This window comes from Triticum urartu, chromosome 1, assembly GCF_003073215.2.
Source record: "Triticum urartu cultivar G1812 chromosome 1, Tu2.1, whole genome shotgun sequence".
Classification (NCBI taxonomy): Eukaryota; Viridiplantae; Streptophyta; class Magnoliopsida; order Poales; family Poaceae; genus Triticum; species Triticum urartu.
Window position 1 is genome coordinate 575047055 of NC_053022.1, and position 72089 is coordinate 575119143.

Here is a 72089-nt window from a genome sequence, read left to right on the forward strand (position 1 = left end):
TACTTTCTGGTGCAACAGCAAGCGTTGGAGGATTTTAGCGCCAAACAGGACAAAGCTAATCAGCTTGCTAAGCTTATTGCCAGCATGGTGGATACCCAGAATAACGTTTCTTGAGCTCTTCTGAAGTTGTTTCAGTTATGCTCTTGTTTTGCTGCCGCGTTTATTTGCACTGGTGGCCAATTTTGACGGCCAGTGTGTATGATATGATGCTTTGTTCCCTATATTTGCACTGGTGGCGAACTTTGATGCCCAGTGGATGTAATATGTGTAATAGCCGTGATAGCCTAGCGTTAGTTGCTTGCTTATTTATTTCCTTGTTGTCTTGTTTATTTGTTTGCTTGTAGTCATTGCAGTTCTTTTTCCGCGGTTAGCTAGTGGCTGCAATAACCTATTTTTTAAAACTAGGCCACAATAACCATGGGCTAATATTTACTGTAGTGATATTGGGCCTCCTACTGGCCGTAGAAACAGTGGGCCTTCTACGGGCCGTAGAAACAATGGGCCTTCTACAGGCTGTAGAAACAATGGGCCTTCTGCGGGCCGTATCATCAATGGGCCTTATACGGGTCGTATGATCGATTGCCAAACATGGGCCAAACAGACCGCATTATGGCCGTAAACAGGCTAGAGTTGGAATCGTCCGTTCATGGGCCGACCATAACGGGCCATCGTTAATAGGCCGTATTTGATGACGCTATGAAAATGGCCCAACGTATTAACGGACCACAAACGGGCCGACTGTAACCACGGGCTGAATTTGGCCCACAAACAGAAAATGACAGTAACGGGTCGTAAGTAAACGAATGCTGGAAATGAGCCCAAGAATAAATAGGCTCTGAGAAGGCCGAAAGATAACATGGGCTGGAAACGGCCCAACGGAATAACGGGCCGTTAATGGGTATAAAGTGATACACTATTCTTTACGGGCCAGTTTCACCACGGGCCGTAAATGGGTGTAAAGTGATACATTGTTCATTACGGGCCAGTTTCACCACGGGCTGTTAATAGGCCAAGAATTACATAGGGCCTCATATGGGCCGAAAGACGTCATGGGCCATACATGGGCCAGAACTGAAAACGGGCTGGAATCATATTGGATGGCCCAGATGACGCTACTGGGCCTAATTCGAATAGGGCGTAACTGGCCTTGGGTTAGCGGGTTGTAAATGGGCTATATGCGAACAGGCCGTTAACAGGCTTTCCATGGGCCGGCCCGCCACCTTTTGACCAAGTCAAACGGGCCAGCCTTTTCACAGGAATGGGCCTCTGTTGGGTCGTGCCACGTGTCGACGTATCATAGGCGCCTATCTGACCCACTGACGAGCTGACACGTGTTTCGTCCGGCCAATAAGAATTTTACACGTGGAAATTTCCCATTGGTCGGGGTTGTTAACGGGTTATCGGATCCAAAACCCGACCCGATAGCTTAACGACGTTCCGTTACGGTGGATGCCACGTGTCAGTCACCCTTGACGAAAGCACTTCTGTGACACGCGATTTATCGTCATGGAAGTGGACACTTCCGTGATGATAATTTTGGTAATGTCATGGAACACTTCTACGACAGCACAGGTATGACTATCTTGATTCTGTCATAAATTTGTCATGGATGTACATGCATGACAAAAAACGCGACCTACTGTGACAAACACGTATCATCACGGAAGTGTATTTTTTGTAGTGGGAGTTGGTGTTGACGGTAGCAAGATTGTTGATGTAGATTGCCGTCACGATCCTTGCCCCGACGGCACTCCAGCGCCACTTGGAGAGAGGGGGAGAGAGCCCCCCTCCTTCTTCTTGTTCCTTGGCCTCCCCCTAGATGGGAGGAGAGTTCCCCCTCTGGTCCATGGCCTCCATGGTGGCGGAGGGGCGGGAGCCCCTCCAAGATTGGATCTGCCTCTCTATTCCCTTCTGTTTCGCGTTTCCCGAATATGGCCCTTCACCGTTTCTTAAATTCCCGGAGATCCGTAACTCCGATTGCGCTGAAATTTTTACACGATTTTTTTTGTCAATTATCTTTCTTGTGCATGAAGAAGGGCCCCAAACACCTTACGAGGAGGGCACAAGACACCTGGGCACACCTGGCACCACCTGGCGTGCCCTGGTGTACCTTGGGGCCTGTGGGCCCCCGTTTACGTTGATTCCACCTCCCAAAATTCACAAATATTCCAAAATAACTCCCGGTAAAAAAATTTCCATTTGGACTTCGTTTGATATGGATTTTCTGCGAAACAAAAACATGCAACAAACAGGAACTGGCACTGGGCACTAGATCAATATGTTAGTCCAAATAAATCATATAAAATGTTGCCAAAAGTGTATAAAGTTGTATAATATTGGCATGAAACAAGAAAAAATTATAGATACGACGGAGACGTATCAGAGAGCTTGCAAATCGCAGGGGACACAGAGGATGCAAAAATCATGCTTGACGGACAAAAGGCTCTTGGACGCGGAGGATACATATTTCTGGATGAGCATGCTTAGATTGGACATGAACTCCTTCATCCAGACTCCTTCTGGGCCCTCTCGAGATTCCTGTAGAGCACCTTTATGATCACCCAGTTATGAAGTGGCGTTTGATAGCACCCCGTGTGATGGAGAGATACCTCTGGGCCCTCTCGGTAATACAACATCACAAGAAGCTCCATGTGACTAATGAGTTTAGTCACGGGTATCTTGTACTAAGGAACAAGTAAAGAGACTTGTCGGTAACGAGATTGAACTAGGTATGGAGATATCGACGATCGAATCTCGGGCAAGTAACATATCGCCGGACAAAGGGAATTGCACATGGGATTAACTGAATCTTTGACATCATGGTTCAATCGACAAAGATCTTCGTGGAATATTTAGGAACTAATATGGGCACCCAGGTCCCGCAATTGGTTATTGACCGGAGATGAGTCTTGGTCATGTCTACATGATTCTTGAACCCGTAGGGTCGCACACTTAACGTTCAATGACACTAGGGTGGTATTGGGATAATTGATGTTGGTGATCTAATGTTGTTTGAAGTCTCAGATAATATCTGGGATATAACAAGGAGCTCCGAAATGGTCTGGAGGTAAAGATTTATATATGGAAAGTCATTTTTGGGGTTCCAAAAAAAGTACGATTTTTTCCGGTATTGTACTTGGAAGCTTCCAAAAGGTTCCGAAGGGGTCCGGAACTCCACGAGGGGTTCCACCATGTCCCAAAGGCCAGCATGGGCTAAGGGGAGGTGCCCTGTCCTTATTGGGCCAGGCGCACCAGCCCTCCTTATGCCCATGTGGCCAGGGGTGGGAAAACCCTAAGGGGAGGACACTACTAGGGAAAAGCCTAGCAGCAGCGCGGGTTTTGGGCATCTCAGTAGCGCGGGGACCGGCGCTACAGCTAACGTATAGCAGTAGCGCCTGTTGTCCCACGCTACTGCTATACATGAATAGCTGTAGCGCTCTTTAGAAAAGGGTGCTGCTGATATTATCTGCAGCGCTGTTTACTGGGAAGCGCTACTGGTAAGGCGGCGCTACTACTAAATTTTTCCCCCTCGCTACTACTAGTTTTATTAGTTTTTTTCCTGGATATTTGTTTTGTATTTGTTTTGTATTTGAATAGGCTTTATACAATAATCTTTAGCATATCATACACATACAAATGTAATCATAGCATATACATACAATTAGTCTCATCAAATCATGTCATCATCATAATCATCATCCAACACAAAGTGGTCTCTCGTCATCATCTTGAAAATAGCGATACAAGTCTCTATTACTTGCAAATACATCGTCATCCATCTAAACAATGATATACGCGAGAAGAGCTATCACTTTGAGTACATGAGTTCGTATCCCTCTCTCGCATTAGCGTGAACCTAAACTAACTACTGCCTGTCGCTCGGAAACCGGAAACCGGTACACCTGGGCCTGACACTCCGGCCACTTGTCGTATATATACTCCTGGCGTAGCACTTCTTCGCCATCTATGATCTATGCACCTGCATCGTCACATGAGTCGATGATATGCAACATATATAGTTGAGCAACAGAAAGAGACAGACTTGGCAAAAATAGAAACAACATATCATAAGCATAAATAACAAAGTTCATCGTACCCCAAAATGCCCTAACTAGAGTGATTTTCGCTAGTCGAGGAGGAGGACGGTTTAGTTACATCACAAATAAAGTTTCACCATGCATAACTCAAAGTTTTGTCATACAGAAAGTATGGACTAAATGGACACATTGTCATATATCGACAATCACTCCAACATGTCGTTCCATCCATCCAAGTCAGGGAGATAGTCCCCGAGCCTAGTGAAAGGCTTCAGGTCGAGACGCTAAGAGGCTACCCGTGTTCGGACGTCTTCCCACAACATTTGTCCTTCTCCGTAGAACATCCCTGTTTTTCCGACGACCTCCTTCATGATGATTTGGGCAAGTACGCGTTGGATGTTATAGAACTCAGCTCGAAGTCGATGATCCTCGATATCTCCTATGTCCTTTGCCCATTGCAGAATATGGGCATCGCCGGATCTAGGTGACATGCGAAGGTTCTGGTGATCCCGTCTATACTCCAGCATGTGGTGTAGGACATATAATCCATCATTAAGCGAATCGTTCGGTTGCTGGATGCAGCAGAAGTCGGTCTTATGGCCGAAGGCGACCCTGTCGCCCCTTCTCTTCTTGTCCCTGACCTCTCCACCCCTTGCTTGGTAGTAAAATATAGCACTGTCGAGAACATCCTTGATGTGGGTGTAATCCTTTTTGTGAATGTTCTTCAACATGTCCAAGTAAAGAGCGTGGGAGAATCGGGGGTAGAGGATGATGAGGACGGCACGCCCGCCACTGCGCAAAATAAGTACACCCCAAATTAATTAGCCTCCACCGTGCAAATGAATGATTGAAATCAAAGGAAGGATAGCAGCGCGGATGACTTACACGGGATGATAAGGCATGAGAATCGCCTCCTTGTCCTTATTGGTGAGCATGAAACTGACGATGTAATCCCTTGCATATTCACGGTGCTTTGCGCAGACTCCCAAGAAGCCCTCGTGCATGTAGTACGGGTCAGCGACACAGATATGAGATATCTGCTCAACCCCGATGATCACTAGTAGAAAAGGGGGCAATGGTCCAGGCCGGGTCAGCCCATTAGTCCCGGTTCAGTCTAGAACCAGGACCAATGGGGGCATTGGACCCGGTTCGTGAGCCCAGGGGGCCGGCCAGGCCACGTGGGCCATTGGTCCTGGTTCGTCTGGACCTTTTGGTCCCGGTTGGTGGGACGAACCGGTACCAATGGGCCTGGCTCCTGGCCCACCACCATTGGTCCCGGTTGGTGGCCTGAACCGGGACCAAAGGCTGCCCTTTAGTCCCGGTTCAGGCCACGAACCGGGACCAATGAGGTGCCTATATATACCCTCGCCCGCGAGCTGAGCACTCCAGTGCTCTGTTTTTCTCTGGCCGGCAAGGGGAGGGGTTTTGTGGTGCTCTAGCTCACCTCCTATGCACATGAGGTGTTCGATGAAATGCCCGAGCCACACTAGTTAAGCTTTCTCCTCTCGAAGCTCGACCTCAAAGCTCCATTTTCCTCGAGATTTGTCTAGATTTAGCGGTCTGTCATCCCCACCCCCGTCTTCACCGCCGTCGATCACCCGCGCCGATCTCATCGTCGACACCACCGTGGTGAGCCTCTTGTTCTTATCTTCTTTCTGAAAGGAAAAATATTCTTACTTGTATGTTTAGATAGATGCTTGTATCATTTTCTTACTTTTATTATTGCATCTTATATAGTGCGATGGTTTTGGTATCCGCCCCCGTCGGCCCTCGTCCTGTCTATGATTCGGATGTGGTATATATATTAATCTTTATAACTATTGGTTCATTTATTGTTTATGAAAATTATGCGGACCAACGTGACATAGATTTTATTTATCTAGGGTGTATGTGAACCGGAAATTCCAACCGACCCTATTGTCGAGAGGTTAAATTTAGTTGAAGAAGAAAACAATTTCTTGAAGGAAAAAATAAAAAAAATTGAGGAGGATAAGATGATATTGGAGTTGCATGTTGCGGATGTCGTCGATGATCACAAGATCAAGATGGATGCAATGCGCTTGAAGATTATAAAGATTAGAAAATATGCCATTCATACCGAGGCTTGGTATCATTATGCCGTTGGATCAATTGTTACCTTGGTTGCGATTATGATCGCCTTTGTTTTCGCATTTAAATGTTTTACATAGTTTCAATGTATGGTTTAATTAATTAGATGCTCTGGAGAGCTATATGTTGTTAGATGAGAACTATGTATGTACTTTGGTTTTAATGTGATGATGAACTTCTATTAATTTGGACACATAATTATATATAATGCATGCAGATGAACCGGCAATGGATGTACGGTGACAGACACACCTCCGAGTACATTAAGGGCGTGCATGAGTTTCTCGATGCGGCTGAGGCAAACAAGCAGAATGGTTTTATGTGTTATCCATGCCCTGATTGTGGGAATACGAAGTCTTGCTCTAACCGGAAAATCCTTCACACCCACCTACTTTACAAGGGTTTCATGCCACACTATAATGTTTGGATGAGGCACGGAGAAATAGGGGTTATGATGGAAGACGACGAAGAAGAAGAGTACGATGACAACTATGTGCCCCCTGAATACCGTGATGCTGCAACGGGGGGCGCTGGTGAAGATCAAGAGGAACCAGACGATGTGCCCAATGATGCTGCAACGGGTGAAGCTGCTGAAGATCAAGAGGAACCAGACGATGTGCCCGATGATGATGATCTCCGCCGGGTCATTGTCGATCCAAGGACGCAATGCGAAAGTCAAAAGGAGAAGCTGAAGTTCGATCGCATGTTAGAGGATCACAAAAAAGGGTTGTACCCCAATTGCGAAGATAGCAACACAAAGCTCGGTACCATACTGGAATTGCTGCAGTGGAAGGCAAAGAATGCTGTGCCTGACAAAGGATTTGAGAAGCTACTGAAAATATTGAAGAAGAAGCTTCCAAAGGATAACGAATTGCCCGACAGTACATACGCAGCAAAGAAGGTCATATGTCCTCTAGGATTGGAGGTGGAGAAGATACATGCATGCCCTAATGACTGCATCCTATACCGCGGTGCATACAAGGATCTGAACGCATGCCCGGTATGCGGTGCATTGCGGTATAAGATCAGACGAGATGACCCTGGTGATGTTCACGACGAGCCCCCCAGGAAGAGGGTTCCTGCGAAGGTGATGTGGTATGCTCCTATAATACCACGGTTGAAACGTCTGTTCAGAAACGGAAAGCATGCCAAGTCGATGCGATGGCACAGTGAGGACCGTAAGAAAGACGAGAAGTTGAGAGCACCCACTGACGGGTCGCAGTGGAGAAAAATCGTGAGAAAGTACTGGGATGAGTTTGCAAAGGACCCAAGGAATGCATGGTTTGCTTTAAGCGCGGATGGCATTAATCCTTTCGGGGAGCAGAGCAGCAATCACAGCACCTGGCCTGTGATTCTATGTATGTATAACCTTCCTCCTTGGATGTGCATGAAGCGGAAGTTCATTATGATGCCAGTTCTCATCCAAGGCCCTAAGCAACCCAGCAACGACATTGATGTGTACCTAAGGCCATTAGTTGAAGAAATTTTACAGCTGTGGAATGGAAATGGTGTATGTACGTGGGATGAGCACAGACAAGAGGAATTTAACCTAAAGGTGTTGTTGTTTGTGACCATCAACGATTGGCCCACTCTCAGTAACCTTTCAGGACAGACAAACAAAGGATACCACGCATGCACACACTGTTTAGATGACACTGAAAGTATATACCTGGACAAATGCAGGAAGAATGTGTACCTGGGCCATCGTCGATTTCTTCCGACCAACCATCAATGTCGAAAGAAAGGCAAGCATTTCAAAGGCGAGGCAGATCACCAGAAGAAGCACGCCATGCGTACCGGTGATCACGTACCTGCTATGGTCAATGATTTACACGTAATCTTTGGAAAGGGTCCCGGTGCACTAGCTATTCCGAATGACGCTGAGGGACACGCACCCATGTGGAAGAAGAAATCTATATTTTGGGACCTACCCTACTGGAAAGACCTAGAGGTCCGCTCTTCAATCAACGTGATGCACGTGACGAAGAACCTTTGCGTGAACCTACTAGGCTTCTTGGGCGTGTATGGAAAGACAAAAGATACACCTGAGGCACGGGAGGACCTGCAACGTTTGCACGAAAAAGACAGCATGCCTCCGAAGCAGTATGAAGGTCCTGCCAGCTACGCTCTTACGAAAGAAGAGAAAGAAATCTTCTTTGAATGCCTGCTCAGTATGAAGGTCCTGACTGGCTTCTCGTCGAATATAAAGGGAATAATAAATATCCCAGAGAAAAATTTCCAGAACCTAAAGTCTCATGACTGCCACGTGATTATGACGCAACTGCTTCCGGTTGCATTGAGGGGGCTTCTACCGGAAAACGTCCGATTAGCCATTGTGAAGCTATGTGCATTCCTCAATGCAATCTCTCATAACGTGATCGATCCAAAAATCGTACCAAGGCTAAGGAGTGATGTGGCGCAATGTCTTGTCAGTTTCGAGCTGGTGTTCCCACCATCCTTCTTCAATATCATGACGCATGTCCTAGTTCATCTAGTCGACGAGATTGTCATTCTGGGGCCCTTATTTCTACACAATATGTTCCCCTTTCAGAGGTTCATGGGAGTCCTAAAGAAATATGTCCGTAACCGCGCTAGGCCAGAAGGAAGAATCTCCATGGGCCATCAAACAGAGGATGTCATCGGGTTTTGTGTTGACTTCATTCCTGGCCTTAAGAAGATAGGTCTCCCTAAATCGCGGTATGAGGGGAGACTGACTGGAAAAGGCACGCTAGGAGCGGACTCAATAATATGCAGGGACGGGCATTCTTGGTCTCAAGCACACTACACAGTTCTACAGAACTCTACCTTGGTGACCCCGTATGTCGATGAACACAAGAACAGTCTGCGCTCCAAACACCCGGAGCAGTGCGACGACTGGATTACATGTGAACACATTAGGACTTTCAGCAGTTGGTTGGAAGCACGTCTCAGAGGTGACAACACTGTTTGTGATAAGTTGTACTTGTTGTCCAGGGGACCATCTTTGACTGTATTGATTTACAAAGGATACGAGATAAATGGGAATACATTCTACACGATTGACCAAGATCAAAAGAGCACCAACCAAAATAGCGGTGTCCGCTTTGATGCAACAACCGAGAAGGGAAAGGACACATATTATGGTTACATAGTGGACATATGGGAACTTGACTACGGACAAGATTTCAAGGTCCCTTTGTTTAAGTGCAAATGGGTCAATCTGTCAGGAGGCGGGGTACATGTAGACCCCACAGTACGGAATGACAACAGTGGATCTGAAAAATCTTGGGTACACTGACGAACCATTCGTCCTAGCCAATGATGTGGCACAGGTTATCTATGTGAAGGACATGTCTACCCGAGAAAAAAAGATAAGAAGCGAATACATCATACGATGAGCCAAAGCGCCACATAGTTCTTTCAGGAAAAAGGGACATCCTGGGAGTGGACGGCAAGACAGACATGTCTGAAGATTATGAAAAGTTTCATGAAATTCCTCCCTTCAATGTCAAGGCTGACCCAAGCATCCTGATAAACGATGAAGATTATCCATGGTTACGGCGCAATAAGCAAATGACACAAGCGAAGAAAAAGTGAAGACTTTCTCCCGCAACTATTATGATGATACCATGCCAAATTTGTAACAGACGAGTATGCTATGCCAACTTTTTCAGAGTTCATTTGAAAACTATGAATTTAGGTCGAATTTTCTCTATAGGTGCATCTATGTTCATTTTTTAGTAAAGTTAATCACAAACTTGTGATTCACACAAATTTCAAAGAATTCAAATTTTAACTATTCAAATTTGAAAACTAATGGCACTAACAGAAAGTTTATAATTTTTCTAAAACTAATGGCACTAACAGAAAGTTTATAATTTTGCTGACCTAAAAGCAAAAAGAATTAAAAAATAAAGCAAAAAACAAAAGAAAATAAATAATACAGAAAACAAAACAAAAAAACTGGAAAAAAAATTAAAAATAGCAACAATAAGTATTTTGTTGTAAGTAGAAACAAAATAAAATAAATAAAGCAACAAAGAAAACAAAAAAACAAAAAAAATTCAAATTTGAAAACTATTCAAAATTAATAATACTAAAACTAAAAGCAAAGAATTAAAAAATAAAGCAAAAAACAAAAGAAAATAAATAAATGCAGAAAACAAAACAAAAAACTGGAAAAAAATTAAATATAGCAACAATAATTATTTTGTTGTAAGTAGTAACAGAAAAATAAAAAAAATAAAAGTGCCACCTACTGGGCACCCACGACCTGAATACGACTAGAAACACTACCATGGGCCAGGATTCAGGCCCGCTGGAGGCCCAGTAGGCCCACAGGCACACATTGCACGGTTAGGCCCGAAAGCCTGGTTTAGAGAGGAGCTCGAGAGGGAAGGCGCACCGCACCTTATAAACAGGTGCGGCTCCCTCTCAACTAGCGAGGTGGGACTAAACATTTGGGCGCGGGGCAGCACAAGGCCTTTGGTCCCGGTTGGTGGCACCAACCGGGACTAAAGGCCGCCGCTTCCCGCCCTTTGGGCTGCTGAAAAGAGGCCTTTGGTCCCGGTCACCAACCGGCGAAAGGGGCCATTGTCCCGGTTTTGTCGACGCCAACCGGACCCAATGCCGCCGTCTATATAAGCAAGACTGTGAAAATTTCGTTCAGTCTTCGATCCCGCCCCGACGACGCGCCAGGTGCCCCTCTGCCGCCTCGTCGTCGCCCCTGCCTCCGATGCCGTCCCGCGCCGCCCCACGCTCGTCGCCACCCCGCGCCGCCCCACGTCGCGCCCCGACGTTGTCGCCGCCCCGCCTCTGCCTCGCCGCGCCCCAGCTGCCCCGCGCCGCCGTCGTCGCCTCTGCCTCGCTGTGGCTGGGCCGGCACCGCCCCCCTCTTCCCCCTTTTTTTTGCAAACACATATATGTTTTTTTCCTGCAGATTATATGTATATGTATGAGTATATGTATGAGTATATGATGATGTATGAGTATATGTATGTGCTGAAAAGATAGATTTTTAGAAAAAATACTATTTTTCTGTTGATGATATGATGATGTTTTTTTCATATATGCATTTTTTCATATATGTATTAATTTTTTTAAGTTGTTAGTAGATATCGATTTTAGGTTAGTGCATTTTATCACTGATTTTAGGTTAGTTGATCGATTTAGTGCATTTTATGTTTGTTGCATTTTAGGTTAGTGCATTTGCTAAGTGATATTAAGAAAGGAAGGAAAAGAAGGATAGGAAAGAAGAAAATAAGAAGAGGAAAGAAAGAACAAGACGAGAGGAAGAAAAGGAGAAATAAATAAGAAGAAGAAAAAAGAAGAAAAAGAAGAGGAGAAGAAGAAAGGAATAGTGGAGAAGAAGAGAAAATAGAATATTCTATTTTCTCTTCTTCTCCACTATTCCTTTCTTCTTCTCCTCTTTTTTTCTTCTTTTTTTTCTTCGATCTTCTCCTCTAGCTATTCCTTTCTTCTTCTCCTCTTTTTTCTTCTTCTTCTTCTTAATTTTTATTGGGAACGAGGGTGTCGAGGATCGCCAAGGGGTCGAGGGTCGGGAACTAGGGTAGAGGGTCGAGGGTTCGAGGGTTCTATAGGGTCGAGGGTTCCAGGGTCGTCTAGGGGTCGAGGGTTCCAGGGTCGGGAACTTTGGAGAGCATGAGAGGAAGAAGAGGATAAAAAAAGAAGAGGAAGAAGAAAAAAAGAGGAGAAGAAAGAATAGAGGAGATCTCTCCTCTATTCTTTCTTCTCCTCTTTTTTTCTTCTTCTTCCTCTTTTTTTATCGGGAACGAGGGTCATCGAGGGACATAGATGTAGTGTCGCCGTTGTCGATATACCCCCTCCCGATAGCTTCAACACGTGGGGGGGTCGATATTACCCCCTCCTTGAAGCGTTCTCGAGGCCACCCCAAACCCTTGAAGCGTTGTCGAGGCCACCCCAAACCCTAGAGAAGCAGCGTCGAGGCCACTAATTAATATATATGATTCCTTACTATGATTAGCTAGCTAGTTCTACGTTTGCCACTAATATATCCATATGTCATGTTTAAATAATAATTGCCATGTTGTAAATATTTGTAGAAACTATGGACACCGCCCGAGACGAAGCAAACGAAGCGTTGTTGAGGGACATAATCGCAGAAGGAAGTGATGTCGTCTCGTTGTTTCTCAACGACATCGATGGTCTGGAAGGAGAGGGTGAAGAAGCTGGCTCCGGTAACCTAATGCCGGTGCAAGAAGAAGAACATGAGGACGGCTTCGGTGACCCAATGCCGGTGCAAGAAGGAGACCGTGATGACGGCTCCGGTGACCGAACCGAGTCCGGCCAGGTATATATATTAGTTAAGCCTGTGCTGACTAGCTAATTGATGCATTCATTGTTTTGGTATGTACACATATTAACTAAGTCTTTGTTCTTTTTTCTAGCCCTCCGGATCGAGCACAACTGAGGTAAAGAGACGAGGCCCGAAGAAAAAGTTGAGATCGGATGAAAGGTTTGAGATCATAGCAATCGCGCCCGACGGCCAACCGATTGAACCCATCCGAACAAAGAACGCATTTGTTGCTCAGTGCGGGGTTCTGGTTAGGGACAAGATCCCGATCAGCATCCAGCAATGGTTAAAGCCGGCTACAGAAGACCCTGAGGTGTCTTACGTCAATGATATGCAGAAAAATGATCTTTGGACTGAGCTGAAGTCAAATTTCACCCTACCGCCAGAGGATGATCCGAAGAAGCCAGTTCAAGAGCAATTAATCAAGTCTTTTGCTCTTAAGAGGATGGCAGACCTATTCAGGAGGTGGAAGAAAGACCTGAATACGTTTGTCGAGAAAAAAGAGACACCAGAATTCACGGGCAGATATGAGAAGATCAGAGATGACTGGCCTGCATTTGTGGCCCACAAGACATCGGAAAAGAGTAAGAAGATGTCGGCGACAAACAAGAAAAATGCTGCGAAGAAGAAGCTTCACCATCGCACGGGGTCAGGTGGCTACCTCGTAGCCCGGCCTAAGTGGGCCAAGGCTGAGAATGATATGGTTGAAAAAGGGATCGAACCAGAGACAATGAACTGGCCAAACCGTTGCCGGACTTGGTTCTTCGGGGCTGGCGGAACCTTGGACCCTGTAACAGGGAAGTGCATTTGGACGGATGAGCAACTTGACATACCCTTGAAGAAGCTTCGGTACTATATCGCTGCAGCGCAGAAATGGATGTTCCTTCCAGACAGAGAGAACGACGAGCTCACAAAGGCCCTCGGAAATCCTGAGCACCCTGGACGGACACGAGGCACGCCAGGCTCCATTCCGTGGAAGGCTGGGTTTCCGGACGCAGGCGGTTACAAAAGCCACGAGAGGAGGAAAAAATTGCAGCAGATCGAACTGCAGGCGCTGCACGCAAGGGTACAAGCGATAGAGGAATGAGAAGCAAATCGCAGCAAATGACTTGCCGAAGCTACCCCGCCATCTCAGCGGAGGAGCGGTGTGGCTTCCACCGAGCTGCTTCAGCCGGAGCTTGTCTTGACGGCTCCTGCCAGCTATCCCGTGGATGCTATCACGGAGGCTCAAAATTGCCACCTTATGACGCAATGGATTAATATGAAGGTCAAGGCGGCTGTTGGCTCTGTTTTTCCTAATGAACCCGGCGCAACTTTTCACTGCCGGCCGATTCCAGAAGGATATGCTAAGGTGATGGTGGATGAAATAACGGAGGGATTTGAGGACCTCCCGCTTGACCACCCTACCGGAGAAGGGGAGACTCGGCTGGGTTCTTCTTTGAAGACTCCATGCCTATGGCGGAAGGAGCTCATCAACCTTCCAAACTGGACGCCTCCGCCTCCTCCTCCTCCTCCTCCGGCGAGTCAGGGCACTCCGCCTCCTCCACCGCCTCCTCCTCCGGCGAGTGACGATCAGGGCCCTCGGCCGGCTCCTTCTCCGGCGCGTGGCGGCACTCCGCCTCCTTCTCCTCCTGCGCCGGCGCGCCCGAGCAGCCAGCCTCCTCCTTCTCCGCCTCATCAGCAAGGGCGGAAGAGACCCGCCGCCGCTCCGGCAGCTGCTCCGGCGCGTCGTAGTCCTTCTCCTCCGCCTCGTAAGCAAGTAAAGAAGACTGTCGCTCCGTCTTCTCTGCCGGCGTCTAGCAGTACAGCCAGAGGCGGGAGGACATACAGATTCGGTCCTTCTCTGAAGACTCCAGAGAAGTTGCCATACGAGATGACCCCGGAGGAGAACGCAAAGATCGCGCGAACCGAGGTGAAGGACTGGTTTCAAGGGTTGAAAGCAAAGAGACATCCACCTCCGGAGGAGAAGGTAGATCCGATGAAAGTGAAGCGCACTCTGGCTGCCCTGGCAAAACCACCCAAGTCTCCGCCGAAAGGCAACTATGAGCGCATTATTGCAAAGACATGGGCCGAAGCGGAGCGGTCGGGAAGTACAGTTAGTGATAAAAGGATGAAAGAACGATGAGCAGCTGGGAAAAAAATTGCCCAGCTCGGTGAACAAGCGAAGCAATCGTGCCCCCCGCTCAAGGTGCCTAGCGACATCGTCGATCCGAGGATGGTGCCCGGTTATAGCAATCTTGACGATTACCTGCCCGACGATGTACATTATGATCCCATGGACATGCAGATACACAGATACGAGTACAGGAAGCCTCTCGTCAAAGATGAAAAATCTCTATCAACGATGATGCGAAGATTGCATGATTGGTACTTGAAAATCTGCAGAGAGTCTGGGGGGAGGAGTACTTTGTATGCGAGAGTTAAACCGGAGCATGACCTCTTTGGAATTGAACTGTTGCCTATTCCATTTGAGGAGTTCTATCAGTTTTTCAATCAATTGGCCCTCGATAAAGCAACGGTCACCTGCTACTGTCTGTAAGTACTACTACTTCTGTCATTAAGTCTCTCTATATAGCTCAGCTCTTTCATTGCATGTATTTATAATTATCCTCACTATATTATGCAGATTGAAGATCGCCGAATTGAAGAAAAGATAAATCGGTGATATTGGGTTCGTTAACACATATCTCATAGATGCAACTGAGGTTGACAAAAGGCCCGAAGAAACCGAGGCCAACTTGCTACGATCATTCAAAATAAATGAACACAAAGATATAATACTCTTTCCTTACAACTTCAAGTGAGTGTTACTGTCTTGTGCATATTCGGTTTCCCTTATATATTAGTCCAGGTTATAGTAATGTAATTGATGAGTTATGCATGCGTGCGCAGTTTCCACTATATTCTCCTAGAGATTATGCTTGAGAAGGGAGTAGTAACTGTCTTGGACTCTAGACGAAAAGATCCCCAGGAGTATGCGGACATGACTGAAATCCTCAAGAATTAAGTTAAATCGATCATTATCCACCATATCAGCAACTTTGTTCATTTCCTGGTATCAAGTAATTGTTTTCTTTGTCCGGCAGGGTTTGGAGAAAATTCACCAGAAAAGCTCCGGGACTGCCGAAGGAGCTGCAATTTAGACACCCGAAAGTAAGTACTATAGTAGCATCTTCCGCGCATCTCCTAGTGATTGAAGCGCTAGTTTCATCAATACCATTTGGCATTCTTGCTTATCAGTTTGATTGACCTCTATTTCTTGTAAAGTGGTTGTGGCAGGAACAAGGGAATGATTTCTATGGATACTACGTCTGCGAGTCCATCCTCCACACGACCTGTGAGCGGGGCGGGTACTCTGACGAACAATATGAAGTGCGTAAATAACAATATTCACAATTTTATTTTATTACCATCATTTGTGTTGAGTTTCATTCATTCATATATATATGTATTGACCCCCTTCTTCAAATTAGATGTTTCGGATGCGGAATGAACTCCTAGCACCAGATCACATGCGAGCAATTCAAGAGGAATTGGCGGCATTCTTTCTTGACCACGTGATCACTGAAGACGAAGAATACTATGTGGACCATGCGTCCATAATGTAGGAGATTATATTTGTAAGAGATAATTATTGTATATATGTAGCCGGTAGTGTCGGACGATAGATATACGAGAACTTGTTGTTCGACCAATCTCTCGGAGAAGGAGAGGTGGTCGATATCACTTCTCTCTGTATGCATATATGTTCATGACGATCTTCTATTTCCTTCGTTTGCTTACTAGCTAGCTAGCGTGTCTAGTCCTCTCTATACGTATGTATAGTATACGTAGCGTCGACCAAGCACGGACATAAGAGAGGACACTTCTCTCTATTAATTAGCTATCTAACACAATATATGAAATACCTAAATTAACCCCCCAAAACCCCCAACCCCCCCCCTTCAAAAAAAAACAAAAACCCCAGCCACAGAAATGCTGACGCGTGGAGGCCTATTGGTCCCGGTTGGTGCCACGAACCGGGACCAAAGGCACTCCTGCCTGGGCTCAGCGCGCAGGCCACGTGGAGGCCCATCTGTCCCGGTTCTGGTTAGAACCGGGACTAAAGGGTCGGGGCATTAGTAACGACCCTTTAGTCCCGGTTCTGGAACCGGGACAAAAGGCCCTTACGAACCGGGACAAAAGGCCTGTTTTCTCCTAGTGGATGTAGTTCATGTGCAAGGCATAAAGACGGACAAACGTAAAATTCAGCTTCTTCACGTGAAACATGTCGAATATGTAATCGAATCGGAGGAAGAACTTATCCACGGGGAAGCTGTTGACATACGACATTTGCCGCGGAAAGTTAACCACGTAGAGTGGGTATCCTGGATCTTTTGAGGCGATGAGGCCTTTCTCTACCCGCAGCACATCGTCATGAAGTCTCCTTAGATCACCGAATCTGGCCCGTAGCGCTGTTGCAGGTAGGATTGGTTGACCGGGGATATGCCATTTATCCGCATCGGGGATATCTATACGGTCCTGAAGCCGAGTCTGCTGAGGCGGCTGGATCATAGAATCAGCTTTTTTGCCTTTCCTCGCTCTCTTCCTAGACTTCTTTACTACCGGAAGGTCGTCCATAATATGTTGAGATGGCAATTCAGGCACCAACTCATGACGCTCAAACCCTGAGGAGGCGCCAGTATAGACATACTGTTCAGCGCCATCGTCGTCCTCATCCTCATCCATGGCGACATCATCAGCGACTAATGGAGCCTCCTCCTTACCCCGTCCGCTATCACCCAACCTGACACCCGACGCTAATTGGGTAGGTGGGGTGTTGATGTTCATACCTTGTTGAGGCTGCGTGCTCGTGGGTGTGCTCCCGGCCACCTCTAGACGAAGCAGACTCTTTAGCCACAACAGGACCCACCCATTGCAACAATCACCAAGCCGCCGCGGTGTCTCGTCGTCATCCCCCACTAGTATTGGAGGAGGAAAATTCTCGTGGCCCGGTTTGACACTGGCCACGGAAACCTTGAAGACGTTCGGGGGGATCGGCCGGCTGTGGAACAATGGTTCCTTCAGCTCCATTATCGTCACCTTCCCCACGTCCACCTTCTGGTCGCCGATGGTGTACAATATGGTGCACGGGGTTTCGTCGGCCTGCAAAGAAAAGTCTGCGACGTGAGACATCCGAAAGGCAACGAAAACGGCAGATTATACATTTATATTGAAGGGGGCCGGTGTGACAGATACCGTGAGGGCGTCGAGCTTAGCCAAAGACGAAGCACCACCGAGCACGTCCGGTGCGGGAGCAGGTGCGGGAGCCGGTGCGGGAGCAGGTGCTGGTGCAATGCTAGTCGAGCTGCTCCCCAAGAAGTCAGCAAGGGGAAAGTCCTCTGCATTTTTTTCTGGATTTTTCCTTGTCCAAGTGAAAACGCCCGTCACCAAGGAAGTAGACAAATCTGCAACCACCTATTTTGCGGCAGCTACCACTGGTGCGACTGTCTGAGATGATTTCTTCTCAACCGCAATCTCAACCTTCTTGTCGATGTTTTCTTCAGTTAACCTCCGTCTTTCCTTTCTCTCCTCCGTGGTCTCACGGTAGTACTTCTTCCACGTGGCGCCGTCTCCGACACCGTGCACGCGTCCATACGACGGTCGAGTATCCACCGGTTGTCGCTTCAATATGTTCAACGCCCGGTTGAATGGAGTGTCCCACTTGGGCCTCGCCAATGCCTCAGACGGCGAGTCGCTTTCGGCCGCAATCCGGTGTTGCTCTCTCTGCAAAAGGCACAAGGATCGTTTACAAATATGACTAACGTGTGCAGTCAAATTGATCAGAAACTAAAATTACCAGCAGTCTCATGAACTCCGTAATGACCAGTTTTGTCTCGTAAACCTTCTTCACTGGTCCCAACGGTGCCGGGCCCTGAGAACGTCACGCTCCTGCGGGACGGTGAAATCCGCCAAGGGGTCTGGGATGCCTAGACTCGCGGCTTCCGCGTCCTCCTTGGCCCATTTGGACCTCTTTCCACCGTAACCACGGCTTCCGAGGTGGTGGCTCCCAATGTTCCTCTCTTGAAGCCCCTTCATGTACTTAGACTTTTTTTGGCAGCTTCAGCCTCGCAAGCCTCCTTGAATATTTGAAACTGCTCTTCCATGATTGTCGGATTATCGTTTACAATCTCGGAGTAGGGTTCCTTCTTGTCGATGATCTTTGCTTTCACTCGATTTTTCCAGGCGGCCAACGCGTCGCTAAACTTGGTCATGGCGTGTTTGTTTATCTTCTTCATTGCCGGGTCCTCATCTGGATCTTCATAATCCTTCTCATTCCGGCCCGGGAACAAGAATATCTAGTGAAACTTCTTTAGGAGGGAGCTCCTCATATTTTCTATCTTCTGTAGTTTCTCATCGTTGATGGTGGCGGTTGTCCGTATGATGCAGCCTATTTGATTGCCATAGCATCGACGCGCTTCCTCGGGCGCCTTTGGCTCAAAATTGCCGTCGTCCACCTCCGTGACCACCAGTCTAGTAGTCCTGAGTTTCTTAGGAAGCCGTTGCCTCTTTGCTTTCGGTTCTACACCGGCTCCACTCCCCGAGGCAGCGCCGGTCTCAGTCTCAGCGCCGGTCTCGATGCCGGTCTGAGTCTCAGCGCCGGTCTCAGTCTCAGCACCGGTCTGCGTGTCGGTCTCAGTCCCCGATGCCACCGGTGGGCCCAGCAACAACATTGGTTGATCGTCAGCAAGGCTAAAAAATTCGTCTGCCGCCCGGTAGACGTCGTTGCAATCAACAGAACCCTGTCCTTCATCGTTGCTAGCCATGTTTCCTATGATTAAATCTAGTCAATTAATTCTAGACCTAATAAAATGAATAATGACATAAAAAAGGCCTATTGTTTTGCAGGAATGTTGACTCCTTCCTGGTGCGGCAAATCCCGGGCACTCGATATGTCCTAGTTTGTAGCGCAAGTCATGCCGAAATTCACAAAAAATTTCGGCATGACCTTTGCTAAAAAGTGGACAAATCGAGGACCTGAAATTTGCCGGAACAGAAATGAATCAACATTCCGGCAAAACATAGGCCACTCAGCATCATTCCCTGGAAACAACAAAGCCACTTGGGCACAATCGAACAACTTCAATGAAAAGATATAACATGAGCAAACACTATTGAGGAATTTGCATATAACATGGCCACTTCAATGAAAAGATATAATCAACAATAATGGAATATGCAAATGAACATCAATGACATATATCATATAAAAACAGTCTTGTTTTTTGTTTACATAGCAACAATTAGTTTGACCAAGTTTTTGAAAAGAAAAACAATTCTGTTTTTTGTTTATAGCTAAATGCCATAGCTACTGTTTTTTTATAGCTAAATACTTTTGTTTTTTGTCTAAAGCTAAAAGTCTAGGAACTCCATTTTCTCTAACCCTTCTAACCTCACCAAAATTTCCACAACAAGACCTTAGTTTAAAGCTAAATGGAATTACTGTTTAGGCATTTTCATAAAAATTACCCTAGCTAATTTCATAAAAAATTGCTAATCATTTTTCCTAAATGCTACAAAATGCGTACTGCCCTAAAAAAATCTAGGGTTCATATGAACACCTAGGGTTCATATGAGCATCAACACAGTATCAACATATATACGAATTGCCCTAGCAGAGAGAGAGAGGAGGGTAGGGGACAGGAGAGGCAGAGCCTTACGGTCGGCGGCGAGGGCAGGCTCTGGCTCGGGTGGCGGCGGTGAGGTCGAGGGCGGCGGCGGTGAGCTCGAGGGAGGCGACGGCGAGGTCGACGATGGCCTCGGGCGGCGGCTGTGAGGTCTAGGGCGGCCTCGGGCGGCGGCGGTGTGGTCGAAGGCAGCAGGGTGACGGTGGCGATGGAGCAGTTGGGGGACAGGGGGGCCGGGAGTAGAGAGGGGGGAAGGACTTAGCGAAATTTTGAGCCCGGGCTGCCGGGATTTGAGTCAAGCTAGCAGTAGCACGTTTTGCCGAAACGCGCTATAGCTAAGAGAGCTATAGCGTGTTCCAGAGAAACGCGCTACAGCTATTCCTTTTTGTTTTCTTTTTCTTTTTCTTTTTTTCTTTACATTTTCTTTTTTTCATTTCTCCTTTTTTTCTATTTCTTTCATTTTCATTTACTTTTCTACTTATTTTTCTATTTATTTTCTTTTTCATAGCAGTAGCGCTCTACAGCATAAACGCGCTGCTACAAAGTTTTTAGCAGTAGCGTGCTTCTGGGTGAACCGCTACTACTATTCCTAGCCTACCGGCATTAGTGAGGGAATTTTAGTAGTAGCGCTTTTCCGTGAAGACGCGCTACTGCTAAAACAATGGTTGTAGCGTGGTTTTGCAACAAGCGCTACTACTAAGTAGCGCTAGCGTCGAGTTTTGACCAACGCTACTACTATACCTCTGTGTATAAGGTTTTCCCTAGTAGTGGGAGGGGCGCCCCACCTGTCCTTGTGGGCAAACCACCTCCCTGGCTGCTACCCCCTCTCCTTGGAGGAGAGGTCAGGGCTGGCCGGCCTCCTCAACCCCTATATAAATATAGGGAGGCGCAAGGGGAGGGGCTCACCCCTTTGCCTAGCTTCAACCCTCCCCATCTCTCCCTTCTCCTCATCCCGGTTTTGCTTGCCAAAGCCCTGCCGGTACTCCACCACCATCATCACCACTCCGCCGTTATGCTGATTGTCATCCCATCTACTTCTCACCCCCTTCATTTGCTGGATCAAGGAGGAGAAGGCGTCATCGAGCTGCACGTGTGCTAAACTCGAAGGTGTCGTCCGTTCGGCGCTAGATCGGTATGGATCGTGATTGGATCGCTAAGAGTACGACTACATCAACCACATTATATACGCTTCCGCTTTTGGTCTACAAGGATAAGTAGACACACTCCCCTTTAGTTGTTATGCATCTCCTAGATTAGATCTTGGGTGTTTTGTAGGAAAACAATTGATTTTCGTGCAATGTTCCCCATCAAAGTCTTGGCCTTCTCGAGCTCCTATTTGATCGTCGTCTCTTTGCTTCTCCAACTCGATCTCCTTCCTCTCAATTTCGAGCTTATTCTCCGCCCTCTTTTGTCCTAATCCATCGTCTCCTTATGCATATCCAACATGAGTTTGTCCCTCTCCTCTTTCTTGTTCTCCCTCACCGAAAAATGTCCGTCCATGTGGAGGACATTTTTGTTGCTGCGGCGTCACGGGAGTCCCTTGCCTTCTCCCACTTGTTCCCCATGACTTGTCGGTTATCCTTTGGCATGGTGGCTCTTCCATTCTCCACGACAACATTTTCATCTTCTTTGTCCAACCCAATTGATTAGTGGGAGCTTGAGCCATCATTCCTCTTCTTGTCGGCCTTGAGATCGGCCACAAGTTGTGTCTACTTTGGTCGGCCATTCAATATGATCCAACAATGGCTAAACACAAATGGCTTCTTCTCCCTTTTGTGGTACATAGTGGCCCCCGCTGTCGTCTAGCAAAAAAATATGTATGAGCATGAATGCAAAACAAACAAGCATATGCAAATGATGACAAGATGAAGTAGCTTACGTGAGATGCTACTCCCATCCCACTTTGAGGGCGGTCAGTCACTTGTGAGTAGTAGCCGGCGTACTTGTTCACTTCACCTTGAATGATCCCCCACCGATGTTGGAGATATGCCACATTGCGGTTGGTGACGATAGGATACGGCTCCACATATTCATTTTTCTCACGATATTCCTTCTAAATCTTCTCCCCATACTTGTTTCCCTTTTGCTTGGTGCCGCATATTGGATCCATAGTGGTGGCCAACCAAGCTTTTACCAACAAGATATCTCAAAATTGAGAATGCCTGACCTCTTGCCTTTCCTGTATTTGGCTTCTTCTTCTTCTTCTTGCTCGGATTGGGAATTCAAGTTGTCCCAACTTCAAATGAATGGTCAATTTGGATCCCCCAATTCATACTCCATTTGAGTCGGACCATGATTATCATTGATCATGTCCGACATGAACAACTCCTAAATGATCATGGTTTGCAAGCATTCATCATGTACGAAATAAACTAGTGGTCTATGCAAAACATTGAACATGGCATACGCAAATTTGATTGGAAAGGAGCTACAAAACACATAATGAGTCTTGTTGTGTCATTCCGTCGAACAGGCTATGGGCAGCACGGGCGTCGCTGGTGTCAGTGCTTGTCCGCACCCGAAGAAGCGGCGAGTGACACACGTCCACTGGCGACATCTGCATGGGCGGAAAGCTGACCTCAATGCCCCAACTGGCCGTCATACCGTCCTCTGTCCTAACCTAGTCTGGCAACACAATCCTTGTCAACGGCAGGATGGATGGGGTGCAGGGTTCCGGGTGTGGCGGGGGGACAATTGCTCGTCCATGTTCACATCCGCTCCCTGCGACGCCGTCGCACCGCTTCCCTCTCTTGCTGTCGGCGGCGCCGGTTCCTCCGGGTGATGTTCTCCGGCTTGCACGACGAAGTCGAGGACTGGACGCCAACGGACAAGGCGGGCGCAGCCTCCGTCACGGCGATCAAGGACGGGCTGGATGACATCTAGGGCGGCGTATTAGGACCAGCGGTGAGGCTAGGGAGCAAGGTTGGCGGACGGCGAGGGCTCGGACGCGGGAAGGGGGAGGGTTTGATGAATTTGGTGCAATTTGTGGTGGGGTAGTGTTGTCAGGTCCGACGTGGCGGAAGCTCCCAAACGCGCCCGGGCGTCCTATATTTTGGCTGGATATGAGGGGTGCCGATAAGGCTGGGCACCTTTGTCAAGCTGGGTGAGCATGCCGTGGTGATGGCACAGTCCAAACAAGCCATTCATGCTGCGAGTTTTGCTTCTGAGACCACTGCATAGCGATCATTTCTCTAATTTATATGTACAAATTTGAGTCAACTGTGGAAAAATTCCGTACAGATATGCGTATGTACCTATTCATTTTTTATGACAAGATCAGTTTTGTTTGTGTCAAAAAACGAGGTAAAAAAAATTTCTAACTTATACATTTAGTCAGTTTCAAAGCTACAAACTGAATATAGAATATATTCTAAGATGCAGATTGAATGCTTTCATTCCCTACAAACTAAAAACTACTCCCTGCGTTCCACAATATAAGAAACGATCTTATGTGGGACGAAGGGAATACAAAATTGGCCATCAAAATTATCACCAAGTAGCCGAGAGAGTTATTTTCTAAACACACCAAATACGGGGTTATACATACTTACCAGAAAATGCATACATGTTGGCTATCCAAATTCACCAATAAACAAAAAAGAGGAGCAACATAATCACTGTAGCAATGTCATGCACTATTTTCTTTTTGAAGTGACAAGCAAGCTTGCTAAAGATGACAAGTAACTTGAGGTACAGCCTCAAAGCGTGTTTTCATGGTTAAGCTTAGCAATCTTATCATTTATGCGTCTCTGATGGCCAACGCAACTATGACGAGCACAACGGAGCTCACCATACCATCTAAGTAAAGTCTCACACATGCAGACCAAGTAGCAGTGAAGGTACAGAGAAGGTTCACAAATAAAGTCTCAAAGATGCAGACCACGTAGCAACTAAAGTACAGAGAAGGTTCACAAATAACGTCTCACACAGTCACACGTGCACACCAGGTAGTAGCAACTAAACCAGGTAGTAGCAACTAAGTACAGAGAAGCTTCACATATAAAGTCTCACACATGCAGACCAAGTAGCAACTAAGTACAGAGAAGCTTCACATATAAAGTCTCACACATGCAGACCAAGTAGCAACTAAGTACAGAGAAGCTTCACATATAAAGTCTCACATGCAGACCAAGTAGCAACTAAGTACAGAGAAGCTTCACATATAAAGTCTCACACATGCAGACCAAGTAGCGACTAAGGTACAGAGAAGGTTCACAAATAAAGTCCACATGCAGACCAAGTAGCAACTAAGGTACAGAGAAGGTTCACAAATGAAGTCTCACACATGCAGACCAAGTAGCACCTAAGGTACAGAAGAAGGTTCACAAATAAAGTTCCACCAATACAGAGCACCAACAAAAATAACCATCACTCTGACTCATTCCCTTTGGCAGGTGGTGCAGCAACCCTCGCCATTCTTCGCATAAAAGATGGTGCCCTCAGAAAGAGTACGTAGAACAAAGCACAGACGATAAGAAGCTGCATCTTTCCAGATTTTAAAGCGGCTCCAACCAAAACAAGATAAAGCTTATCTGTCACGATAAACTTAAGCTTGGTGAAACGCGACTTTAGCGAGTCACTAGCGGCGGCCTTTGAATCTTGATTTACCCTGCTCAAAAAGTGTCTGCGCATAGCCACGTCAATATAATAGGAAAAGAAAAAAGTTAAAACAAACATGTTTATCTATACAAACCTGAAGATTAATTCGGCCTTATCTTTGTCAACATTGTAGAACCTTTTACGGTAAAGGCAAGGACGGGGATTTTCTGGGCACGGTGTCCTATGCACCACCACCTCAAACCAAAACTACAAAACAACATTAAATAGAGCAATTAAGACATCGGAAGGGCATATTAATAGGGTAATTGCAAGCTTTGAGCAATTAAGACATCGGAACGGCATATTAATAGGGTAATTGCAAGCTTTGAGACATGGTGCCATGCGATGCCGAAATCTCGGTCACCCACTTGCGCTTTGTGAGATTACTAATTAATATAGGACTTTTTGCAATACGATGACAGCTACTCAATTAATAGATGAGATACGCAGCCGTGAGTGGGCCATGATTCTTTAAATCCGCATGGATGGAGCTTTGTCTGGTAGTTGAGTTTTGGCACTTGCATACATCCGCAGATGTGTTGGAATTAAAACTCTGTTGGGTGACTTGATGGCCTGCATGTCATTTCGAATGGTCTTTGCTGCGAATTAAGCGCAGCCTGTTCGAGTTAATGGGGTGGCTTATGCGGGGCATGCATTTTAAATATGCTTCTTGCAGGTGGGTGTATGAAGAATGGTGCTGATCTTAGCATCAGGTTGGCTGGGTAGAAGACAAATTTATTTAGGTGTGATTACTTTAAGTAGGCTACTGTATGTAACTTGGTGTGAGCTATGATTCGGCCACGTCGTAAAAAACTTCCATGTTGTCGGATAAAAGTAGCTTAGTAGACTGAAATAATAGTACCACATGATGCATTATCTACTAGCGTTGATTGTGCGGTAGGTGAGCATACAGTAGACACTTGAGGATCAGGGGAAACATGGAAAACAACACTTGAGTACACAGAGGATCCACATGAACCTCAACTTATGGTGACTAGTGCAAGTAGAGCAACCTCATTGCCATGGATACACAGGATTGCTATTTGAAACTTTGATACGCAGCCTAGTGCAAATGAAACCCAAGTAAGACCACATATGGTCTGCAATATTATGATTTAAACAACCGTTTACACACCTTGTCCTGCGGTGGCCGGGCAGAGCCACCAGCTGGCGTAGAGAACATGCGTGTGCACATAGAGCCCACGGGGTTGCTGCTTGGTGCGATGCGAGCTGGCCTGAAAGCACCGCCATGTAGTGCAGCCGTCTGCAACGAAGAAGCAGAAAATAAGTTTCAATTACCACACAAGAGGAAGGAGCAGGCAGATTTGATAGTAGGGGGGCGTACACTTTGAGAACCAGCCAAATTAACTGTAAGGTACAAAGCATATTCAAAGTATGGAAACATCTTTGTTATTTCTTATTACTGACTGTAACTAAGGGTGCAATCTTTTTCTGTCAGTGCAGCTATTTTCATGAGGAAACATATACTTTGCTACCCCCCTGTACTTCCTCTTGTGTAGTGATGATAGGTTTCCGCTAGGGAGATTTCTGTTACCCAATTATTATTATCCAAAAAGAGGGATAGCAGTAAGATTTTGATGTGGAGCAGGAAGACTTCACCCCTCAGCTTGGATGTTTGGCAACAAAATATTGTCTAGGCAACTAAACGCCAATATCCTGCACAAGATTTCTCTGTAATTATAATTGTCGACATTGAAAGAATATAAGGGTCTGATTTTAACAACTCAGTTTGTTATGTGTTGCTGAATGATTTTGAAAAATAGCTGCTTTTGAATAGGTTGTAGATAGATACATAAAATCTGGAGCATTGCAGTTGGGTGTCCAAGTGAGGAAAAAGCAAAGGGTAACGGGCTTGCAAAATCCTTGTGTGCTGCTGTAAGATAGAGGAACATGAGATAACCTGGGGTGAGCAGTGGGAAGTGAAACCAGAGTGGGCTGAGCAGTGGCCCTTGAGTGGATCGAAGGAAGCCTGCAAAGATCAGATCTCGATTACGATTAGCTAGGTGTGGAACCGATAAGAGAAATTGGTGGGCATGGTCAAAGGCCTACCCCTGGGAGCTGGATGTGGCCCCTCTCAAGCGCCGGCAGATGGCCGGCCAACCTTCTAGTCGCGGAACGAAGCACGGCCGCCATCTCTTGGCCTGCAAATTAGAAATCCCCACTGGGTCAAGATTGAGTTGACCAGCACAACACCTACACGGGAACGGCTTGCTCTTAGCCTTCACCTGTGGGGCTTAGCTCGAAATGGAAGTGGTGGGGACGAGCTGTGCTTTCGCTGCCGCCGCCGACCGCCGCCGCCGCCGGTCGAAATGGAAAGGGGAACGGGGGCACGGGGAGGAAGGAGCACTCTGTTTTATTGCTAACAGGCCCTGGTCTTTTACGAGCCCAACAGCCCATATGCAGGAAAAAAATAAACAGCTCAGTTGTGGACGACTGTCCGGCTAGAGGCCTTCTAAACATCTATGCCTCCTTTAGTTTGTACTCCCTCCGTTCCTAAATATAAGTCTTTTTAGACATTTCAAATGAACTACAACATACGGATGTATGTAGACATATTTTAAAGTGTAGATTCACTCATTTTGCTCTGTATGTAGTCACTTATTGAAATCTCTAGAAAGACTTATATTTGGGAACGGAGGGAGTAGTAATCTTGTAGGAATTTCATAGGGTAGGATTTTCAAAGGAAAAATTCCTATGAAGCCTTTTGGTTTGTAGGAATGGATTCCTATTCCTGTGTAGGATAAGAACAAATCCTTCACATTTCAAAAGAAAAAAAGTATTAGCCTAGACTCAATGAAAAATTTTCTATCCTATGTATCAAATGACATATTTTTCTCTATAGAAATTGAGATGCTTGACATCTCACTTCCTATGATTTTCTTATTTCTATGAAATTCGTATCATATGAATCAAAGGAGGCCCTAACACCCCAAAAATGTAGGAGATGATTCAAACATGCAAATATGTAGGAGATGATTCAAAAAGGAGGCCCTAACTTATTGGTATGATAAAAAAAAAGGAATCAAATATGTAGGAGATGATTCGAACATGCAAAAGAACATATCTCTAGCCCATCTCTTCGTGCTTCCTGCAGTTTGGTCAGAGAAGGTTACGATGTGAGCTCATAGAAAGGGCTAATACTGCGATTTGATCTATATATCATGCTATGAGCATCTCCAATAGCTGCCCTATTTTAGGGCATCAAAAGAGGGTGTTGTAAAAAACATAAACGGGCACCAAAACTGATATATATATTTTTTGGGCATGAGCAAGTGCCGTCTCCAACGGCTGCCCTATAATAGTGCACCAAAAATGTTAGTTCTCCTCCTCCCACCATTATCACCCCCCAAGCATGGCTCGGAGTTTCTGCCGCCGACCACCCTCGTCCGACCGCCTGCTCTGGGTCCTTGACGCCAACGACCATGTCTATGGTGTGCGCCAAGTCCTGATCTGTCGGGTAGCCGAACTGCACACAACCACAAACCAATGAACTACGGTGTCTGCTGGCGACCAAAACAACTTGCCGTAGTTCAGATAAACTAAACAAATCGACTTCTGAATGGCAATCTTTCGAGCTCAAGATAAACTGAACTTGCCACGCTGATGTTTATCTAAACAAAACAACATCTGAATGTCAATCTTCCAGGCTCAAGGTACATCCGAATGTCTATCCAAATTTGAACTACAGGCCAATGCACGCACAGCAGCTGATGTCTATCTGAATTTCAGCAAGCCGGACAAAAGTTCTCTTTGACTTTCTATACGGCAACTTTTTGTCTGGCTAGCCGGACTGTCCGGCCACTGATCTCCGCTCCAACATCTGACACGTGTGCTAGCCTCTATTCAATCAACCCTGTCGGACTGTCCGGCTATGTCCTGCATGCACGCAGTGAGAGGTCCACGGGCCATCTATCCTCTCTCTTGCCTACCCCATCTACCTCTTCATGGCAAGGACCATATATAACTTCATCCCACCTCTTCACTAGGGTTAGCAAAGAATATGAATGGATCTTGTGAGAGCTTTGCTCATCTTATCTTCTCTTAAAGGATCAAGACAACTCAAAAGGGAAGAATCCTCCTTATCAAGACCTTCACATCCTTTGGATTGAAGAAGACTCTCTCAAGACCACATCTCTCGCTACCGTGACCTTGGCTCAATCGCTGCCAAGGGGGAAGCGTTGAAGTGGAAATACAAGAGAGATGAAGAAGGAGAAAGAAGCCAACTGGAATCAGGCAGCCGGACTGTCCAGCTAGAGGCCTTTAAAACCTCCACACCGGAAAACGCAGACCGGACAAAATTCCCGTCTAACTTTCTGTATGGCGACTTTTTCTGGCTAGCCGGACTGTGCAGCCCCTTATCTCTGCTCCAACATCTGAAGCGTGCGCTAGCCTCCATTCGAGCAACCACGTCAGACTGTCCGGCTATGTCCTGCCTGCACGCAGTGAGAGGTCCACGGGCCATCTATCCTCTCTCTCGCCTACCCCATCTACCTCTTCGTGGCTAGGACCATATATAACTTCATCCCACCTCTTCACAAGGGTTAGCAAAGAATATGAATGGATCTTGTGAGAGCTTTGCTCATCTTATCTTCTCTTAAAGGATCAAGACCGCTCAAAAGGGAAGAATCCTCTACTTTAATTATCAAGACCTTCACATCCTTTGGATTGAAGAAGACTCTCTCAAGACCACATCTCTCACTACCGTGACCTTGGCTCAATTGCCAAGTGACACGCGCATCATAGGTACTAGGGTGAACTCTATCATTTATGTGTGTCTACTTTGGATGATACACTACTTCATCCTCCTCTCTCGTGCATACATAGGTTTGAGCTAAGCTTCACACATGTAGAGGAAGAGGTCATGCACAAGAGAGAGTCTACACCAACCAAGAGGGGAGAGTGGAAGCTGAAATAGAAGAGAGAAGGAGAAGGAAAAACGGATATTCGTTTCTGAGTCCGGGCTCATATGATCCCGAAATCAGCATCGTCCAATAGCATGGGGATCTATGCTGTCCGTGGTATTTTCTCTCCGTATAGCTTAGGTATCGTAGTAAAAATGGCCAGGTCGTGTAGGCGCATTAAATATGATGGCAGCTCGTACAGGCGAAACAGCTAATCCGCCCACGGCTCAGCCAATTTCGTGAGCCAGACTGAGGCTGGTCGTAATGGAAGTATTATAAATGGTATCATGTATGTCAACTAGATTTTTTAGATGATATGGCACATAATTAAACAAGAAAAGAGAGAGTGTGGTATCATATCATGATACCGTATTATATTAAATATTGTACTATTTTGTGTCATGCATGACAATTAATAAGGCAACCTTAAAATACTAACTTATGATACTATGCATTACGAACGTAGTACTCACCATTACAACCAGCCTGAGCCGTCTGCGTCGCACTCACACGCACCCGGCCAACCATGAATTTAATGCAACTCCTCTTAGCTTTCTATAATTGACCCCATCATCCTGTAGCCCTTTGTTCTATCTTAATGACCATTGGCCCGTACGTAAACATCAAACACGAGTCAACTTAAACAACAGCGGCAACATGTTTTTAATACGTGCCTAACAGTTGTTTCTAATCGCAAAACAAACCACTGTCCGTCAGCCAGAGATAGAACGTTCCTCCTCCAAACAGATTCTACATTACGGAGTGTTGTGTATTCCAATCCAGGATGACAAATCAGAAAAGCTTTTTAAGCTTAAATACACAAGGAACTCAAGTTGACAATCGGAAAGCATCACATACACACTGGGCATCATGGCATCACACTTGTTAACGCACTCTCGAATTCTTGCTTGCGTTAGGACGGACACCACAAAGAACTGAAAGAAGAGTGCCCTGCCTAACTAGCAGACTAGGACGAACATTGGGCGCCTGTGCTGCTCTGCAAATCTAGAAACTTACGCCTGTGTACACCGTCGCTTTGCTCCTCTGCTGCTAACATCATTTTCCCCCGCGGATTCAACTTCCTCCACAGCGTACATTATGTCCGATTCGTCATGCACATCCGAGTCGCCACCATTTTCGTCAATTGTGGACTGGTGTGCCACTCAAAAATAAATTGTGGACTTGTGTGGAAAAAGGACATACTATCTTTGTTCCAAGTTAATTGAAGTTTTAGCTAGGTTTGACTATAATTTGATGTGTTTGATCAATTTTATAGAAAAGTATATCAATATCTACAACACTAAATTACTTCCATTAGATTCTTCCAGACAGTCTCCAAACCTTCACATACTTGTCCTTGGCAAACCACAATGACTCTTGGTTGCTCAGACCGACGCCTAACCGTCGAGTGGATGCACAGTCCACAAGAGTAATAGACACAAACTACACTTCAATCTATTTCATCGTGATGCTCAATGACTTAACATATTTTAGGCTTTGGATTCTCTCTTTGTATTCTAGCAATTCTCTTAGTGGATTGGGGTGCTCAGCAAACTCTTGCTAACTCAAATGGATCAGCCAGCCGTTGGAGGTTGGGGAGGAGCAACTATTTATAGCTTGAGCAACCCCGAGGTGGATGCAAAATAACCAATAGGGGTTCGCGCCACCTAACGGCCAACCGACATGTGGCATAATGGTGGGATTTCAAATTATCCCACGACTTCACTTGAGGAACAAGTCAAGTGGACTCATTGCCAGTGATTCTTTCTCTCTCAGTCCCGAAGAACTTTGTCTCTTAACTCATAGAACAATCACTCAGCACATTGAGATTTCTCTTTTCTTCACACGAAGAAATAGGTTTTGGATTGAGCAACAACGACAACCTAATTATCACTGTAACTTGGACCCCCCCCCCCCCCAACACACCTTACTAGTACGGTTTTCCCTATGACTCAATAAATAAAAATGAAACTGAAAAACAAACCATGTATTCACGTCGACTTCATTCTTCTCGCAACAGTCAATTGTTCATTCAGTGTGTATACCATATATCAAAATCACAAGATGCTTGTGATAGACCGAGAAGGATGACTGAAAATGGCGTGATGGAAGACATAATCGTAAGCAAGCCCTTCAGACTTTCATAAACATTCGGTTTGATCTGTTCAAATGACTACTTCGATCACCATGTCCCCGCATAACCTGGCCTAGGTCTTACACATGGCACGCGCCCGGCTGCTGCACCCACATATGCCATGCTCCCGCGCCTAGTGCCCTCTTCATTACAGTTAGTTATGTATTGCACATGCATAGACAACCTAGTGATGAATACAAGTACCGTGATTCACACACTTCATTGGTAATCAAAGCCCTCGATCCTTTCCCTCTCCACAAAGAACTACAGTTCATGTGCAGCCACCTATGACGTTCTGGGCACCACCAAGTCCTGCAATGGTGCCTCCATGGAGGTAAGGGTTTTTTCTTCATCCCCCCTCCCATCTCGCCCCCCCTCTATGCATCACATCAAGATAGCCAATTACATCCATACAAGCTCAAACATGGCAGCCAACAACTACAAGAAATTGAAGAATCTATTCTCGATTGTCCTCACCAAGTTCAACTACCTCCAACAGGTGAGCTCAAGTCTGATCTGCACCTTGAGGATGCCAAGTGGCACACGGAGGGCATTGCCACCTATTGTCTCCACCTATTGTCTCCGACTCAAGACCCTCGTTGGTGCCCTCTCCGGCATCGACAGATCGGTCTCCAACAAGTCAATGACCACCTTCCAGATGATTTGTGTCCTGAGCCGCCGCTATGAGGTGATGGCCACCGTTCTCCCAATGCAAGTCATTCCCCTCTTTTGTCCAGGCACACTTTTAGGTACTTCTCAAGGATATCACACTAGGTTAGAGCGAACGTGCAAAGGACACCTTTGCTCTCATCGTCAGCAACTACAACTCCACTAACACTGGCTCCGACTCCGAGAAAGACACACACTCCGGCAACCTCGTGGTTACCGCGCCCTCCTCTTTCCAGGCCGCCCGCTTCCGATCTAACCATGGCTTGAACTCCTTCAACCATGGACGTGGTCGGTGTCACGACCGTGGACGTGATCACAGTGAACGCAATTGAAACGGCGGCCCGTGACATCCACATTAGCAGTCGTGGACTGGCTACTACGTGTCTTGGGGTGCTTCCTTCCCTCCTTGCTAGTGGCGCGGCCCGTGGGTTCTCCCTACCCACCCAACATGGGCGATGTGTTGCCCACCTTTCCGGTGCTCCGACGTAGGCCTATCTCGTGGTCTACTCCAGCCCACCAATGCCATCCTAGGATCAACACTCGATGCTCAATGCAACCCTAAGCAACATGTTCTTCCAGCCCAACCCTAACAATGGCAATTGGTACTCCCTTCGTTCCTTTTTACTCTGAATATTAGATTTGTCTGAATTCAAAGTCTTTGAAGTTCGACCATGTTTATACAAAAACATTGACATTCATAACGCAGAATCAATATAAGTACATCCATCATAGAATATAAGTACATTGATGTGGGACATGAGTGTTGTGTGAGAGAAATGAGAAGAGAGAGAGAGGTGACGTGCGTGAGTGAAAAATAATAATTTGTCGTTTAAAGGTGAGAAAGTGCACAGACAAACATATGACCACTGTAGCAAGGAGTGCACTGCTCCTCCTCTGTTAATTACTAGCAAGCTCTGACGGACCATGGACATATGAGACAGCTAGTCCACATGCACCTGCCGATTTTCAAATCTAGGCACACATCCAAATACACTAGAGCCCAGATTGGACGGCTATGATAGAGGGTACCGTGTAGCCCGTCCTACAAAAAACCGCTCTCATTTTCATATTATATTTATTTGGTATAGTAGATGTTGATAAATTTTAAAATAAATTTGGTCAATGTTTACAAACTTTGACTTATGAGAAATCTAATATGCAGAGTGAAAGGGACCAGAGAGAATGCATGACCCCGACACGATCTTATTCGGAAAAGTGGTCGTAGTGAAGAAAAGTGGGGAAGAAAATAGAAGAAGAATGTTGTTCTATCTACACTACCCGTGTCTCGGATTATGTGGTGTGAATAATTTTCTGTTGGTCTGATGGTCCTAATGGCTCGAGTGGGAGCTGACCTAGGCCTACTACCGGTTCGGGGTAGAGGAGGCGTGGATAGCCAATGATGCCTTCGGGTCGCTTGGTCGAAGGATCAAGACTTCTTGCATCTCTGTACACCCAGTAAATTAGAGTTTTTGTTAGTTCTACTGTGCACGTGGGTCCCGTCGATGGTGCGGCACATGTGGACCTCCAGCGATGTGTGCACAATGCTGAAGAATTTTTAGCCGCCAATAAATCAAGATGACGCTCCTCCGAAACGTGTTGCCTTCGCTGGTCCTGCCATTTTGTGTTGGGCAACATAACGATTGGTCGGTGGCAGGGCACCGTTTTGCGTTGCCCTTGGCAACATTGCTGGCCTGTGGGAGGATGCAAGGGCAATGGAGGGCGCGGCACGTAAACAAGAAGGAGGAGGCAATCTCCTCGAGCGAGATTTGCTATGCGGGATTTTTCTGGGGTGACATGGGAGACGATTTTCGCTCATGTTCTCCCCTTGGTGGGTGGCGCAAGTGGAAGATTACACCATAGGAATGGGGACGGGAGGAGCAATGTCGGAATTTAGCCACATATAAGTGCAAAGAAAGGGAATGAGAGGGGGGTATAACCGCAGTGTTCTGGTTATGGGGTTATAACACCAAACTCCACTAGGGAAGGAAACGAGCTATAGATATATACAGCAGGGAAGGGCCAAAACCCTGGCCGGGGGTGAACCGAGAAGAGCGCAAGGAGACGGGGGAGAGAAAGGAGAGATGCAAATGTCCTAGTCATATGCAGGCAACGTTGTATAGGAGTATCAACAGTGCAAACTTAATAAGAAGAACAATTACATAATAAGCTTACAAACACCAGGAAAAATTAACCTTGGATTGTGCCAAACCAATGTCTCTACACGGTTTCATGTGTTAGGCTCTACAGGGAGGGAGGTATGGACCCTTGGCAACATTGCTGGCCCATAGGAGGATGCAAGGAGGCAAAATCTGCTCGAGCGAGATTTGCTGCATAGGATTTTCCGAGGGTAACATGTTTTTGCTCATGTTCTCCCCTTTGTGGGTGGCGCAAGTGGAAGATTACACCCTAGGAATGGGGACGGACGGAGCAATATCAGAATTTATTTAGCCACATATAAGTGCAAAAACAAAGGGGAACGCGCGAGAGGGGGTAGAATCGCTGTGTATACCTACCACAGGACACACCGGATAGAAGGTGGTTATGAGATTATAATTAGTTGCAAAACGAAAAAAATGATATCGTTTATCTTATCGGAGTATATATAAAACTAAAATGTAGTGTGCTCTGCATCTCACGGGAACATGTAAGATTGCTTGACTGTGCTTGAGAGTGGAGGTCCATACATGGATCTTGACTGACTACAAGCAGATCGAGGTTGTTGTGATGAACAGAGGAAAACAATAACGGAAAAACTAAGAGATGCGGCCGGCATACCTTGTCATGTGGATGTTCCGTGCAGCGTCTGAGATCACCAGAAGGAAACATCAGACACTGCCGGCCGCGAGATGGCAACAAGCAAGGCACGGCCGGCCGGCCGGCGGCAGCGGCGTTCAGCAGCCGTTGGGCAGCAAGGCTAGCGCGTACATGGCCATCCATCCGGAGAAGACCAACATATATCCATGGATGGATCGGGGCGCCAGCCCGGAGACATGAGCTAGAGTACAGATCCAAGGGAAAACCAGTGAGAAGTTATGGTAATGAAGAGAGGGGGAAAACAAGAAACCAAGATGTGCAGCATACCTCGGTGCGGAACCATTATCGGAGATCAGGAGGAAACATCTGCCGACCGGGTGGCCGCGAGATGAGAACAATACACGGCCGGCGGCGACGGCGTTCACGAGGTGACTAGAAGCAGATCGAGGCATTCAGCAGCTTCATAGGCCATTTAGTAATCAGATCTAGTAGAACAGAACACACGTTAAGTAATTGGCAACGATGCGGCCGGGTAAGGGAATCAATTAATCGATCGAGGGGAAAACAGAAGAATTGGCATACCTGGCCATGCACCCAAGCAACTAGACGAGTCATCGGGTGCTTGCACCGGCCCGCGCGCCGGATGTAGGTCAGATCGCCACCGCGCGCGAGATGACACGGCCGGCCAGCCGGCGACGGCGTTCACCAGCAAGTCTGGCGCGCACATCACCATACATCCGGCTAGGTGACCTTGCTTTACCGGTGGGAGAAATCAACAGCCATGGACGAATCGGGCCGGTGAGCCTGAGCCAGAACGAACAAGAGAAAACGAGAAGAGCGTGTGCGGCGACGGCGGGGGAGGAGGAGGAAGAGATGGACATAGGGTTTTTTTTTAATTAGGCAAGATGGAGATAGGGTTTTACTACTAATAGTCCGGCTAATCACGTACGTCCAATCCAATTACCCGTATAATATGGTCCGTCCATCCGGCTGTCCGTGTCGATGATGCGACCGAACTGAAGCGCGGTAGGTGGCCACTCATGCATTCAGTAGCCATTGTCCTTTCCTTTGTGGCAGTCGTGCATGCCGACCCTACCTTCCACTACTACTGCTACTTTTTTTTTTTGAGAACCATACTGCTGCTACTGGTGAGCATAGTCAATTTTGGACAGAGTGCATAGAATCAGAGTTTTTTCGTCGAGTAAAATGCATCACAAATCCTAAAACTATCATAGGTGTGTCAGTTTAGTCCTATAACTTTCAAACTGCACTTTTAGGTCCTAAAACTATCGGAAGTATGTCAGTTTAGTCCTATAACTTCGAAACTGTATTTTTGGGTCCTAAAACTATTGAAGGTGTGTCATTTTTAGTCCCATAACTTCAAAATTGCAGTTTTGGGTCTCAAGACTATGTATATTTGTTCATCTGAGGTCCTAATCTTGCATGGCCACCATCCATGGTGCATTTTTTCAAATGAGCCCTTTGTATGTGTTTATATCCCCCAAAGTGGTACATACGCTTCCACGTTGCAGTGTGTCCTGCAACCTGCATGCCCACCACCTGCATGGCCATGAGCTGCACGGTAGCCTCCCTGAGAGGTTTGGCGTGACCGTCGGGGAGACCCCGAGCTAGTCGGCATGAAGGACGACATCCCTCTCCCTCGGCGAGGCCGCCGGGGAGATCCCGAGCCAATTGGGATGGAGTACGCCATCCCACCTCTCTCTCTCTCTCTGTTTGATGATATCGTCGTTGCCCCGACACCCTTGCCGTAGAGTTGGCCGTGCAGGCTGTTGTTTGGGCACGAGCATGGTCATAGGTGGTGAGCTGTCGGGCGACACAGAGGAGTGCGCGGAAACTGCGAAGCTGGCGCAGAGGTCGTTGAGAGTGACACAACCCTAGCAGTAGCCATAGGTGGGTAGCAATTGGACGTTGTGCAACATGTCGTTCTGCTGCTGTTGGGGGAGGCTGAGATGGCCGGTCTACTCTCCTCGCTGGAGCTCAAACCATCATTCCACTGATGGCCTCTGTACCGTCGCCTCTGAGCATTCTGTGCGTGGGAGAAGACGAGTGCGTGAGAATGAGGCGAGACAACGCTCTAGTTTTTTTTGCATATTTACCTGGTGGGCCCATTGGGTCAGGTCAACGTGGCTACAATCCAAGCATTTCCAAGTGACTTGTTGGTGGGTCAATGCTAACCATGCAAGCTTAGGATCTAAGAGGAAGAAACTTACATAGTTTGGGACCCACAACTACTGTTTCAAAGTTATAGGACTAAACTGACACACCTTTGATAGTTTTGGGACCCAAAAGTGCAGTTTCGAAGTTATAGGACTAAACTGACACACCTCTGATAGTTTTAGGACCCAAAAGTGCAGTTTCAAAGTTATAGGACTAAACTGACACACCTCCGATAGTTTTAGGACTTATGATGCATTTTACTCTTTTTCGTCCTTCTTCTCATGGAGCAAGAAACAAATGTGCAACTCGCAAAAAAAAGGTGCAATTCGCCTTCGCGTCGCTCCTCACTCCTCTCCCCTTGTCGCTGTTGGGCCACCCCGACAGCAAAGCCCGTGCGGCGGGCCCCTTTCTCTCTCGTGCTACGGTTGGTGTGGCGTGTCGGCCCTGGACAACACGCTCTATCGGCGGCACGTGGATACCGGGGCGGCGGCCCTGGAACCTTGCGGTGCTGAGAGGTGGCTGTTGTGGTTGACCGATCTGGAGGCACGGCATCTGCAACTTGGCGGTGCTCGGGGCGGGGATCCGGCGATGTGCATGCGGGCTTTGGCTACGGGCATCGGGTCCTACGGCTTGGCAACGACGCTGGTATGCGTCTCTGTGCTCTGGAGTTTGGGGTGTTGCAGCGTGTGCGTGGTTGCCAGGACTAGCTGGGTGCGGCTCTGCTCATCAACTCGGCGTGGTGTTGTTGATGGCGGCGGTGGTCTGATGCTTCTGGTTCTTGCGAATTGGCTGGTTGGTGAGTAAGCTGGCTACAGGTGTCTTCCGCCGTTGCCGTGGGGTGGACGTTTTTTGGCATCTTGTGGTGAAAATCTAGCTCCGGCTTGGCCGAAGCCGACGACAGTGAAGCCCTTGGGAGCCGCAAAAATCTCCTTGGAGGCGTTGCTGTTGGGATGCTTCTGCCCACCCTTTCCGGGCAACGTGGAAACCCTTGTTCCATCTCTTGGAACGGACGATGGTGACGCACTTTGTGTCATGGCTTATCGACGTTGGTGGTTGCTTGCTTGGTGTGGGGACGCTGGGGTAGCGACCCTGGATCTGTTGGTGTGGTGGCTTGTTTGGCAACGATGGCAGTGGCGTACGGAGCTGGATACTTGCAGAGTTTTGATAGTCAGATCTCTCTGGCATGTTTGAGAGGTATCTCGTGCCTTGTTGCGTCTTCGCGAAGTCGAAGCTGCAGCGGAGGGGCCTTGGTGGTGACGATGTCATGAGATGGACGGCTGGCTGCGGGGCCTGGTCGGCGTGAGCTCTGCTTTTTTTTTCTCTCCTACAATGATCATCACTAGTGTCGGAGCTGTTTAGCCGCTGGCGTGGGTGGTCAACCGTTTGGCCTGGATCGCGTCGATGGCAGTTTAGGGTGAAGTCGGAGTCCCTCGCTCGTGGAGGAGCGATCATGATGACGCTAAATGGCAACCTCGACGACGGCCTTCTCTTCTTGATGACTTGTGTGCACTTCGTGTCGGTAGCGAGGTTGGCTTTGTGTGGCCCATTTTTGTGGGTGATTGTGACAGTTTTCGTTCGTTTTCCGTTAATTAACCGGGCGATTTTCTTTTTTTTATTGATGAGATAAGGCAAAGCTTTTGCTTCGTTTTCAATATACAGTATGAAGTAGTTGGAACCCACAAAAACTGATTTTATAGTTCTCTGCCACTACCAAGAACAGCGAAAATCAAGTGGCATGCAAGTGGTCGCAGACTCAGAAAAGGAAATCTAGCTACCATTAGCTGGAGATTCCTTTAATTACGAGGTCCCGTGCCTACGAGTCAGATGTGTCGCACCATTCACTATTCCTGCGCTCCTATCTTTTCACATCCATCCAAGCAGAAGCAGATACGTACTAGTACTAGATGCTCTTGGGGTTGGGGGGGACAGACTCACCGGCCGGCAGGAAAGAGCGGTACTGTGCCCCATGCATTTGATTTTGGTCCGCCACCCAACGCATGCACACATACACTCGCACACCCACCTTCCGAAAAGAAAAAAAACGACTTCAAATCTCCGAGGCGCGATCCGCTTCGTACCTCTTTAAAAAAAACATATTTTGAAGTTTTAAAATTTATATTAAAAGAAATATTAGTTCATATGAAGGTATTTGTAGATCTAATTTACCTTGCAGGTCAAAACGTGTGAGAGCATCTGAAGATATAAATCTCCGGCAGTCATGTAGTACGCCTAGGGATGGTACCCGCAGGATATGGGTACGGATGGAGCTACCCCATACTCTTACCCGTTCGCCGTGAGTTACCCATCACCCATACCCATACCCGTCAAGGGTATAATTTTTTCCCATACCCGTCACCCGACAAGGTATATGGGTACCTGTGGGTAAAAGTACCCGCGTTTACAACACATCAATTGAGTAGAAAATAGTTGTAAAAAGCAACATATAATCATAAATTATTAATAGCAACACATCTTAAACAACAATGTACAACAACATATTGTAACAACAACATATTCTCATAAACAAAAGTACTTGCCTATAAAGTGACATATAAAAATGTTAAACAACAACAGATAATCATAAATAACAACATATATGCATACACTTTAAGTTCACGAAATCATGATAAATTACAGAGATAATTTGAATACACATTAGAGTTTTTACCTAGGGTGATTAGGAGGGGAAATGAATACATTGGGATATTAACGGAAACCCACCTGTCAACATTATAGACGGTTACATGGGTACGCGGGCATGGGTTATACGATCCCATACCCGTACCCTCTCTACCCGATGGGTATGATATTTTCCCATTTAAGTACCCATGGGTAATTTTTTGTCCCATACCCTTACCCTAATAGGGTTTTTACCCACAGGGTACGTGGGTAATGGGTATCCATTGCCATACCTAAGTACGCCAGGTATCTCTTTTCTTTTTTGTGAAAAACATATTTTGAAGTTTAAAAAAATAAAGGAAATCTTAGTTCATATGAAGATATTTGCAGATATAAATTACCTAGTGCAAATAACAGTCAATATTCATGAGCATATTCTTGTTTGTATCTAGTGCAAATAAACTTGGTATGCTGCTGTTTAAATTAGTGGGATAAATTGGTGAGAGCATCTGTTCAACATTCATGTTTACTCCCGCATGTGTCACTGGATTTTTCTAAATGTAGGCCGTGAGAATTGAACAGTTCAGGCCGATCTGTCTTTTTAATGTAAGTTTTAAAATTTTCACCAAGGTTGGCACTAATAGACTTACGCAGATTGCGCACTCTCTGGTGCAGCCGTCCCAAACTGCTTTCATGCCGGACAGGAACATCCTAGAAGAGGTTGTGATCCTTCATGAAACGCTCCATAAAATTCACACGAAAAAACTAGACGGGTTTGTTTTCAAAGTGGATTTCGAAAAAGCGTACGATAAAGTCAAATGGTCATTTCTTCAACAGGCCTTGCGTATGAAAGGTTTCGATCAGGCCTGGAGACACCAGGTAGAATCTTTCACGAAAAAAGGGAGTGTTGAAATTAAAGTGAATGATGACATAGGATACTATTTCCAAACACATAAGGGCCTGAGACAAGGAGATCCGATGTCACCTATTCTGTTCAACATTGTGGTCAACATGTTGACAATTCTAATAGGAAGGGATAAGGATGCTGGTCAGGTAGGTGGCCTGGTTCCTCATCTAGTTGATGTTGGTATGTCTATCCTACAGTACGCCGATGATACTATCATATTCATGGAGCATGACTTGGCAAAAGCGCGAAACATGAAGCTGGTACTATGCTTATTCGAACAATTGACCGGGTTAAATATTAAGTTTCATAAAAGCGAATTGTTCTGTTTTGGAAGAGCCAATGAGGAACAAGATGCCTACAAACAATTGTTCGGGTGCGAATTGGGGGATTTACCTTTCACGTATTTGGGTATACCAATTCACCATCGTAAGCTGACAAACAGAGAATGGAAGTGCATTGAGGATAGATTTGAAAAGAAACTAAGCTGCTGGAAGGGCAAGCTAATGTCATACGGAGGCCGATTAATTCTCATTAATTCGGTTCTCATGAGTATGCCCATGTTTCTCTTGTCCTTTTTCGAGGTACCAGTTGGAGTTCGGAAAGGCTTGACTTCTATCGATCACGCTTCTTCTGGCAGAGTGATGAACTAAAGCAAAAATACAAACTTACTAAATGGGATATTATTTGTAGACTAAAACACCAAGGGGGTCTAGGTATTGAAAATCTTGAGGTGAAGAACAGATGTCTTCTTAGCAAGTGGTTGTATAAGCTATCTGTTGAGACGGAGGCCACATGGGCGCAGATTCTGCGTAATAAGTACCTTCACTCCAAAACTTTGTCCCAGGTGACAGTGAGGCCAACAGACTCGCCTTTTTGAAAAGGACTGATGAGAGTTAAATCGGTCTTTTTCAATAGGACGAAGTTTATAGTTGGAAACGGTACCACTACGAGATTCTGGGAGGATACATGGCTAGGGGAAACACTCCTTGCGCTTCAATATCCGTCTCTCTATATCATGTTCAACGAAGAGACGCTTACGTTGCAACAGTACTTCAATCCACTCCTCTAAATATCCACTTCAGGAGGACGCTAGCCGGAAACCGCTGGGAAGCCTGGCTCCATCTCGTGAGAAGACTGATGGATGTCCAGCTTTCTCAACGGCCCGATCAGTTGTGCTCGAACCTAACTAGGAATGGAGAGTTTACGGTTAAATCCATGTATCTGGATGTTACTCTAGCTCTATCCCTAGTTCCAAACATGTTTGGAGAGTCAAAGTACCTTTGAAAGTTAAAGTGTTTATGTGGTTTGTACATAAACAAGTCATTTTAACTAAGGACAATTTGGCAAAGCGCAACTGGACAGTATTTACAAGATGTAGTTTTTGTGATCGGGATGTGAATCCATCAAACATCTCTTTCTTGACTGTCCTTTGGCAAAAAAATTATGGCGAACGGTTCACGTAGCCTTTAATATTACTCCTCCGAATACTATCAGCACGTTATTTGGGACGTGGCTTGACAGGATAGATTCTGAAACAGTGAGACACATTCGTGTAGGAGTGTGTGCTTTATTATGGGTAGTTTGGAACTGCAGAAATGACTTAGTCTTTAACAGAACAACAAACATTCATTTTTTGCAGGTTATTTTCCGAACTACTGCGTTGATCCGTATGTGGTCGCTACTCACTCCGACGGAGGCCAGGGAGCATATGGTTACTGGATCTATCCGATGGTTGATGGTAGCACGTGCTATTTTCAATCGGTTTGGATGATGGTCATGTAATAGGATAGACAATTAGTTTTCCTATATTTTTTATGCCAGCCATTTGTGGCTTTACTATTACTTTTTTTGCTCTTTGTGAGCGTTTTTTCGTTCTTTTGTTTGAGAAATGACGACTTTCGTTCTTTTCTTTTTAAATATATCCTCAATGTACTTCTATTCTCTGTTTGTCAGCCTACGATGGTGAATTGGTATATCCAAATACGTGAAAGATAAAGCCTCCAATTCGCATCCGAACAATTGTTTGTAGGCATCTTGTTCCTCATTGGCTCTTCCAAAACAGAACAATTCGCTTTTATGAAAGTTAACCTTTAACCCGGTCAATTGTGCGAATAAGCATAGTACCAGCTTCATGTTTCGCGCTTTTGCCAAGTCATGCTCCATGAATATGATAGTATCATCGGCGTACTGTAGGATAGACACACCTCCATCAACTAGATGAGGAACCAGGCCACCTACCTGACCAGCATCCTTAGCCCTTCCTATTAGAATTGTCAACATGTCGACCACAATGTTGAACAGAATAGGTGACGTCGGATCTCCTTGTCTCAATCCCTTATGTGTTTGTAAATAGTGTCCTATGTCATCATTCAATTTAATTCCAACACTCCCTTTTTTCGTGAAAGATTCTACCTGGCGTCTCCAGGCCTGATTGAAACCTTTCATACGCCAGGCCTGTTGAAGAAATGGCCATTTGACTTTATCGTACGCTTTTTCGAAATCCGCTTTGAAAACCACCCCGTCTAGTTTATTCGTGTGAATTTCATGGAGCGTTTCGTGAAGGACCACAACCCCTTCTAGGATGTTTCTGTCTGGCATGAAAGCAGTTTGGGACGGCTGCACCAGAGAATGCGCAATCTGCGTAAGTCTATCAGTCTCAACCTTGATGAAAATTTTAAAACTTACATTAAAAAGACAAATCGGACTGAACTGCTCAATTCTCACGGCGTCTGTTTTCTTAGTAAAGTTCCATCAGTCTTCCGGATGTGTGGATCTGCATTTCGTTTGTTGTCGACCCCTGATGTGGGCAACCAGCTGATGCAGATAGATCCTGAGCGGTCGTGCTATGAAGCTGAATCTGAGAGCACGTGTTAATGTGCTGTGTGTGCCACCTCCTCAGTATACTTTTTGGCCTGTGAATGTTGCTGCTTGTATTTGTAGCCTGTGTTCTTGGCCTGTCACTACTGGGGTTATCTTCTGCTCGTGTCCTAATTTTGCCTTGGAATGTCTATGTCTGTTTCATAATTGTGGCGCCATTGCGGTGCAACGGATACTCATCCTATTAAACATACTTGGTCTTGCTTGACAATATGGTATTACTCCCTCCGTCCCATAATATAAGAACGTTTTTGACACTAATGTAATATTAAAAACGTTTTTATATTTTGGGACAGAGGGAGTACTTATTTTCTTCGGGTTGGCAGTTCTTTTATTGCATATTACTTGTGCTTTATGTCATCAATGAAGGAGATCTCTCCATATTCCTTCATAATAAAGGGTAGGATCGTTTTTTTTTTGAAAATACGTTGCCTACATCGAGCGCGGCTACGGGCCTGGCCCATTTACTCTTTTTCTTTTCGGTTCTATTTATTATATTTCTTTTCTGTAAAAAAGGAAAAAATGTACAGCGACTCGGTTCGAACTCGTGACCTCGTGATTAACTGCAATAGTATCAACCAACTGGCACAACAAACACATCCTGTCTGTTTTAGTACTTTTTCATTTTAGCAATCAACGCTAAAAAACGGGACCTCGCACCGCTAGCTCCCCAGCGCCCTTTTGGGCTGGCCCATGTGCGGCGCGCTAGGTTTTTTTAATTTCGGTTTTCCTTTTTAGTTTTCCTTTTCCTTTTTCTAACCAACGCTAAATAATACGGAATTTCAAACCGTTCCAAAATTTGAAAAAATTGTACATTCTGAAAACAAATGTTAGAAAAATAAAAAATATTTGTGATTTAAAAAAAATGTTCACATATACAGAAAATGTTGGTGTATTCGAAAATGTTATGAAATTGAATAAATTTTCGCAAATTTAAACATTGCTCACGTATTTTTTAAAATTCAGAATATTTAAAAATATCCAGGAATTACAAAAATGTTCCTCGTTTAAAAAAGGTTAAAGAATTTAAAAAATTCCCGTACAAAATAATAAACATGTTCATGAATTACAAAAGTAGTTCCCCTAATTTTTAAAAAATGTTTGCTTATTCAAAACAATTATTCACGGGTTTAAAAGATGTTCAGAATTCCCAAAAATGTATTCAAATTTGTAAAAAATGTTCATGAATTTGAAAAGTTTTCACATTTTCAGAAATTTCCGCAAGTTCAAAAAATATTCATGATTCTAAAAAATTCCTCACGATTTGAGAAAATAGGTCCGCAAAAAATAAAAGAAAGAAAGAAAGATAAAATAAAAAGGGGAAATGAAAAGGAAAAGGAAAAGGACAAAAGGACAAAAAGAAAAAAAGGAAAAGATTAAAAGCAAGAAAATTATGGAAAAACCAAAGGAAAAACGAAAAAACGACGGGGAAGGAGTCTGAAAAGGTTTGCCTCAAAAGAAAATCGGTCGCTTTAGGATACGCGCTAGGTCACTAAAGAGCGACATACGTGCCAAATAGCAGACGCCCTAAAAACACATAGCGACTTTCTTGTTTGGTTTTTCTTTTGTATTAGGTGGTAATTTCTTCAGTTTTTTACTTCTCGTTCTCTTTCTTTTTTAATTTTTTTTGCTTCACTATAAGATCATGATTTTTTTGTTACATTCATGAAACTTTCAAAGTCGTGAACATTTTCCTAAATTTGTGAACTTCTTTAAAAATCCATGAACATTTTTCCGAATGCGTGAACCTTTTTGCAAATGCATGAGTTTTTTCAATCCCCGAACTCTTTTCAACTTTTACGTTTTTTTATCAAAACTCATGCATTTTTTTCAAATTCATGAACTTATTTCCGGACATGCATGAAATGACCCTAACTTTTGCCAATAGGTGGGCATGCCCATGGTAGGCATCCATGTCAGATTTGAACTAATTCCGACACCGTATGCAAGTTGCGTCACGTCCAACCGTTTAACGGTCATTTTTCACCTAGAAAACTTCAGAAAATGCAAGATTTGTCGAAAAACGAAAGCAACTTGGCGCGGTGCCTTTAATTGGTCAAATAAGCTCATGAGAAACTTTGGGTTATCGAAAGGATGCCAAAAAGACGCGTGCTCAAACAGACCCTTCATGCCTAACTGAACACCCCTCCATTGCACATGGTCTATTTTTAGACATGCAAGAAATAACCTCAACTTTTTCGAGCAAGTGGGCATGCCCATGGTAGGCATCCATGTCAGGTTTGAATGAATTCTGATACATTATGCAATTTGTGTCACGTCCGACCATTTATTGGGCTTTTTTCACCGAGAAAACTCCAGAAAACTCAAAGCTAGTCGAAAACCCAAAGAACTTTGGATGATGCCTTGAATTTTTAGTATAAGGCTATGAAAAATGGAGCCAATTCAAGAATGTCGAGAAACAACGTGCTCTCAAACGAAGCCTTCTGGCCTACCCGGACATCCTCCGTTGAACATTCCAATATTACATAAAATAAAACGTATGTACATGCTTAGAAAATTAAAGGTGGGAAACATATAGTTGCATTGTGTGTGCCAGCAAAAATGGAGGGTGTGCTGCTTATACTCCGTTGTTGCACGGAGCGGACGACAACGACTCCTTGACGCGACTGACCGATTTGGATCGTCGTAGTTGATCGGTAACGTTGCATGAAAATAAAAAAATCCTATGGAACACCCAAGATCTAATCTAGGAGATGCATAGTAGCGAGAGGGGAGTGTGTCTAAGTGCCCTTGTAGAATGAAAGCGTTAGCGTATGTAATGCGGTTGATGTAGTCGTACTCTTTGCGATCCAATCACGATCCAATTCGATCTAGTGTCGAATGGACGACACCTTCGTGATTAGCACACGTTCAGCTCGATGGTATCCTCTCCTTCTCTAGCCAGCGTGGGAGAGGAGGTAGATGAGATCGGCACCAGCCCAATGGCGAGGTGGTGGTGGTGGCAGCGGAATTCCGGCAGGGCTTTGCCAAACGCGTTCCGAAGAAATGTGGGACGAGTTGGGAAAGGCAACGGGCAAGGGTGAAGGTTTGGCTGCCCCATGCGCCTCACCCTTCTTTATATAGGCTAGGGGGCAGGAAGGGCATCCAACACCCTCCTAGGGCCGGCCACATGGGAGAAATCCCTTCAAACTTGGAGATAACATCTTATCTCTAGATTCAACCCTTTAAATTTAGAGATAAGACCTTATCTCTAGATTTAAACGACATCTGCCTTGGGGAATGGTATGGCCAGCCCATGTGGGCTGTAGCCCCACCCTCGGTCCATGTGGGCCCTTTCCGGGTCGTTGGGCCCCACGGTGGAACCCCCAGAACCTTGTAGAACCTTTGCGGTACTCTACCAAAAATTCCCAAACTTTTTTGAAACCCTGAATATGACCTCCCATGTATAAATCTTTACTTCTGGACCATTCCGGAACTACTTCCAGACTATCCACTATTAATATTTCAACATTGCCCTAGCGCTACTGAACGTTAAGCGTGCAATCCTACGGGTTCGGGAATCATGTAGACATGTCCGAGACACCTCTACGGTCAATAACCAATAGCGAGACCTGGATGCCCATATTCATTCCTACATATTCCGTGAAGATCTTTATCGGGTGAACCACAATGTCGGGGATTCAATTAATCACGTATACAATTCCTTTTGTCTGGCGATATGTTACTTGCCCGAGATTCGATCGTTGTTACCGCCAAGTCTCTTTACTCGTTCCGTAATACAATATCCCGTGACTAAACTCATTAGTCACATGCTTGCAAGCTTCTTGTGATTTTGTATTACCGAGAGGGCCCAGAGCTATCTCTCCGTCACATAGAGTGACCAATTTAAGTCTCGATCCATGCAACCCAACAAATACTTTCGGAGATACCTATAGAGCATTTTTATGATCACCCAGTTACGAAGTGATGTTTGATAGCACACAAAATATTCCTCCGATATTTGGGATTGGCATGATCTCATGGTCTAAGAAAGCGACTAGACTAGTAGTCTCAATCCGGTTGTCGACTAGCTTCTTCATGTAGATGTTTTTACATGAACTATGTACATAACAAGAAGTATGCAAAAAATATTATTCCTAATGTAAGACAAATCATTTGTTCATTGCAATGCATGCATCAGGTTTCAATGGCAAGGGAAACCATCCTCTTCATCAGTAGTGAAAATAGTAATCCCCGGACCAACTCGGACTATCCTTCAGATGGCACTTCAGATGGCACCTCATATGGGAGTGATGGCTATAGCGCTGATGACGACACCTCTACTGACTATTAAACTGATGTCAGTTCTGATGGATATGGCGACCACGACCCCATCGTGGCACAAACGGGTAAAGTTCTATACGACTGGTCAGAGATTAAATGAACCCCCCGCGAAAAAAGAGATTAAATGAACCATGAACTATCTAAAGTTCAGGCATGAGTAACACTTGATTACCACACTTTTCTTTGTTTGGGTTCTAGATGACACTGTTGCTTTTTTTCCACATCAACATTGACTCAACTAGAGCTTAAATAGAGTAGAGTTTTTAGTTGTTAGTTTAGATCAATCAAATATTAAAATTTCCCATGTTTTTACGAGATATTGCTGGGTGGATGTGATTGGGTTAGCTATGTCCTTCATTTCTAGCTCATTGGAGTAGGCATTGATCATCAACCCAGTGTTGATGTTCTAGATCTTATGTATGAAATTATGAACTACTCCGTCATCTTAATTATTTTGATACAGGTCCGGGATACCAGGGGAGAAGAGGTTTCGAGAAGCACATCTTTCACGACAACCATGTTATGCTAGACCAGGGGAGGCGGGACCATCTTGAATCCATAGTAAAGCATTTCAAACCTCCCATACCACACTATGTCTGCACCATCACTCGTTCGACAATCATCATAGGGAAGAGCAAGATGGTAAACACTTGAACTTTCTTTTTGCAAATCATATTTCACGTGTGAAAATGGCATCCTGTAACATTATTTATTTCCTTGTGCAACCAGTGCTTCTCAATGGATTATAGTAAGGACTACCTCAAAGATTATCTGCGGAAGCCCATGGTTGTGTCTGTCACCAACTCACACTTTGAAGGTTCTAAAAAGGTCTTTTTCAAGATGGGCAAGCAGGACGGATGTGCGATCATGACGAAGAACTGGAGAGAAGTCGTTGAGGCACCAATATGAAAGAATGTCATATGGCTATCTTTAGTTTCATGGAAAGGAGGGGAGGTGGGCTTAAGGCAAACATGGTCAGTGGCCTAAAGATTCGTTGTCCCATGTTATGAACCATGACCGAATGGCAGATTATGACATGTATGTACTACGCAGTAATTTGGTGCTAGTTGTTATGCAGTTACTAGAACTTGGTAGTATCAGCTTTTGGGTCCAACTGGATATGAAGATCATCCAGTAAGTGGAACTTGGCAGTAAATACTAGTTGGCAGTATGAACTTATGTGACCTACAATGTTTGGTATGCAAGTCTATTATATGTGACATGCAGTACTTAGTATGAACTTATGTGACCTGCTGTACTTGATATCATTACCTTAGATTGCAATGAGTGTTCCTTTTTTACCATAATTTTGAAATGATGCTAGTTTCAAAAAATCTAATCTAACAGGGTTTCATATGGATTAGATGCTAGTTCCATGTTGAAAACAAGGTTTTTGTGTTGCCTAGTAGGAGTTATTTTTAAAATGAGGTTTGTATGTGTTGCAGAAGAAAATTCATTGCAAAAAAAAGGATCATTGCAAAAACATGCGGGTGAAAGCTTTCATATTTCAAAAACGATGTTTCTGATATTTTCAAACCGGCATGCTATTTTCAAAATTAAGCAAATCAACATGTTATTTTTAAAACAGACTTCACTTGCTCGTGTGGGACAAGTGCTTCCAGCTCGGCTCAATCGGTTGTCTCCACCGGATCGTACGTGATCCCATCTCATTCGGCTGTGTGGGACATGCCATGAGTCCATGACCGGGCGATCTCCCTCCCTCCATGGCGAGCTCCACTAGCGGGAGGCCCATCTTGTTGGCGTCCTCAATTGGAATCGAAGACGTGGCTCGTCGAGTGCGCCCCGCAGGGCACAAGCCGTACAATATCTTCGTCGGCGGCCGTGACGACCACACAGTCTCCAGCTCCAGTTCACGCTCGCCCGTCGAAGCCGATTTACTCTGCTTCGCATCACGGTGGGAGCACACCGGAATATGGTCGCGCATGGAAAGTGCAGGTACCTTCTCCACGGCCCGCCCGACATCGGCAAGGCCAGCGCCAGCCTCATGGATGCAATCACCAATCTCCTCGAGTTTGATGTCTACGACCTAGAGCTCTCACCTCGGCCGCCTGCTCGTTTCCAGTCTCCAGCACACCCAAGTCCGCCGTCGCTGTTGAAGACAACAACTGCACCCTCGACCTCCCTGAGCGCAAGAAGAACTCCACCCGCGGTGCTATCATCGGAAGATGGAGCCGAGCCGGAAGCACCTATCGCACACGAGCCGAGGAGAGACCGAGAGAACACCTGCATCGCACGAGCCTGAGCGGATATCGTCGGATGCTGCCGCGGGACGTGTGGCGGCAGATCGCGTCGGGTAAGTACAGGAGCAGGCGTGGAGACGGTCTCCAAGGATTTTTTTTTTCGAAAGTAACGGTGAGCCATCAAAGCCAGCAAACTATCATTCAAAATTTTCTTTTTGAAAAGACAATATATTACGTTACGGTAATGTTATTTGGCTTACGCTGGCTCAAACGATTTTGCTGGCAATTTTAGTTGCGACGCGAGATCAAGAGATGACAGACTCTACTCGTTTTTGCTTAATTTTTCCTCCCTTCGAGAAACTTTTTTTTCAAAAAAAAGAATGATCCCCGACCTCTACATCAAAACGATGCTTGCAGCCATATATTACTAATAATACAAAATTCAATAGCCGAACAACCCTGATCCGAAAATAAAGCGGAAAACGAAGCCTGAGATCATATACCTCGCGACAGTAACTTCCCCAGATAGCCACTAATCTTATGTTACAAGACACATCAAAAACGAAAAATACACAACTCCTAGACTACGCCTTCAAGAAGGAGTCACCCGACGTGCGCTGATGATAGCAAGTCCACCACAAGGTTAAACTCCGGATTCTCATCCCCAAAGCCAAGCTTCAATCCACTACCTTCAGCAAGGACACCTTCAGCAAGGACACGACCTAGGCGCGCAACCCGATAAGAGATCTTGTGTTTCCACTAGAGTGCATAAACTCGTCGTTGAAGCCATCTGTACCATCCGCCCTTGTCCATCTACTGACGCCTGGATGGTGGGATACCTCTAAAGAAGACAATGTAAGACAAAGACGTCCCTTACTGCCTACCTCCCGTTACAGTCGCACCACTTTCGATCCAACAACAACAGACTAAACATGACACCTTCGCAAGAGCCCTCGTGCATCACCTGCCGGTAGCAGGCATGACTTGATGTCTCCACAAAAGAAGTCGTCGTAGCATCCGCTGGTAGCACATCCACCCATGGCTTCAACCACCGGCGACAGGCTCTACCCGATAAGTCCAAAAGAGGCACATGTGTCACCTGCCGAGCTGCATCGAACCCAATTGATGGACATGACGTCCCATACCGCCACCAACCTCAGAAAGGTTGTCACCACCTCGAGATCCAGACTCCGAATCGCCCACATGACCCCGTAGTCCGCCGCCCCAATTTCGGGCACTATAGGGAGCACCCACCGTCGCGCTCGCCGTTGTCGTCACCCATACAACGACAACTGCCACCACGATCCCGCATCAATCGTCGTCGACGCCAAAGGAAGCCGCCACACGCGTCGTGCGACATCCCCGGTTTGTTGCGGGATCCCAAGATGGCCGCCACAAGAACCCACCACCTGGCCCCGTCATCCCGGGCGGAGGGATGCCGCCACCGCCATGTTCGGATCTGGGCCAGAGTCGCTGCATCCTCCGCTAAGAATGGATCCGGGCAGGACGCCGCCGCTGCCACCGGTCATGCCCAGCCCTACCTCCATCCTCTAGCCATCTCACCCCGCACCACCACAAACGCCTCCAGCAGGAGCCACCACACCGCCATGGATCGTGGAAGAAGCCGCACCTCCGCGGATCTGGCGCCCTCGCCGCATTACAACCCAGGAAGGAGGAGCAACCCTCAACCGCCGCTGTCCCCTAGCGTCGACGGAGGGGAGGGAGGGATGGGATCGTATCATTTCCCTCCTTTGCGGGGTCAGCTTACCTATGGCCACATGCGGGGGCAGCCTGCCTATGGCCACCCTTCCTCCGAGAAACTGCCATGTTGTTTCGAAGAAATTGTTACCCCCCACACAACTAAAACTTTCATCAAAATGTTCGCAAATGCTACTCTCTCCCAGAACACTCGCTAGATAATAAGAGTGCCCTATATTGATATCAAGATGATACCAAATACATCACACCTTTGCAACAACACAATCTCAAGACCTAAGATTGCACACAACTAAAAGATAAAACAGGTAAAAACAAAAAGAGCACATGAACTTAAGCAACATGCAAAAGCTAGACACCGGCTCAACTTGTTGTAATACTGTCATGTACAATTGGTAGATCGATCAGCCTCTTCTCTTCTTATCTTCCGGCACGTGAGAATTTTGAGGATCCCTGTAGTCGCCATACATGCTACCCAGAACCAGTAGAAGCGTGTTGGCCAAGGATTGACCATCTTTCGGATTTCTTGGTCATACAACTCTTCCGCCACCTCTCGTTTGCTTATTGTACTCCTACGTGGCTGCTGCGCACGACTCTGTTTGGCCAGCCCATGAATGCATGTTAGTACGAGCGCATTGTGTGCATGTGTATATGTATCTATTAATATTCAACAATTAACCCCAGAAAGAGAGATGTCCTTTTCTTTTCACTTCAAATATTAGGTTTGTGTTAAGTCAAATTTAATGAAGTTTGATCAAATTTATAAAAATACCAACATTCACAATACCAAGTCGATGTAATTAATTAGATCCATCATGAAATATATTTTTTATCATGTGTTTAGAAAGGTTGACTTAAAACAAGGGTCTTCTAGTGCACATCTGTTATTGCATATCTAAGTGACACAATCAAACTAGAAAAGAAAAATAAAATAAAATAAATGCTTGCATGAATCTTCATGTAAAATTAATAATACGGGATTTAGATGTGCAATACTTAAAGCACATCTAGGTATGCTTTAACAAAACTGTTAAGACAAAACTAATAAGCTGTGTAAAAATAATCGACGAGAGTAAAGCAATGCAAGGGGGAGCTCATACCTTGGCAGCAGATGCGCCGTCGTGGATGAGCCGGCGTCGCCCTTCCACCGCAACATAAAGGCCAGTTCGCGGAAGAGCAGCGGCGCCGTCGCGGATGACCCGGGGTCGCCCCTCCGCGGCAACAGAAGCGCCAGTACGTCGAAGAGCAGCGCCGCCGTCGTGGATGAGCCGGCGTCGACCCTCCGCCGCAAAAGAAGCACCAGTTCGCAGAAGACTAGAGCGACTGCCGAGCATCCTAGCCGCGTGTAGAAGCAGCGCCGCCATGGGTGATCGAAATCAGTCGTGGTGCCTTATTTACGTAGGTGCTTCCGTCGGAGAGATAGATCGAGTAAGGTAGCCAGCCTTATATATATATGGATAGATAGATATTGTTTCGAATTAAACACGATATTCCCGGCTGTGTCGTGCCCGACTCGGCCATGGAAAGAACCATCGAGTAGTTTTTCTTTTTTTTTTCTCTTTCCGAGAGAGTACGTCCGGTTAGGATTCCTAGAGTCCATGGTCTAATAGTTTCCAATGTTATCCAAATGATAACGCCCACACGTGTGGCATGATTGCACATCGCGCACACGCCTTAATTCACGTTGATTCTGTTTTGTACGAATTCTAAAAAAATCTGTTAGAATCTGAGCGGCACGTGGGCATCATTGTATGTAGGCGTTGGAGAGTTCGCACACATGCACCGCAACACGCGGTTTGCCGGTTGCGCTGTGTGGGTGAACTAGTTTCTGCCCACACAACTACCACCTAGTCCACACGCGTGTGGGCGACTGCAGTTGCGCGTACGTGGCAACTAGGTAAACACACATGACAACTATGATTCGTTGCTAGACGGTAACTGCAGTTGCCATGTTTTTGCAGCTACATTTGCCATCCCGGATAACTACATCTGCCATCACGGATGGCAACTAAATCGTCATCCCGCGTGTACCTAGCGTAGCTGCGCCAGGACGTGTGGGCATTTTTCCTTCCTGCCACACACGCGGGGTGGGGTTGAGTAGTACTTATTGGGCGTCTGGCACGAAGTAGCCGCGCCCACACACAGCCCGTGTGGGCTGCCTCCTGCTCAAGCCACACACGATGTGTGGGCGGATGTCTAATATGCCACACGTGTGGGCGTTATGAGGACCCCAATGTTAGTCTGTGTCCTATGTCGAGTAGGTTTAGGGCATTTTTAAAGCGGACTCTCAAACCACCCACAATCGTTTGGAGTGAACGGTCCGGATGTGTTTATAGTGATCTAGCGCGGGCTGGTCTTGGTCCACCGACTTGTCCTGACACACTTTTTCCCATAAACCCGAGACAAACTGGGTCCTTGTGGGCATGTGGACTACACCGGACCATCTAAAACCCCACCAAAACCCCTTTGGACCCGCGCCACCATCCTTTCATTTTTTCTCCGCATAAATTTTCTCTCTTGGCTTCGTTGCCCCTCCACCACCCCGACCGGCCTGCCACAGCCTTACTGGAACTTGACGACTTTGTCACCTCCAACGGTACACCTGGGCTCCCCACCGCTTGTCCCCCGCTGCCATTTCAACCATCTCCTCCGTCCGACACACATGTACCATCTGCCTCTACGTACCCACCATGCCCGACAACTGTTCAGTGAAATGCCAGTGCTAATTGTTTTTGTTAACTTCATGTTTAAAGCAATGGACTCGGATATGGAGTAAATATACCAGCACTATGTTGAGTCGTCCGACGGCTTGTTTGACGAGGAGGACTACATGGATGAGACGGCGATGATGCAGGCGGTCCTTGCAGACACAGAGCATGTAGAAGAGCGTGTTCTCAGTTTCAAGAGATCGATCAAGGGTCACCGAGTGTTCAACCGCAACAGGGCACACGAAAATTTGATGCAGTTGGACGACTACTTTCCCTATTCGCTGACAATTTTACCAGCGCTTTCGGAAGCAAAAAAAAGTCTTCGATCGTCTCTACCATGGAGTTCGGTCCTTTGATGACTACTTTATTTTAAAGAAGGATGTCGTCGGAAGAATTGGATTCTCTGGTTACCAGAAGTACACGACCGCACTTCAGATGCTTGCATATAACACAACAGCTGATTTTTCGAACAAATACCTATGAATGTCTGAAAGCACATGCGGAGATGCCATGGTAAGATTTGCTACTATTTTGGTCTCGGTGTTTGGACCTAAGTACAAGAGAGAACCAACTACCGCGAACATCGAGAGGATCTTGGCAATGTCTGAAGCAACAGCGTGACCAGGTTTGCTCGTATATGCACTGGTGTTGAAAGAATTGCCCAAAAACTTTACAAGGGCAATATCAGGGTCATGTTAAGAGCCCATCATTATTCTTGATCTTTGGATCTGGAACGCTTTTTTTGGCATCAGGGGTTATTGGAAATATGCCCTAGAATCAGTAATATTGTTATTATTATTTTTCCGTGTTCATAATTAAGAGTTTATATATTATGCTATAAATGCTATGATCCTGAAATGTGCGATTAAGTGGAAAAATCATATGCACGTGTTGAATGATAAACTGTTAAATAAAAGGTTTCTAGTCTTGCCTCTAGGTCATGCCAGTAATTCAATACTTACAAAGCCAGTTTCACACAAATTATAAATTTATGTGAAAGCATGATAGATGCATCGAAATGCAAATGATACACACGGATCTGAATATTGCCAGATTCCATAGGACGAAGTCTATGCCACAAGCAAAGCATTAACTGACATTGGATTACCATTGGTCACTAGTAGAAAACGGGGCAAAGGTCCAGGCCGGGTCAGCCCATTAGTCCTGGTTCAGTCCAGAACCGGGACCAATGGGGGCATTGGACCCGGTTCGTGAGCCCAGGGGGCCGGCCGGGCCACGTGGGCCATTGGTCCCGGTTCGTCTGGACCTTTTGGTCCCGGTTGGTGGGACGAACCGGGACCAATGGGCCTCGCTCCTGGCCCACCACCATTGGTCCCGGTTGGTGGCTTGAACCGGGACCAAAGGCAGCCCTTTAGTCCCGGTTCATGCCACCAACTGGGACCAATGAGGTGCCTATATATACCCCCTCGCGTAAGAGCAGAGCACACTGCTCTGTTTTTTCTGGCCGAGGGGGAGAGGGCTTCGTGGTGCTCTAGCTCACCTCCTATGCACACAACGTGTTCGATGGAATGCCCGAGCCACACTACTTAAGCTTTCTCCTCTCCAAGCTCGACCTCCAAGCTCCATTTTCCTCAATATTTGTCTAGGTTTAGCGGTCCGTCATGCCCCGTCCCCGTCTTCACCGCCGTCGATCACCCGCGCCGGGATCATCGCCGGCACCACCGTGGTGAGCCTCTTGTTCTTATTTTCTTTCTGAAAGGAAAAAATATTCTTACTTGTATGTTTACATAGATACTTGTATTATTTTCTTACTTTTATATTATTGCATCTTATATAGTGCGATGGTTTTGGTATCCGCCCCCGTCGGCCCTCATCCTGTCTATGATTCGGATGTGGTATATATTATTTTTTTATAACTATTTGGTTCATTTATTGTTTATGACAATTATGCCGACCAACGTGACATAGATTTTATTTATCTAGGAGGTGGTTGAAACGGAAATTCCAACCGACCCTATTGTCGAGAGGTTAAATTTAGTTGAAGAAAATAATTTCTTGAAGGAAAAAATAAAAAAAATTGAGTAGGAGAAGATGATATTGGAGTTGCATGTTGCGGATGTCGTCGATGATCACAAGATCAAGATGGATGCAATGCGGTTGAAGTTAAGAAAGATTAGAAAATATGCCATTCACACTGAGGCTTGGTATCATTATGCCGTTGGATCAATTGTTACCTTGGTTGCGATTATGATCGCATTTGTTTTCGCATTGAAATGTTTTACATAGTTTCAATGTATGGTGAAAGTTAATTAGATGCTCTGGAGAGCTATATGTTGTTAGATGAGAACTATGTATGTACTTTGGTTTTAATGTGATGATGAACTTGTATTAATTTGGTCACTTAATTATCTATTCATGATGTTCCGTAATGGTTTTTGGCACACTTAATTATATATAATGCACGCAGATGAACCGGCATTGGATGTACGGTGACAGACACACCTCCGAGTACATTAAGGGCGTGCATGAGTTTCTCGATGCGGCTGAGGCAAACAAGCAGAATGGTTTTATGTGTTGTCCATGCACTAAATGTGGGAATACGATGTCTTACTCTAACCGGAAAATCCTTCACTCCCACCTGCTTTACAAGGGTTTCATGCCACACTATAATGTTTGGACGAGGCACGGAGAAATAGGGGTTATGATGGAAGACAACGAAGAAGAAGAGTACGATGACAACTATGTGCCCCCTGAATACGGTGATGCTGCAACGGGGGGAGCTGGTGAAGATCAAGAGGAACCAGACGATGTGCCCAATGATGCTGCAATGGGTGAAGCTGCTGAAGATCAAGAGGAACCAAATGATGTGCCCGATGATGATGATCTCCGCCGGGTCATTGTCGATGCAAGGACGCAATGCGAAAGTCAAAAGGAGAAGCTGAAGTTCGATCGCATGTTAGAGGATCACAAAAAAGGGTTGTACCCCAATTGCGAAGATAGCAACACAAAGCTCGGTACCGTACTGGAATTGCTGCAGTGGAATGCAGAGAATGCTGTGGCTGACAAAGGATTTGAGAAGCTACTGAAAATATTGAAGAAGAAGCTTCCAAAGGATAACGAATTGCCCGACAGTACACACGCAGCAAAGAAGGTCGTATGCCCTCTAGGATTGGAGGTGCAGAAGATACATGCATGCCCTAATGACTGCATCCTCTACCGCGGTGCATACAAGGATCTAAATGCATGCCCGGTATGCGGTGCATTGCGGTATAAGATCAGACGAGATGACCCTGGTGATGTTGACGGCGAGCCCCCCAGGAAGAGGGTTCCTGCGAAGGTGATGTGGTATGCTCCTATAATACCACGGTTGAAACGTCTGTTCAGAAACGGAGAGCATGCCAAGTTTATGCGATGGCACAGTGAGGACCGTAAGAAAGATGGAAAGTTGAGAGCACCCGCTGATGGGTCGCAGTGGAGAAAAATCGAGAGAAAGTACTGGGAGGAGTTTGCAAAGGACCCAAGGAACGTATGGTTTGCTTTAAGCGCGGATGGCATTAATCCTTTCGGGGAGCAGAGCAGCAATCACAACACCTGGCCCGTGACTCTATGTATGTATAACCTTCCTCCTTGGATGTGCATGAAGTGGAAGTTCATTATGATGCTAGTTCTCATCCAAGGCCCTAAGCAACCCGGCAACGACATTGATGTGTACCTAAGGCCATTAGTTGAAGAACTTTTACAGCTGTGGAATGGAAACGGTGTACGTGCGTGGGATGAGCACAGACAAGAGGAATTTAACCTAAAGGCGTTGCTGTTCGTGACCATCAACGATTGGCCCGCTCTCAGTAACCTTTCAGGACAGACAAACAAAGGATACCACGCATGCACGCACTGTTTAGATGACATTGAAAGTATATACCTGGACAAATGCAGGAAGAATGTGTACCTGGGCCATCGTCAATTTCTTCCGACCAACCATCAATGTCGAAAGAAAGGCAAGCATTTCAAAGGCGAGGCAGATCACCGGAAGAAGCCTGCCATGCGTACCGGTGATCACGTACTTGCTATGGTCAATGATTTACACGTAATCTTTGGAAAGGGTCCCGACGCACTAGCTGTTCTGAATGACCCTGAGGGACACGCACCCATGTGGAAGAAGAAATCTATATTTTGGGACCTACCCTACTGGAAAGACCTAGAGGTCCGCTCTTCAATCGACGTGATGCACGTGACGAAGAACCTTTGTGTGAACCTGCTAGGCTTCTTGGGCATGTATGGAAATACAAAAGATACACCTAAGGCACGGGAGGACCTGCAACATTTGCACGAAAAAGACGGCATGCCTCCGAAGCAGTATGAAGGTCCTGCCAGCTACGCTCTTACGAAAGAAGAGAAAGAAATCTTCTTTGAATGCCTGCTCAGTATGAAGATCCCGACTGGCTTCTCGTCGAATATAAAGGGAATAATAAATATGCCAGAGAAAAAGTTCCAGAACCTAAAGTCTCATGACTGCCACGTGGTTATGACGCGACTGCTTCCGGTTTCATTGAGGGGGCTTCTACTGGAAAACGTCCGATTAGCCATTGTGAAGCTATGTGCATTCCTCAATGCAATCTCTCAGAAGGTGATCGATCCAGAAATCGTACCAAGGCTAAGGAGTGATTTGGCGCAATGTCTTGTCAGTTTCGAGCTGGTGTTCCCACCATCCTTCTTCAATATCATGACGCACGTCCTAGTTCATCTAGTCGACGAGATTGTCATTCTGGGGCCCGTATTTCTACACAAATGTTCCCCTTTGAGAGGTTCATGGGAGTCCTAAAGAAATATGTCCATAACCGTGCTAGGCCAGAAGGAAGCATCTCCATGGGCCATCAAACAGAGGATGTCATCGGGTTTTGTGTTGACTTCATTCCTGGCCTTAATAAGATAGGTCTCCCTAAATCGCGGTATGAGGGGAGACTGACTGGAAAAGGCACGCTTGGAAGGGACTCAATAATATGCCGGGACGGATATTCTTGGTCTCAAGCACACTACATAGTTCTACAGAACTCTACCTTGGTGACCCCGTATGTCGATGAACACAAGAACAGTCTGCGCTCCAAACACCCGGAGCAGTGCGACGACTGGATTACATGTGAACACATCAGGACTTTCAGCAGTTGGTTGGAAACACGTCTCAGAGGTGACAACACTGTTTGTGATGAGTTGTACTTGTTGTCCAGGGGACAATCTTTGACTGTATTGATTTACAAAGGATACGAGATAAATGGGAATACATTTTACACGATTAACCAAGATCAAAAGAGCACCAACCAAAACAACGGTGTCCGCTTTGATGCAACAACCGAGAGGGGAAAGGACACATATTATGGTTACATAGTGGACATATGGGAACTTGACTATGGACATGATTTTAAGGTCCCTTTGTTTAAGTGCAAATGGGTCAATCTGTCCGGAGGCGTGGTACAGGTAGACCCACAGTACGGAATGACAACAGTGGATCTGAAAAATCTTGGGTACACTGATGAACCGTTCGTCCTAGCCAATGATGTGGCATAGTTTATCTATGTGAAGGACATGTCTACCAGACCGAAAAAAAGAAAAGATAAGGAAGCGAATACATCATACGATGAGCCAAAGCGCCACATAGTTCTTTCAGGAAAAAGGGACATCGTGGGAGTGGAGGGCAAGACAGACATGTCTGAAGATTATGAAAAGTTTCATGAAATTCCTCCCTTCAAAGTCAAGGCTGACCCAAGCATCCTGATAAACGATGAAGATTATCCATGGTTACGGCGCAATAAGCAAATGACACAAGCGAAGAAAAAGTGAAGACTTTCTTCCGCAACTATTATGATGATACCATGCCAACTTTGTAACAGACGAGTATGATACCATTGACCCAAGATATGTGTGTGAAATTATGATACCATGCCAACTTTCAACTTTTTCAGAGTTCATTTAAAATGCTTTAATGTCTTATGCTTTAGTAAAGTTAATCACAAACTTGTGATTCACACAAATTTCAAAGAATTCAAATTTTAACTATTCAAATTTAAAAACTAATGACACTAACATAAAGTTTATAATTTTTCTAAAACTAATGGCACTAACAGAAAGTTTATAATTTTGCTGACCTAAAAGCAAAAAGAATTAAAAAATAAAGCAAAAAACAAAAGAAAATAAATAATACAGAAAACAAAACAAAAAAACTGGAAAAAAAATAAAAATAGCAACAATAAGTATTTTGTTGTAAGTAGAAACAAAATAAAATAAATAAAGCAACAAAGAAAACAAAAAAACAAAAAAAGTGTTTTCAAATTTGAAAACTAATGGCACTAACAGAAAGTTTATAATTTTTCTAAAACTAAAAGCAAAAAGAATTTAAAAATAAAGAAATAAACAAAAGAAAATAAATAATGCGTAAAACAAAACAAAAAAACTGGAAAAAATAGGGCTCGCCCCAAGCCCATGACCATTAGTCCCGGTTTGTGCCACAAACCGGGACTAAAGGGTTGGTCCTCGTTGCACCCAGAGTTTAGTCCCACCTCGCCAACCGAAGGGCGCCCACACCGGTTTATAAGTCCGTCCCTCTCTGCCTTGTTGAGCTCCTCTCAAAGTGAAAATAGATGCCCCTATACAGGGAATTTGACCTAAATTCATAATGAATTTCTCTGAAATTCATAGAAATTGATTATGAATTTAGGTTGAATTTTCTCTATAGGTGCATCTATGTTCATTTTTTAGTAAAGTTAATCACAAACTTCACAAATTTCAAAAAAATCAAATTTAAACTATTCAAATTTTAAAACTAATGGCACTAACAGAAAGTTTATAATTTTTGTGACCTAAAAGAAAAAAGAAATCACTAAAAAATTATAAGTATTTAGTTCTAAGTAGAAATGAAAAAATAAATAGCAAAAAAGAAAAAATGCCTATAATATTTGTTATGACTAACTAAAATTACCAAATTGAGTATAATGATAAAACACAGTAATATTAAATAGCAGGAAAAAAATGACTCAAAAATCAATTTTTATAGGAAAGTTATTCATAAACTAGTGATTCACACAAATTTTAAAAAATTCAAATTTAAACTATTCAAATTTTAAAACTAATGGCACTAACAGAAAGTTTATAATTTTTGTGACCTAAAAGAAAAAAGAAATCACTAAAAAACTATAAGTATTTAGTTCTAAGTAGAAATGAAAAAAAATAGCAAAACAGAAAAAAAAAATGCCACCTACTCGGCCAGCACGGCGTGAATACGACTAGAAACCCAACCATGGGCCAGGATTCAGGCCCGCAGCAGGCCCAGCAGGCCCACAGGCATTGTAGTGTCCCATTAGGCCCGTAAGCCTGAAGTTCAGAGGAGTTCGAAAGGGAACACATAGCAGGGCTTATAAACAGGTGCGGGAGCTCTTCGGCTAGCGAGGTGAGACTAAAAATCCCACCACCGCACCAGCGGAAGGCCATTGGTCCCGGTTGGTGGCACCAACCGGGACTAAAGGGGGCATTGGTCCCGGTTCGTGGCACAAACCGGGACCAATGACCACCTTTAGTTCCGGTTGGTGCCACCAACCGGGACCAAAGGCCGCCGCTTCCCGCCCTTTGGGCTGTTGAAAAGAGGCCTTTGGTCCCGGTTTGAGCCATGAACCAGGACTAATGCTCGGTCTATATATACAACACTTGTGAAAATTTTGGTTCAGTTCTTCGATCCCGCCCCGACGACGCCGCCAGGCTGCCCCTCTGCGCGCCTCGCCGTCGCCGCCGTTGCCCCTGCCTCGCCCCGAGCGCACCCTGCCTCGCCGTCATCGCCGGCCGCCCGTCCGCCGTCCCCGAGCACCCCCTGCGCCGCCGAGCCCGTCCGCCGCCCCCGAGCGCGCCCCGCCGTCGCCCTCGCCCTCGCCGACCCCGAGCCCGTCCTCGTCGCCGTCGCCCCCGATGCCGGCCGCCCGCGTCTCCTCCCCGATCCCTCCGGGAGAGGTAGCTACCGCCCCATCCTCCCCCTTCCTTCCTTCCCTGCTCCTTAATTTGCAAAATATTGATATGATGTAGATGTATGTATGTATGTATGAGTTGGGGAGAAAGTTTATAATTTTTGTTCATATATACTGTAGATGTATGTATGATGAATTTTGATATTTTTTTGTTCATATATAATGTTGATGTCTATGTATGTATGGAATGATATCGATGGATGTATGTATATAGAACATTCGTAGAAAATATGACGAATCCGATATGACCAATGTCCCCCTCTGGTTCACTCGGGAACACTAATTCTCTCTGAGAAAAAAATGTTATCGGGGAAAAAAATGTTATCAGGGTCGAGGGTCGTTGAACATGATAGGAAGAAGAGGATAAAAAAAGAAGAGGAAGAAGAAAAAAAAAAGAGGAGAAGAAAGAATAGAGGAGTTCTTCTCCTCTATTCTTTCTTCTCTTTTTTTTCTTCTTCTTCCTCTTTTTTTATCGGGATGTATATGTGTATATGTGTATGTGGCTAGAATTTGCTAAATATATATGTTAAAAATGTTTTTTTTGTTCATAGAAAGTTTTTTGTTCATATGTAGAAAGTTAAAATTTTAGAAAAGTTTTATATATGCAAAATTTACAATTTTAGAAAAAGAAGGATAGGAAAGAAGAAAATAAGAAGAGGAAAGAAAGAAGAAGAGGAGAGGAAGAAGAGGAGAAATAAATAAGAAGAAGAAAAAAGAAGAAAAAGAAGAGGAGAAGAAGAAAGGAATAGAGGAGAAGAAGAGAAAATAGAATATATTCTATTTTCTCTTCTTCTCCTCTATTCCTTTCTTCTTCTCCTCTTTTTTTTCTTCGATCTTCTCCTCTAGCTATTCCTTTCTTCTTCTCCTCTTTTTATTTCTTCCTCGTTTTCTTATGTTTTATCGGGTCTGTCGTCGTCGATATACCCCTCCCGATAACTTCAACACGAGGGGGGGTCGATATACCCCGTCCCCGATAATATTATTTTCCCATGTACTTATGTCGTGTCAAGATAAACTCCCGGTAACTTCAACACGTGGGGGGGGGGTCGATATACCCCCTCCCGATAACTTCAACACAAGGGGTGGTCGATATACCCCCTCCCGATAACTTTCAACAAGTGGGGGGGGTCGATATACCCCCTCCCTGATAACTTCAACACGTGTGGGGGGGTCGATATACCCCCTCCCCGATAACTTCAACACGTGGGGGGGGGGGGTCGATATACCCCCTCCCCGATAACATCATTTTCCCGTGTATGTATCTCGTCATTGTCGATATTACCCCCTCCTTGAAGCGTTCTCGAGGCCACCCCAAACCCTTGAAGCGTTGTCAAGGCCACCCGAAACCCTAGAGAAGCAGCGTCGAGGCCACTAATTAGTATGATTCCTTACTGTGATTAGCTAGCTAGTTCTATGTTTGCCACTAATATATCCATCTGTCATGTTTGAATAATAATTGCCATGTTGTAAATATTTGCAGAAACTATGGAGCACACCCGAGACGAAGCAACAGAAGCGATGTTGGGGGACATAATCTTAAAACGAAGTGATGTCGTCTTGTCGTTTCTCAACGAGACCGATGGTCTGGAAGGAGAGGGTGAAGAAGCAGGCTATGATTATGATGGCTCCGGTGACCCAATGCTGGTGCAAGAAGGAGACCGTGAGGACGGCTCCGGTGACCCAATGCCGGTGCAAGAAGGAGACCGTGATGACGGCTCCAGTGACCGAACCGAGTCCGGCCAGGTATATATATTAGTTAAGCCTGTGCTGACTAGTTAATTGATGCATTCATTGTTTTGGTATGTACACATATTAATTAACTCTCGTCTTTGTTCTTTTTTCTAGCCCTCTGGATCGAGCACAACTTTGGTAAGGAGACGAGGCCCGAAGAAAAAGTTGAGCTCAGATGAAAGGTTTGAGATCATAGAAATCGCGCGCAACGGCCAACTGATTGAACCCATCCGGACAAAGAACACATTTGTTGCTCAGTGCGGGGTTCTGGTTAGGGACAAGATCTCGATCAGCATCCAGCAATGGTTAAAGCTGGCTACAGAAGACCCTGAGGTGTCTTATGTCAATGAAATGCAGAAAAATGATCTTTGGACTGAGCTGAAGTCAAATTTCACCCTACCGCCAGAGGATGATCCAGAGAAGCCAGTTAAAGAAGAATTAATCAAGTCTTTTGCTCTTACGAAGATGGCAGACCTATTCAGGAGGTGGAAGAAAGACCTGAATAGGTTTGTCGACAAAAAAGAGACACCAGAATTCAAGGGCAAATATGAGAAGATCAGAGATCACTGGCCCGCATTTGTGGCCCACAAGACATCGGAAAAGAGTAAGAAGATGTCGGCGACAAACAAGCAAAATGCTGTGAAGAAGAAGCATCACCATCGCACGGGGTCAGGTGGCTACCTCAAAGCCCGGCCTAAGTGGGCCAAGGCTAAGAACGATCTGCTTGATAAAGGGATCGAACCAGAGACAATGAACTGGGCAGAACGTTGCCGGACTTGGTTCTTCGGGGCTGCCGGAACCTTGGACCCTGTAACAGGGAAGTGCCTTTGGATGGACGAGCAAATGAAAATACCAGTCGAGAGGCTTCAGCACTATATCGATGCAGCGCAGCAAGGGACGTTCGTTCCAGACAGAGAGAACGACGAGCTCACAATGGCCCTCGGGAATCCTGAGCACCCTGGACGGACACGAGGCACACCAGGCTCCGTTCCATGGAGGGCTGGTTTTCCGGACGCAGGCGGTTACAAATGCCAGGAGAGGAGGAAGAAAGTGCAGCAGACCCAACTGCAGGCGCTGCCTTCAAGGGTACAAGCGATAGAGGAACGAGAAGCAAATCGCAGCAAACGAACTGCCGAAGCTTCCCCCGAAGCTACCCCGCCATCTCAGCGGAGAAGCAGCGTGGCTTCCACCGAGCTGCTTCAGCCGGAGCATGTGTTGACGGCTCCTGCCAGCTATCCCGTGGATGCTATCACGGAGTCTCAAAATTGCCACCTTATGACGCAATGGATTAATATGAAGGTCAAGGCGGCTATTGGCTCTATTTTTCCTACTGAACCCGGCGCAACTTTTCACTGCCGGCCGATTCCAGAAGGATATGCTAGGGTGATGGTGGATGAAATAACGGAGGGATTTGAGGACCTCCAGCTTGACCACCCTACCGGTGAAGGGGAGACTCGGCTGGGTTCTTCTCTGAAGACTCCATGCCTATGGCGGAAGGACCTCATCAACCTCCTGAACTGGACGCCTACGCCTCCTCCTCCTCTTCCAGCTAGTCAGGGCACTCCGCCTCCTCCACCGCCTCATCCTCCGGCGAGTGACGATTAGGGCACTCGGTCGGCTCCTTCTCCGACGCGTGGCGGCACTCCGCCTCCTTCTCCACCTGCGCCGGCGCGCCCGAGAAGCCAGCCTCCTCCTTCTCCGCCTCGTCAGCAAGGGCGGAAGAGACCCGCCGCCGCTCCGGCTGCTCCGGCGCGTCGTAGTCCTTCTCCTCCGCCGCGTAAGAAAGGAAAGAAGACAACCGCTCCGTCTGCTCTGCCAGCGTCTAGCAGTACAGCCAGAGGCGGGAGGACATACAGATTCGGTCCTTCTCTGAAGACTCCAGAGAAGTTACCATACGAGATGACCCCGGAGGAGAACGCGAAGATCGCTAAAGCCGAAGTGAAGGACTGGTTTCAAGGGTTGAAAGCACAGAGACATCCACCTCCGGAGGAGAAGATAGATCCGGTGAAAGCGAAGCGCACTCTGGCTGCCCTGAAGAAACCACCAAAGTCTCCACCGAAAGACAACTATGACCGCATTATTGAAAAGTCATTTAAAGAAGCGAAGCGGTCGGGAAGTACTAGAAGTGATCAAAGGTTAGCAGAACGACGAGCTGGGAAACAAATTGCCCAGCTCGGCGAACAAGCGGACCAATCGTGCCCCCCGCTCAAGGTGTCTAGCGACATCGTCGCTAATGATCCGAGGATGGTGCCCGGTTATAGCAATCTTGGAGATTACCTGCCCGACGATGTACATTATGATTTCTTGGAGGTGCAGATACAAAGATACGAGTACGGGAAGCCTCTCGTCAAAGATGAAAGATCTCTATCAACGATGATGCGAAGATTGCATGATTGGTACTTGAAAACCTGCAGAGAGTCTGGGGGGAGGAATACTTTGTATGTGAGAGTTAAAAAGGAGCATGACCTCGTTGGAATTGAACTGTTGCCTGTTCCATTTGAGGAGTTCTTTCAGTTTTTCAATCAATTGGCCCTCGATAAAGCGACGGTCACCTGCTACTGTCTGTAAGTAGTACTACTTTTGTCATTAAGTCTCTCTATATAGCTCAGCTCTTTCATTACATGTATTTATAATTATCCTCACTATATTATGCAGATTGAAGATCGTCAAATTGAAGAAAAGACAAGTCGGTGATATTGGGTTCATTAACACAAATCTCATAGATGCAACTGAGGTTAAATTTCATGCCGCAGATACCGAGGCCAACTTGCTACGATCGTTGGTAATAAATGAAAACAAAGATATAATACTCTTTCCTTACAACTTCAAGTGAGTGTTACTGTCTTGTGCATATTCGGTTTCCCTTATATATTAGTCAAGGTTATAGTAATGTAATTGATGAGTTATGCATGCGTGCGCAGGTTCCACTATATTCTCCTAGAGATTAAGCTTGAGCAGGGAGTAGTAACTGTCTTAGACTCGAAACGAAAAGATCCCCAGGAGTATGCGGACATGACTCAAATGCTCGAGAAGTAAGTTAAATCGATCATTATCCACCATATCAGCAACTTTGTTCAGTTCTGATATCAAGTAATTGTTTTCTTTGTCTGGCAGGGTTTGGAGAAAATTCACCAAAAAAGCTCCGGGACTGCCGAAGAAGCTGGAATTTAGACACCCGAAAGTAAGTACTATACTAGCATGTTCCGCGCATCTCCTAGTGATTCAAGCGCTAGTTTCATCAATACCATTTGGCATTCTTGCTTATCAGTTTGATTGACCTCTATTTCTTGTAAAGTGGTTGTTGCCGGAACAAGGGAATGGTTTCTGTGGATACTACGTTTGCGAGTCCATCCGCCACACGACCTGTGAGCGGGGCTACTCTGACGAACAATATGAAGTGCGTAAATAACAATATTCACAATTTTATTTTATTACCATCATTTGTGTTGAGTTTCATTCATTCATATATATATGTATTGACCCCCTTCTTCAAATTAGATGTTTCGGATGCGGGATGAACTCCTAGCACCAGATCGCATGCGAGCAATTCAAGAGGAATTGGCGGCACTCTTTCTTGACCACGTGATCGCTGAAGACGGAGAATACTATGTGGACCATGCGTCCGTATGATAGGAGATTATATTTGTAAGAGATAATTATTGTATATATGTAGCCAGTAGTGTCGGATAGATATACGAGAACTTGTTGTTCGACCAATCTCTCGGAGAAGGAGAGGTGGTCGATATCACTTCTCTCTATATGCATATATATGTTGATGATGATCTTCTGTTTCCTTCGTTTGCTTACTAGCTAGCTAGCGTGTCTAGTCCTCTCTATACGTATGTATAGTACGTAGCGTCGACCAAGCACGGACATAAGAGAGGACACTTCTCTCTATTAATTAGCTAGCTAATACAATATATGAAACACCTAAATTAACCCCCCAAAACCCTCAACCCCCCCCCCCTTTCAAAAAAAAAACAAAACCCCAGCCACAGAAATGCTGACGCGTGGATGCCTTTTGGTCCCGGTTGGTGCCACCAACCGGGACCAAAGGCCCTCCTGCCTGGGCTCGGCGCACCGGCCACGTGGAGGCCCATCTGTCCCGGTTCTTGTTTGAACCGAGACTAATGGGCTAGGGCATTAGTACCGACCCTTTAGTCCCGGTTCAAAAACCGGGACAAAAGGCCCTCACGAACCGGGTCTAATGACCCTTTTTCTACTAGTGGGTGTAAAAGTAAAGTGCTAACTAGATTACTGACTCTAGTGCAAGTGGAAGACTGTTGGAAATTAATATACCATAGAGGCAATAATATTTGTATTATTATGTTTCCGTGTTTATAATTAAGAGTTCATATTTCATGCTATAACTGCTATGATTCTAGAATATGTGCGTCAGTGGAAAACTCAAATTGAATTTAAAATATTACCTTCTGTGCGGCCGTTTATTAAATCTGAGAGATGGCGAGTCGTCAGCTTCTGCCCCCGAGCTACGAGTGCTGGGGTGTTCGGGATAAAGCTGAGCGCTCTTTTTCCCATTCTTGGGTCCTTCGAGGGAGGCGCTCGGCGCAACGAACAAGGCAATCAGACTATAATGCTTGAACACTCTCACTTAGCCATAGAATTCTATAATTTTAAATTTTGGTGAAGCCCCTAGTATTCGGAAGACCGAGTTCGGGGCGCTATCCACGCCTAGGCCAGACAAAGCCGACTCCTCGCTCTAAGCGGCATAAGTCTTCAGGGACTCGAAACCTCACGAACAGTGACCAGCTCTCGCCTTATCATGACAGTCAGTTTTAGCTTTCTCTACTGAGGTGCTTAGCCCAGCTCAACTGGGGCACAATTGCAGTAGTTCTCCCAGCGCTACCTTAGCCTATATAGCAGAACGTAAGGTACCAAAACATGGGAGCCGGGCAAACCCAACTATTGACCAAAGACATGATTCGGAGCTGATGCATATAATGCTATAAGTTCGGAGGGCCGCACTTGTGGAAGTGTTCGGACTTCTCACACCATAGTGTGGGGTACTTAAGCCCTTGGTGTATTGGCCGTACCAAAGTGTACGGGTGCAAAATGTCATAACTGAACATATATATTTAAAAAAGGGAATAAATACAGAATGCGATAATAAGTTGAAGCTAAGCATTGTTTATTCGAAAAGGCTGCGGTAAAAGCAGAACGATACAAATAGTGCAATAAGCAAGAGATGGGACTATTTGACATGTCCCCCTCCAGGGGCGAGCTGCGGCACGGTATGTAAGACAGGTATTTTGCTCGTTATAGAGACCACCTGGGCATTCGACGTAGCTTCCTGCCTCCTTGGTTGTTGCATCGTGTGTTCGGCGATTGTACTGCCGGACAGGCCTTCCGGAGAGTGAAGTCCTGAGTGAAAAAATGACAAAATCGGGAGCCCCTAGTGCGGTTGAGCCGCATTTTTGGGCGTGCCATGGTCGTGCCCCTTCCCGTGCGCCCATGGTATTTACAGAGCGTAATTATGTACGCGTAGTACTGGTTTCGCAGTTTCGCGAGGGCTGGGTTGGGGCCGTATTGCTACGCTTGCTCGGGACGTGCCAGGCGGTCTTGTTGTAGGTTACTCCGGGCGCGCTTTAACGGTGTCTGGACGTTTAATAGCCAGACTGGAGAATCGCCTTGAGAGGCTGCTTTGTACTTCCGCTGCCAAGGCCGCTGTATGCTCCTCCGTTCTGAGAGGGTGTTCGGTGTTTCCATTGACAGTAATGACTCCTCGAGGGCCTGGCATCTTGAGCTTAAGGTATGCGTAGTGCGGCACCGCATTGAACTTTGCGAATGCAGTTCCTCCGAGTAGTGCGTGATAGCCACTGCGGAACGGGACTATGTCGAAGATTAACTCCTCGCCTCGGAAATTATCCGGGGATCCGAAGACCACTTCAAGTGTAACTGAGCCTATACAGTTGGCCTCTACACCTGGTATGACGCCTTTAAAGGTCGTTTTAGTGGGTTTAGTCCTTGAGGGATCTATGCCCATTTTCCGCACTGTATCCTGATAAAGCAGGCTCAGGCTGCTGCCGCCGTCCATAAGGACTCTAGTGAGGTGAAACCCGTCAATGATTGGGTCTAGGACCAATGCGGCGGATCCGCCATGGCGGATGCTAGTTGGGTGGTCCCTTCGATCAAAAGTGATCGGGCAGGAGGACCATGGGTTGAACTTTGGGGCGACTGGCTCCAACGCATGTACGTCCCTGAGTGCACGCTTCCGCTCCCTTTTGGGGATGTGGGTTGCGTATATCATGTTCACCGTCCGCACTTGTGGGGGGTAGCCCTTCTGTCCACTATTGTTCGGCGGTCGGGGCTCCTCTTCGTCGTCGCTATGTAGCCCCTTGTCTATGTTTTCGGCATTTAACTTGCCGTCCTGCTTGAACACCCAACAATCCCTGTTGGTGTGATTGGCTGGTTTTCGGGGGTGCCATGTATCTGGCACGAGCGATCGAGTATACGTTCCAAACTGGACGGGCCTGGAGTATTTCTTTTGAATGGCTTTTTCCGCTGACCGGGTTTAGAGCCTCTGAATCCGGCATTAATTACCGTATCCTCAGTATTGTCGCTGTTAATGCGGTGCTTGTGCTTGTTGCGACGCAACCTGCCATTGCTGTCCTTGGTATCCGAATTACCAGGGCTCTTGGTCATGTTATTGCTGCGAGCCAGCCAGCTGTCTTCTCCTGCACAAAAGCGGGTCATGAGTGTCGTGAGGGCTGCCATAGATTTTGGCTTTTCCTGTCCAAGGTGCCGGGCAAGCCACTCGTCATGGATGTTATGCTTGAAGGCTGCTAGGGCCTCTGCGTCCGGACAGTCGACGATTTGATTTCTCTTGGTTAGGAACCATGTCCAGAATTGTCTGGCAGATTCTTCTGGCTGCTGAATTATGTGGCTCAGGTTATCGGCGTCTGGTGGTCGCACATAGGTGCCCTGGAAATTGTCGAGGAATGCAACTTCCAGGTCCTCCCAACAACCAATTGATTCTGCTGGCAAGCTATTAAGCCAATGCTGAGCTGGTCCTTTAAGCTTGAGTGGGAGGTATTTGATGGCGTGTAGATCATCACCACGGGCCATGTGGATATGAAGGAGATAGTCCTCGATCCATACCGCAGGATCTGTTGTGCCATCGTATGATTCAATGTTTACGGGTTTGAAACCCTCTGGGATTTGATGATCCATTACTTCATCTGTGAAGCATAGTGGGTGCGCGACACCTCTATACTGGGCTATGTCACGACGTAGCTCAAATGAACTTTGTCTGCTGTGTTCGGCCCGGCCGGATTTACTGTATCCGGTGTGACGGTTATCGTCTCGTGTCGTGGGGCGCCCGCGCGATCCGTAGATCGATCTTGTTTGCCTTGCCTTGTCCTCCAACATATCTCGCAGGTCTGGCATGTTTCCCCGTGCCTTGGTATTTTTTGAGCGACGCCGGGGTGCGGCTTGAGTGGAGGGCCGAGAGGCCTCTCTGTCGCGGCCACGAGGTGGCCGGTCAGCCGCATCATGCGCTGGTGATGTAGGTTTAGGTGCTTCCTCCTCTAATCGGGGTAGCAACCTGCGCTTTGGGTAGCTCTTGGAGGGGCGTTCGAGTTCGTATTCCTCGGCCGCAAGGACTTCAGTCCATCTGTCGGCTAGCAAATCTTGATCAGCTCTAAGCTGTTGCTGTTTTTTCTTAAGGCTACTTGCCGTGGCCA

At 46.0% G+C, this 72089-nt stretch overlaps 1 protein-coding gene across 5 annotated transcripts; it reads right to left on the reverse strand.

Annotated features, from left to right (window-relative positions):
* Positions 1-24213: 24213 nt before the first annotated feature.
* LOC125532037 lies at positions 24214-36114 on the reverse strand. 5 transcript variants are annotated; one of them, XM_048696234.1, is made up of 9 exons: positions 35787-36113; positions 35532-35689; positions 35226-35445; positions 26972-27120; positions 26796-26887; positions 26647-26715; positions 25861-25989; positions 24820-24932; positions 24214-24750 (listed from the first exon to the last, which is right to left on the reverse strand). In XM_048696234.1, exons 3-9 carry the CDS (start codon positions 35231-35233, stop codon positions 24495-24497), a joined length of 816 nt encoding a protein of 271 aa, XP_048552191.1. In that variant the 5' UTR covers positions 35234-35445; positions 35532-35689; positions 35787-36113; the 3' UTR covers positions 24214-24494. The 5 variants fall into 5 exon arrangements, with proteins under 5 accessions (XP_048552191.1, XP_048552186.1, XP_048552176.1 ...); XM_048696229.1 differs by having other exon boundaries at positions 26972-27834; XM_048696219.1 differs by having other exon boundaries at positions 26972-28212.
* Positions 36115-72089: the final 35975 nt, after the last annotated feature.

Bases quoted from the DNA above. Each gene is read 5' to 3' on its own strand.
- LOC125532037 (XM_048696229.1), bottom strand. From the start codon at position 27,206: ATGTTTAGAAGGCCTCTAGCCGGACAGTCGTCCACAACTGAGCTGTTT. The intron at 26,716-26,795 runs GTAGGCCTTTGA...TGATCTTTGCAG, and splicing joins GCCACATCCAGCTCCCAGGG to GCTTCCTTCGATCCACTCAA. The intron at 24,933-25,860 runs GTGTGTAAACGG...GTTGTTTTGTAG, and splicing joins CCCGGCCACCGCAGGACAAG to TTTTGGTTTGAGGTGGTGGT.